Source organism: Aythya ferina, assembly GCF_964211825.1.
Source record: "Aythya ferina genome assembly, contig: HAP1_SCAFFOLD_156, whole genome shotgun sequence".
In the NCBI taxonomy this organism is placed as follows: domain Eukaryota; kingdom Metazoa; phylum Chordata; class Aves; order Anseriformes; family Anatidae; genus Aythya; species Aythya ferina.
Window position 1 is genome coordinate 70,233 of NW_028181371.1, and position 71,086 is coordinate 141,318.

The 71,086-nt window shown below is 46.1% G+C and overlaps 1 long non-coding RNA gene and 1 pseudogene across 4 annotated transcripts; both read left to right on the forward strand.

Moving 5' to 3' along the window:
- Positions 1-17,262: 17,262 nt before the first annotated feature.
- Positions 17,263-26,509, forward strand: LOC311428834. 3 transcript variants are annotated; one of them, XR_014687913.1, is made up of 9 exons: positions 17,263-17,275; positions 17,461-17,590; positions 17,777-17,815; positions 17,998-18,089; positions 22,883-22,943; positions 23,327-23,429; positions 24,668-24,733; positions 24,901-24,975; positions 26,400-26,509. It is a non-coding gene; the product is annotated as an uncharacterized lncRNA (long non-coding RNA). The 3 variants fall into 3 exon arrangements; XR_014687914.1 differs by lacking the exon at positions 24,901-24,975 and having other exon boundaries at positions 26,400-26,506; XR_014687915.1 differs by lacking the exon at positions 26,400-26,509 and having other exon boundaries at positions 24,901-25,487.
- Positions 26,510-27,240: 731 nt separating this feature from the next.
- Positions 27,241-46,444, forward strand: LOC311428836 (ATPase family AAA domain-containing protein 2-like; annotated as a pseudogene). The gene is made up of 12 exons: positions 27,241-27,300; positions 28,624-28,697; positions 39,610-39,720; positions 40,159-40,264; positions 41,069-41,191; positions 41,421-41,523; positions 41,744-41,859; positions 42,826-42,999; positions 43,373-43,461; positions 43,802-43,961; positions 44,825-44,915; positions 46,206-46,444. The product of its transcript is annotated as an ATPase family AAA domain-containing protein 2-like (transcript).
- Positions 46,445-71,086: the final 24,642 nt, after the last annotated feature.

Sequence of the window (71,086 nt, forward strand, 5' to 3'; positions counted from 1 at the left end):
CAAGGGGAATGGCTTTAAACTTAAAGAGGGTAGATTTAGAGTGGGTAGTCAGATGAAATTCTTGATTTGGAGGTGAGGCACCGGAACTGGTGCTGTGGGTCCAGAGGTCACCCAGAGGGAGTTTGGATCAGCCCACACCCTTGTGTTTGAAGGAACAGCTGGCAGGAGTGGAGAGGCGTCACGGAAATCATGGCAATACAGGAGTGAGAGCAAGGTGGGGAAGAGAAGTGCCTGTCTGCAGCCTTCAGAGAGGTGTGGGACGACATAGGAAAGTCTGCAGAGGAGAAGGCAGAGGCCTTTGACAAGAATGGAAGGCTGTAGCAGCACTGACACCTTTGTCCCCTTGGCCATGGCTTATGAGGAGACATGTTATACTTGCAATAAATGACTGAGTCCCAAATAGGATTGCAATTAAAGTTTACAATTTATTAAAGGAATAGAGGCAAGGAAACAGCACTGGGTGTGCCGGGAGTCTCTGATCCACCAAGACACACACCTATTACATCAGGTGGCTGGTTTTTATGCTCCTAGGCTAATACATATTCTACCCCACTTTTTGGAAAAGGCAGGGTTATTATAATTAGTTTCCCAGGATCCAAACCACCCCATGTGCGCATGCGTATCGGTCTCCAGTGGTTCCTCTGAGGGGTCGCTCGTACTGAAGGCTCATAGTCTTCCTTCCAGGCTTTGTCCTTCGATTGTTCTTCATCTTCCCCCCTTCTTCTTATTTGGTCATATCTTAGCTGGATATCAGAGACCCGTGCAGCGCCACATGCAATAGTTAGCAGTTATTTTGAAACCCCTTTGCTCTCTTATCCCAGATATCAGAGACTTGTCCCATGGAAAAGTCAGCAGTTTTTGGAAACTCCTTTGTTCTCTTATCCCCTAGACCCGAGTCTCACGATTTACCCTTCAAACCCTCTATTGACACAAACTTCTAGACTCTGTTTCACTTAGACGTGTGGTTATCCAAGGGTATGTAAGACAGAAAGTCACATTCATCATACCATGCAGCCCTAGCATTGTTCCATATTGACACGAGTCATATGAACATATTTCACATACTCATGGCATTCGGACAATGTATTCTCCTTTCAACCATGTGAAAACGCTGGATGGTGTCATAATACTGTCCTTCACATGATATTATCGGCATCGTCCCCTACCCCACAGACTCCAGGAAGAGCCCTGAGTGAGACATGGAGGTGCTGGGGGTGCAGGATCTCCCCTCCCAGTGGCTGGGGTCAGGCCTTGGCCTTCTGCTTCGGCAAAACAAACCGAGACTTTTCTCAGCACAGTGTCTTTGACTGTCTGTAATCAGGGCCTCTAGTTATCTGCTGTAACAGTTCCCATGCGAGGCTTTCATAGTAACAGACTAGAATGGCCAACAGAGTGTAGAGAATAGAGCAGTCTAATACTACGGAATAGAGTAGCCAGCAGAGGTGAGACAGGTACTTTGATATAATGAAAGCCATCAGAAAGCTGATCCCAGTTAGATGACTGATATGGGGAGGTCAGGAGTAACCTGGCCAGGACACATGTGAGATTTGGGGGAGGGAAGAGAAAAGAGGAGGAGCTCAGAAGCTTACCTTTGCAGAGGTAAGAGGGTTCATGTCATGTTGAGGCTGCTGTAACACTGACTTCAAACAGTCTTGTAGGGCCTATAAACTATTTTCAACAGTAACAATAATCCCTAAACCTAAACATTACACAAACACCCTGACAGGACTCCACTATTGTAATGCAGAAATCAAAGTATCACCTGAAGAAAAACTCAGCCCATAGCCCCTTTCCCTTACATTTACTCTCTTGCTCACCTGAATCACTGCCCCTAACACTAACATTAAATTGCTCTATTTCATCCTAGACTTCTTGACAGATGTAAACAAAACCCTTAAGCATAATGTGTGCCCATACCCTAACCAGAGACCTGACACCACAAGCAGAACGCCAAACGCTCCATCTAAAATTTTGCTTAATCTCTAACCCAGAAAGGTCAAATCTAGTCCCTAGGAGACTAGAGAGAGGTCAGCTCTACCTCAGGATCTCCTGCCCCAGCAGGAGGAATGTGACTGTGGCAGGGACTGTGAGGTCACTTCTGCCTCTGCACTTGATAGGGCAGCAGCAGGAACGTGTCACGGAAAGGGACTGTGAGGTCACTTCTGTCTGAAGCTGACAGGTCACCCTTACCTTCTCCCTGGGATCTGTACTTTTGTGCGGACATGTGCCAGTGGCCCTGCTAGGCCAGCAGAAGGCACCTGGTTGGCATGCTGACTGGGGGATCCCCTCTGCCTCCAGACCCAGGAGGATCCAGACAGAAAGAAGGCCCCAAGATGGGTTGTCCTGTCCCTTCTGCTTGAGTCCATGACTGCACAGCAGGAGGCACAAGGCTTGGCTGTGTGTAGCCACGAAGCTGCAAGGCCAGCAGTAGGCCCATGGCATGGAAGAGGCTGCTGAGGTGACTTGTGTCTGGTTGGCTGCCAGGCCGCAAGGAGCCTGATGGGTTGGGATGCCTCTTCAGGAGTGGTTTCCACCCTGATGGAGCTTCCTTTGATATTAGCAAAGAAGAGGAGAGAATAAGCTGCCACAGAATGCAATATGGAAGGTTGGCACTGGCCTCGATGAGGAAGAAATGCTGGGATGAGAGCAAGGTGGTAAACAGAGATGGGTTTCTGCAGACTTCAAGAAAATAGGGCAAAGTGTGGGACAGCATTGGAAAGCTTGCAGAGGAGAAGGCAGAGGGTGCTGGCAAGAATGGAAAGCCCCAACAGCCCTGAATTTTTTTTCCCCTTGTCTAGAGCTTATGAGGTGATGAGATGTAGTCATTACAGTGGGGCCTCCTTTCTTCCTTGCAATCCTTGCAGAGGCTGGAAGGTGTCATTCCAGTGTTCTTCTCATGGCATCACACTGCCCAGAACATCCCACAGATCGCCAGGAAGAGCTCTGAGCCAGACACGGGGTACAAGATCTCCCCTCCAGCAGCTGGTGGCAGGCCTTGAATCTTCTGCTTCACTAAAAGAAGCCAAGACATTTCTCAGCATAGCGCTTTGTCTGTCTGTAATCATGGTCTCCAATTATCTGTCCTAGCAAGGCCCTGGGGAGGCTTCGTTAGTAACAGCCCTCAGTGGGGCCCATTAATACTCCAAGTCACTTCAACTTTTGTGCCTCCTGACTTGACATGCTCAAGCGGTTACATCACTCTCCTCTCAGTACCTGAGCTTCATAGACTGAGCACCAAAATACACCATGGACCTCATTAAAATGGAGAAACTCCTAACATCTCTACCACAATTTTCTTAAAGACTTCAGGATTTGTTCAGCTAATTGCAGAGCTTGCATGATGTAGTTAAAGAAGAAGATTTCAAAAAGCACCTAATAAAAACTTCTTGTTTCAAAGTCTGAATTTTGCTGCATTTCAGTTTTGAGCATTGTTCTCCTATTGCTGTTCATCCAGGGTGACTTCTTTGGAGACCTCTATCAGGAGAAAAAGCAGAGTCTGGAGGTCTTACACCTCCACTGCCAGCAGTGGTCTTTGTCCCTGTAACTGCAGCTCAGCCCAGCACATGAAACCCTTTCTAAGACAAGTCAGTTGTACTTTGGGAACAAAATAAATAATAAAATAAAATAAAATAAAATAAAATAAAATAAAATAAAATAAAATAAAATAAAATAAAATAAAATAAAATAAAATAAAATAAAATAAAATTGAAATAAAATTGAAATAACCATTGGAATCTGAGAAATTCAGCTTGAATATTAGTAAACACCTGGACATCCATGGTCTCTCATGGGTCTTCTGTGGAAAACTCTGGAAGAAAAGTAAAGAAAATATTTCTTCAAGTGGCTGTAGTTGTACCCACAAGCTAGGCCTCTTTTGGGAAATTGTCCCCTTCCAGTAACAGAAACATAAACAGAGTAATGTGAAAAGACCTGCCCAGTCAATAGAGTAGGGCAAAGTCATGCTTCCTGTGCTATAGATGCAGAAGGCAAAAAGAATTGCATTTTGCCTTATACTGCTCAAGGATGTGTAAACCAGGTCATGCATCTTTACCTTAGTACTGACAAGTCCATCACTAAACCACACTACCAAGTTCTACAACTACACCTTGGCTCTCCAGTCAATGAACTAGCTCATGGATGGCAATCAGGGAGTCCCGGTTAGCATGATGCTACCTCAGGTGCGCCACCATGGTAGCCATTGGCACCTGCTGTTCTTCAATCCTCAGCAAACCCACAACAGAAGGATTCTGTGGAAGGCCAAGCAAGGTAGACAACTGTTTAAGATCCTCCATCTCAAAGGCAGGTATGCCAAAGCCCCAGCGGTAGTGCCCTCTTGGAACTTTGAAGTTCCCTCTCCTGAAACAGTCTATGCTGAGAATGCACAGGCCAGTCCCAATGGGGTGTTTTTGCCATTCCTTCCCAGTTAGACTCCCTTCAGCCTCCAGACAGTTAACTGCTGGGATCCCCTTGTCACTCCAGAAATATAGGTGGGTTCTACCTCTTTAAGTCTTGATGGCATTAGGGTACACTGTGTAGAGCCTGAGACATTTGTGGGTGTGATGTGCCAGAAAACACCAGGAGAAGCATCCCAAGGGGTGGTGCTGCTGGTGAGGACACGTTTGTGCCAGCAGCATGAGTGGGCAGCAGCTGTGCGCAGGCGAGGGGAGGCCAGGAAGTGCATGCCAAGAGCGCTCCTGCCAGCAGAGACAAGGCTGGGCCGAAGCCAAGGGGAGAGGCAGGTCCAGGCAGGGGGCTTCAAGGGTCATGCTGAGCTCCCTGCCCCAGCAGCAGCCGCACTGGCCCTCAGCAGATGTGCTGGCTGGCACACACGGGGAGGTGCTGGCGTGCATCAGAGAGCAGCAAGGAGGGCGCTGGAGAGGGCCGGGGCGAGGTGGGTGGCAGAGCCCCATGCAGGGGCTGGCTGGGGTTCCCCTCTGCTGCAGCCACCGCACGAAGTATGGCAGGAGGAGGGCAGACAGGGCTCATGGCCATGGGGCAGATCCTGGCCCTGGACGCTCTATGAGCGCCTTGCAGCTCCTGACAGGCTGCAGTGAGGTGCCCCTCAGCCTTCCTTCCTGTGCTCCCAGGGCACACGGCTGCCTCCTGCCCAGCTCACTGCCCTCCAAGAACATCCGACAGTGCTGCTTCCCAAGCTGGGCCTTGCCCAGCATTAGTCCCCTGCAGGGGCAGAAAATGGCCCTTGTCTTCATGGCTTTTCATGGTGTTCCTTTTGGTACATGCTCTTCTCATCCTTTATCTCTTTTACTGAATAAAGAGGCCTAGGAGAACTTTTTGGTACAGAGTACTACAGAAAAAAACATCGAGTCCCTCAGCCACATCTCTGCTTTTCCCCCACATTGCAGCTGGTTTCTTCATTCTACAACCTCTGCTGTACCTGAAGAGAAATTATGAGAAACAAGACTCACAGAAAATGACTACCTGCTGGTTATTTTATTTGGTTAATTACAAAGCTTACCAGCACCTGTAAATGAGGTCTTTGGGTTAAAAAACAAGAAAGACAACAACAACAAAAGGTTGAAGAAATGAGATGGAGAAAAATATTTTTATTGGACTAGTATTGCAAAGAATGAAAAGCAATTTTGAAATACATGAACAAAGGTGTTTCTGCCTTGTCCAGGTTTATGTGAGGAAGATGTGCAGGCACCTCATTGATGGGGAAATACTGTAGATTAGAATAACATCCTCAGTGCCTCCTTTAGCTCCTTGTTCCTCGTGCTGTAGGTGAGGGTTTCGCTGCTGGAGGCAACACCGAGTATAGAAGTGAAACCGCCAGGCCCAGGGATAGGGAGGTGGTGGAGGGAGGCTTCAGGTAGGCAGCCGTGGCAGTGATGCTATGCAGGGAGACCACGGCCAGGTGAGGGAGGCATGTGGAAAAGGCTTTGTGCTGGCCCTGCTCAGAAGGCATCCTCAGCACAGCCCTGACAACCTGCACATAGGACAGAGCACAATGAAAACAAAACATCCAAATGCTAAAAAGACACTGAACACAAGTACCCCAACTTCCCTGAGGTAGGGATCTGAGCTGGAGGGCTTGAGTTGAGCTTTGAGGAGAGCCTGAGGAGAGCTTTGACTCAAAACAGAGCACTTTGACATGAAACAGCATATCTTTACACTTGCTGAGCACTCTTCTCAGCACTCTTCTCATCCTAATCCAAAACATAGCACCCTTCCTGCACCTGGGGCGCAATAACCCCAAGCAGAGCTACAGGCTGGGAGAGGAATGGTTGGAGAGCTGCCAGGCAGAGAAGGACCTGGGAGTGATGGTGGATAGTCGGCTGAATATGAGCCAGCAGTGTGCTCAGGTGGCCAAGAAGGCCAACGGCATCCTGGCTTGTATCAGGAACAGTGTGACCAGCAGGGCTAGGGAGGTGATCGTCCCCCTGTACTCAGCTCTGGTGAGGCCGCACCTCAAGTACTGTGTTCAGTTTTGGGCCCCTCGCTACAAGAAGGACATCGAGGTGCTTGAGCGGGTGCAGAGAAGGGCGACGAAGCTGGTGAGGGGCCTGGAGAACAAGTCCTACGAGGAGCGGCTGAGGGAGCTGGGCTTGTTCAGCCTGGAGAAGAGGAGGCTCAGGGGCGACCTTATCGCTCTCTATAGGTACCTCAAGGGAGGCTGTAGCGAGGTGGGGGTTGGTCTGTTCTTCCACGCGCCTGGTGACAGGACGAGGGGGAATGGGCTTAAGTTGAGCCAGGGGAGTTTTAGGTTAGATGTTAGGAAGAACTTCTTTACCGAAAGGGTTGTGAGGCATTGGAACAGGCTGCCCAGGGAAGTGGTGGAGTCACCATCCCTGGAAGCCTTCAAAAGACGTTTAGATGTAGAGCTTAGGGATATGGTTTAGTGGGGACTGCTAGGGTTAGGTCAGAGGTTGGACTCGATGATCTTGAGGTCTCTTCCAACCTAGAAATTCTGTGATTCTGTGATTCCACCTACTAGGAGGAAAATGAACTCTGTCCTAACTGAAACCAGGACAAGGGTGCACTCTATTCCATCATCCAGGCCACTGACAAATAACTTGAACAGGACTGGACTCAGTGTAGGTCCCTGGGAGACACTGCTGGCTACAGGCCTTCAACTAGACTCTGTTCCACTAAGCACGACCCTCTGAACTCTGCCATCCAGCCAGCTCACATCCCACCTCACCGACCACTCCTCCATCTCACACTTCCTGAGCTAGCCTATGAGGATGTTATGGGAGACAGTGCTGAAAGCCTTGCTGAAGTCAAAGTAGACAACATCTGCTGCTCTCCCCTCACCCACTCAGCTAGTCATTCCATCATAGAAGCCTGTCAAGTTGGTGAAGCATGGTTTCCCTTGGTGAACCTATGCTGACTACTCCTGATCACCTTCTTCTCTTCCACATGCTGGAGATGACCTCCAGGATGAGCTGTTCCATTGCCTTTCCAGGGATGGAGGTGAGGCTGACCAGCCTGTAGTTGCCTGGGTCCTCCTTCTTGCCCTTGTTGAAGACCGGTATGACATGAGCTTTCTTCCAGTCTTCAGGCAGCTCTCCTGTTTTCCATGACCTTTCAAAAATGATTGGCCAGCAGTAACATCTGCCACCTCCCTCAGAACTCATGGATGTATCCCATCGGGGTCCATGGATCTGTGGCTGTCAGGTTTGCCTAAGAGATCTCTGACCTGATCCTCTTCAACCAAGGGAAAGTCCTCATTTCTCCAGATTTCCTCCCTTGTCCTGAAGGTCAGAGATTCTGGAGGGCTGCTCTTAGCAGTGAAGACTGAAGCAAAGAAGGCATTCGGTAATTCTGCCTTCTCTGTATCCTTTGTCACCAGGTCACCCACCTCGTTAAGCAGTTGGCCCACATTTTCCTTCCTCTTCCTTCTGCTATTGATATATTTGAAAAAGACCTTTTCTCAGACAATGGCCCTATATTCTTCCCAAGTGGCTTGTCCCTTTTTTCCACATTATGTATACATCCTTCTTCCATTTAAGTCACTCCAGGATCTCCTTGATCATTCAAGCAGGTCTCCTGCCCTCTTTGACATTTTGCTCACAGGAATACATAGTTTTTGAGCTTGGAGGACTTGGGGGTCAGTGCGCTATCGCTGCCGGTGCACCATTGTGGCAGCCATCAGCACCTGCTCTTCAGCTCTCAGCAACCCCACAACAGAAGGGTCCCGTGTGAGACCAGGCAAGGTAGACAACTATTTGATATTCTCTATATTCATGGCAGTTATGCCAACAGAACTATGGTACTCTTATGTTCAGTTGTTTGCCCTTGGAAAAAGCCAGAAACGCAGTCTGGAGGCATATCATTAGGGTTACCCAATGATGTTCACATCACTCAAGAGCTATCATGACCAGCCTGAAAGAAAGAAGGGGAAGGTGCCATGCCTTGTTCCCTCCACCAAGTGGATTCATGAGCGTCATACCAGTAACACCTCAAATAATATTTATTGGTGCAGATTTAGGGAAAGCATCACAAACCCATATTTGCTTTCCTAGTGGTAACTTAGTAGTTTCTTGCAATATGTAGTTGCTTTACAGGGAAGGGTTGTACTGGGTCTGGCTGGAATGTTAACTTTCCCTGCAGCAGCCCATACAGTGCTGTGCTCTGCACTTGTAGCTGGAACAGCAGTGTTATCACACCAGTGTTGTGTCTACTGCTGAGCAGTGCTGGCACAGCATCAGGCCTCTCTCTAACCCTCCTAGGGGATGGGCAAAAAGTGAGAAGAGAAACATCACTAGGGCAGCCGACCTCAACCAACCAAAAGGATATTCCATACCATGTGATGTCACACTCAGCAATAAAAGGTGGAAACAGGAAGAAGAGGGGAGGGGTGGGCTCTCATTCTGAAAATGTCAGTCCTCCTCCTGAACACCGGCTACATGCGTTGTGGCCCTGCTTCAAGGACGTGGTCAAGCACCGCTCATTTGTGGGAAGTAGAGTAATTTCTTTCCTCTGCACTTCCACATAGACTTCATCTGTTTTATTTGTTTGTCTTCCTCCCTTTTCCTTTCCCTTTTTATTTCCCTTTAGTTAAATTGTTTAGTTCATAATAATCCTTCTTTAATTATTATTTCCCTTTAATTAAATTATCCTTATCTCAACCCGTGTGTTGTTCTTTGCTTTACTTCTCCCCCTCCTCATCTAAAGAGGGAGAGTGAGAGAGCGGTTGTGATGTTTAGCAGCCCAGCACGGTAAAACCACCACAAGGGTTTGTAGCAATTTGTAATACAGACATTCATGAAAACAGAGCAACGAGGTGTCCGTGTCCTTGTGTACTATGGAATCCTACCAACCTACTGCTGTGATCCATGGGCGAGCTGACCCTCCTAGGTCCTGACCGTTGATACTGTGATGCCCTTGGAGAGGTCCTCAGAGCTGCAGGAGCAACCACGGACCTGGGGCTTGGTGACATCCCTTTGCTGCAGAGAACAGAATCAACCACAGGGGCTGGACGCTTCAGATGCTGGAGTGACAAGAAACTGTCTTTTTTTCTGCTCAGGTCTACTGCCTCCGCGCACACAGCCAGGCCTGTGGCTCATCTCCCTGTGGAGGACAAGGAGGCAAAGCTCTGCTGGTGCCCAAGTAAGAGAAAAATACTCCACCTGTGGAAGGGCAGGGCTGGCAGGGAGGTGGCACAGGACAGGCACTGGTCTCTTTCTTCTATTGCCACTCAGGGAGGCTTGAGACCGCAGGTCAGTGTCCATACTGCCCACAGGTGCCTGCAGTCCTGTATCCTGAGATCCATCTGCTCTCCTTCTGTACATAACATTTTTACTTTGTTTCTCACAGTTTGGGGGCTGCATTGGTGGACCTGGAACATGGCACTGAAAGGCTGTGTCTCCCACCGTGTTTTTTTTGGTGAGTTTTTCCTATTGCAGCAGCAGAGCAGCAGCTAATTGCTCCTGGAAGAAAACTGAAACAGCTTCTTCAGTGCATGTTTGAGCTCCTGGTTCCTCATGCTGTAGATGAGGGGGTTCACTGCTGGAGGTACCACTGAGTACAGAACTGCCACCACAAAGTCCAGGTATAGGGAGGAGGTGGCGGGGGGCTTCACACCGGCAAACACAATAATGCTGACAAACAGGGAGACTACCACAAGGTGAGGGAGGCATGTGGAAAAGGCTTTGTGCAGGCTCTGCTCAGCAGGGATCCTAAGCACGGCCCTGAAGATCTGCGCATAGGACAACACAATGAAAACAAAACAGCCAGCACCTAAACAAAAGCTAAATGCAGTAAACCCAACTTCCCTGAGGTAGGCATCTGAGCAGGAGAGCTTGAGGATGTGGGGGACTTCACAGAAGAACTGGTCCAAAGCATTGCCTTGGCAAAGGGGCAGGGAAAATGTACTGGCTGTGTGCAGGACACCATGGAGAAAGCCACTGCCCCAGACAGCTGCTGCCATCTGGGCACAAGCTCTGCTGCCCAAGAGGCTCCCATAGTGCAGGGGCTTGCTGATGGCAACATAGTGGTCATAGGCCATGGTGGTGAGAACATAAAATTCTGCTGTAATCAGGAAGACTAATAGAAAGACCTGGGCAGCACACCCTTGATAGGAGATGGCCCTGGTGTCCCACAGAGAATTGGCCATGGCTTTGGGCAGAGTGGTGGAGATGCAGCCCAGGTCGAGGAGGGCGAGGTTGAGGAGGAGGAAGTACATGGGGGTGTGCAGGCGGTGGTCGCAGGCTACGGTGGTGAGGATGAGTCCGTTGCCCAGGAGGGCAGCCTGGTAGATGCCCAGGAAGAGCGCAAAGTGCAGGAGCTGCAGCTCCCACGTGTCTGCGAATGCCAGCAGGAGGAACTCACTCACAGAGCTGATGTTGGGCATTTGCTGGTTCTGGACATGGACACTGCCAAATGAGAAAAATAAATAAATAAATAAATAAATAAATAAATAAATAAATAAGGAGTGTTAGGAGTAAAGTCTGTGAGAAAAATTCAGTTAATTCCCAGTTAAAACCTTACATTTCCTGTTTCTAAGAGGACCTTTGTGTCTCCCTATCTGGAGCCCTGCTGTGTGCTTCCTGAGTGTCCTGTACACTGCAGCCTCCTCTCTCCATCAGCTCCCAGTGAGCCTGCTCTGCTGCATTCGAGGTTCCAAGAAGGAAGGTTCCTGGGAAGTGGCTCCCTCTGTTGAGTGAGGGGCGTTTGGCTGTGTGACTCTGTGTGCGTCTTCCCTGTTCAATACTCAGGAGACAAAATCAGCAGGTGGATCGTGCATGTCTGGCAGGGAGCATCTCCTCCTGCTTCACCCCGCCGTTCACAGCACTCCTTGTCAGAATCAGACACCACCAGCTGCCATGCTGGGGAAGGGGGAGCAGCAGGCATGGGCAGGTAGGGCAGACCCAACCCAGTGCAGAAGCTGCGGTGTTGGTAAGGTAGAGGCTGTCCTCACAGACCTGTGCCATCTGGCTGGCACAGCCAGGAGAGGGACAAGAGCTCTGGCGTGGAAGAAGCATTTGGAATATGCTCCTTGTCATATGGTAGGAATTTGGGGGTAGGACCTCTGGGGAGCCAGGAGCTAGACTCGATGATCCTTGTGGGTCCCTTCCAACTCGGGATATTCTATGATTCTGTGATTCTGTGCCTTCTTCCATGGAGGAAGGTGGAAGGGGCCTGCAGCAAATGTGTCTACTTACACAGAGATTTAGGGTTCAGACACCCCATATTTTCAGCCCATAGGTTATATATGCCATGACAGAAACTGTGAAGGAGTTTCTGGGGAAGAGATGAGACCAGGGGCTGCTGCAAGGAAGGTGCCTGCACTGCAGGGAATGGCAGGGAGGGAGCAGCTCCCTCTCACTGCCTGCCAATGTCCCTGCTGCCTGCAGCTGTCCTGTCAACATCTCTTTGTCTGTCCCCATGTCTCCTCCTGTCCATGCTCACAGACCCCATCCCATCCTCTGCATGCCCAGCTCTGTCCTGCAGACACCTCCCGGGGATGGGGACAGCTCTGGGGACATCCCCCTCTCAGTAGGTCCTAAAGAACGGTTCTAAAAACGCCCTGGAGCAGTCTGTAAGGAGAGAGAAGGGAAGGGACACTCTCAGGTTTGTCACTAACCTGTTTATGTCTCATTCCAATGCAATAGGAAGCTCCATTACCTGTGCAAACCCAACCATTCTCTTAACACAGCCTACCCCACAATCAGACTATGAAAGCGCAGGCAGAGAGTGCAGAAAGAGCCTTCTCTTTGCAGGCAGCACCTGCCCTGCCCTTCCTCTGCTCAAGCCCCTGGGCAGCTCGTCAGGCAGGCTGAATGCTGTGTCTGGCAGGCAGCAGAGGCCATGCCCTGGCACACAGCCCTTGGGGCACAGCAGGGACCCTGCTCTGCACCACAGCCCTGGGCACCCCTGCAGCTGCCCTGAAGCACCTTCTCCTCCACACCGCACAAGCCACATGAGACATCCTGGCAGCTCCTGGCCAGGCATAGACATCCCGCATCCAGAAGCCTTTTCCAGGAACCTCCCCTGCACTGTCCTGCAGCCAGATACTTACTGTGGGCAGAGCTGTGAAGGTTTCTCCTGCACTGAGCTCTCCCTCCAGGCTGCCTGGAATCCCTTTCTGCCTGGGTGCCTGTGGTCAGAGCCCCCAGTCCTGCTGCGCTGTGCAGAGGAGCTGCTCCTGGGCAGAGCTGTCTCTCTGCACCAGGGCCCTCTTGCCACGAGCTCTCTCTGTCCCAGGAGCCCGGCCCAGCTCAGCAGCACAGGCCCAGCCCAAGGCATTGGAATCACCCCTCTGGTAGCTTTGGTGATGAGCCCACAAACCTCAGGCACTCAGAGACAATTGAAGACATCTCTCCAGAAGTCCAAGTCAGAGGCAAGTTTCCTGCAGTGTCCCCCTGAGGGCCAGCACTGACACAGCCTCTCTTGGAGCTTGTTAGAGCAGAACACTGGAGGCAGTGAGGACAAGGAGACAAAGGCAATGTGAAGGTGACACTGAGGTGTAGACAAAGTGGATGTGTTTCACCAAGCACCAGGGCCAGGCCTTGACCTCCAGCCTCTGTGAAGGGAGATCTCTTCCCTTCACACACTGCTCAGGGCTCTTCCTGGGGCACTAGGAGATGAGGATGTGCATTGTCAAGTGCAGGAGAATGGTACGACCCCTTCCAGGTTCATGGGTGGGGACAAGGAGACAATGAGGCCCTGGTGCTTTAGCAATAAGCCGTCTCCTCATAGGCCTCAGTGACAGAGGCAACAGCCATAGCCATGTACACAAAGACTTTGGTTCTGTTCAGACTTTCAGCCTTCCATAGCCCTTGCTTCTCTCCAAACCAGGATATCACAGAATCACAGAATCACAGAATCACAGAATTTCTAGGTTGGAAGAGAACTCAAGATCATCGAGTCCAACCTCTGATCTAACACTAACAGTCCCCACTAAACCATATCCCTAAGCTCTACATCTAAACATCTTTTGAAGACTTCCAGGGATGGTGACTCCACCACTTCCTTGGGCAGCCTGTTCCAATGCCTCACAACCCTTTCGGTAAAGAAGTTCTTCCTAACATCTAACCTAAAACTCCCCTGGCTCAACTTAAGCCCATTCCCCCTCGTCCTGTCACCAGGCACGTGGGAGAACAGACCAACCCCCACCTCGCTACAGCCTCCCTTGAGGTACCTATAGAGAGCGATAAGGTCGCCCCTGAGCCTCCTCTTCTCCAGGCTGAACAAGCCCAGCTCCCTCAGCCACTCCTCGTAGGACTTGTTCTCCAGGCCCCTCACCAGCTTCGTCGCCCTTCTCTGCACCCGCTCAAGCACCTCGATGTCCTTCTTGTAGTGAGGGGCCCAAAACTGAACACAGTACTCGAGGTGCGGCCTCACCAGAGCCGAGTACAGGGGGATGATCACCTCCCTAGCCCTGCTGGTCACACTGTTTCTGATACAAGCCAGGATGCCATTGGCCTTCTTGGCCACCTGAGCACACTGCTGGCTCATATTCAGCCGACTATCCACCATCACTCCCAGGTCCTTCTCTGCCTGGCAGCTCTCCAACCATTCCTCTCCCAGCCTGTAGCTCTGCTTGGGGTTATTGCGCCCCAGGTGCAGGACCCGGCACTTGGCCTTGTTGAACTTCATGCAGTTGACCTCAGCCCATCGGTGCAGCCTATCCAGATCCTCCTGCAGAGCTTTCCTACCCTCGAGCAGATCGACACACGCACCTAACTTGGTGTCATCTGCAAACTTACTGAGGGTGCACTCATTGCCCTCGTCCAGATCATCGATGAGGATATTAAAGAGGACCGGCCCCAGCACCGAGCCCTGGGGGACGCCACTAGTGACTGGCCTCCAACTGGACTTGGCTCCATTCACCACGACTCTTTGTGCCCGGCTATCCAGCCAGTTTCTAACCCAACGAAGCGTGCGCCAGTCCAAGCCAAGAGCAGCCAGTTTCTTGAGGAGAATGCTGTGGGAGACGGTGTCAAAAGCCTTGCTGAAGTCAAGGTAGACCACATCCACAGCCTTTCCCTCATCCACCCAGCGCGTCACTTTGTCATAGAAGGAGATCAGGTTCGTCAAGCAGGACCTGCCTTTCATAAACCCATGCTGACTAGGCCTGATCGCCTGCTTGCCCTACAAGTGCTGCATGATGACTCTCAGGAGGATCTGTTCCATGAGCTTCCCTGGCACTGAGGTCAAACTGACAGGCCTGTAGTTTCCTGGGTCTGCCCTCCGGCCCTTCTTGTAGATGGGCGTCACATTTGCTAGCCGCCAGTCCACTGGGACCTCCCCCGATCGCCAGGACTGCTGATAAATGATGGATAGTGGCTTACCCAGCTCCTCTGCCAGTTCTCTCAGTACCCTTGGCTGGATCCCATCCGGCCCCATCGACTTGTGCACATCCAAGTGCCGTAGCAGGTCACCAACCAGTTCTTCATGGATAGTGAGGGCCACATCCTGCTCCCCACCCCCTTCCACCAGCTCAGGGTACTGAGTATCCAGAGAACAACCGGTATTGCCGCTAAAGACTGAGGCGAAGAAGGCATTGAGCACCTCCGCCTTTTCCTCATCTCTTGTAACTAGGTTTCCCCCCGCATCCAGTAAAGGATGGAGATTCTCCTTAGTCCTCCTTTTTGTGTTGATGTATTTATAGAAACGTTTTTTGTTATCTTTAACAGCAGTAGCCAGATTGAGCTCCAGATGAGCTTTGGCCTTCCTAATTTTGTCCCTGCACAGCCTCGCTACATCCTTAAAGTCCTCCCTAGTGGCCTGCCCACTTTTCCAAAGATTATAAACCCTCTTTTTTCTCCTAAGCTCAAGCCACAATTCTCTGTTCAGCCAGGCTGGTCTTCTTCCCCGCCAGCTCGTCTTTGGGCACGTGGGGACAGACCGTTTTGCGCCATTAAGATTTCCCTCTTGAAGAGCGCCCAGCCTTCCTGGACTCCTCTGCCCTTCAGAACCGCCTCCCAAGGGACTCCACCAACTAGTGTCCTGAGCAGCTCAAAGTCAGCCCTCCGAAAGTCCAATACAGCGGTTTTACTGGTCCCCTTCCTGGCCTCGCCTAGAATAGTGAACTCCACCATTTCGTGGTCACTCTGCCCAAGACAGCTCCCGACAATCACATCCTCCACCAGTCCTTCTCTGTTTGTGAAGAGAAGGTCTAGCGGGGCACCACCCCTGGTAGGTTCACTAACCAGCTGCGTCAGGAAGCTATCTTCCATGCTCTCCAGAAACCTCCTAGACTGCTTTCTCAGGGCTGTGTTGTGCTTCCAGGACATGTCAGGGAAGTTGAAGTCCCCCACGAGTACAAGAGCTGACGATTTCGCAACTTCTGTCAGTTGCCTGTAGAACTCCTCATCCGTCTCCTCATCCTGGTTCGGCGGTCTATAGCAGATCCCGACCAGGACACTAGCCTTGTTGTCCCTGCCGATCCTAACCCAAAGGGACTCGACCTTGTCATTCCCAGCCTCGAGTTCTACAACCTCAAAAGACTCTAATATAGAGAGCCACACCACCACCCCTTCTGTGCTGCCTGTCCCTTCCAAAGAGCTTATAGCCAGGAATTGCAGTACTCCAGTCATGAGACTGGTCCCACCACGTCTCCGTGATGGCAACCAAGTCGTAGCCTGCCTGCTGCACGATGGCTTCCAGCTCCTCCTGTTTGTTACCCATGCTGCGTGCATTGATGTAGATGCACTTCAGCTGGGCCATTGCCTTATCCTCCGGCCTTGCCATTGTTCCCCCTGGCACAGCCCCAACAATCTTAGCTTCAGCCCCATCCCCCTTCCTACCTAGTTTAAAGCCCTCTCAATGAGCCCTGCCAGCTCCTGGCCCAGGATCCTTTTTCCCCTAAAAGATAGGGACCCGTCTGCGGCCATCAGGCCAGGTGCTGAGTAAAGTGCCCCATGATCAAAAAACCCAAGATTTCTGCGTTGGCACCAGCCCCGGAGCCACGTGTTTAACAGGTGGGCTTTCCGTGTCCTCTCTGTACCCCTCCCTGCCACCGCAGGGATGGATGAAAACACCACCTGCACTCCCACTCCATCCACTAACCGACCCAGTCCCCTAAAGTCTCTTTTGATAGCCTTGAGGCTTCTCTCTTCGATGTTGTCACTGCCCGCCTGGACTATCAAAAGAGGGTAATAGTCAGAGGGGCGTACCAGGTTGGGAAGCTTCCTGGCAACGTCCCTGACCCTGACCCCAGGGAGGCAGCAGACTTCCCTACGAGTAGGGTCAGGCCAACAAATCAGCCCTCTGTTCCCCTAAGAATCGAGTCTCCAACAACAATAACCCTTCTGTCTTTCTTGGTGGAGGCAGTCCTGAGGCGTGGAGTTGACCTCCTCACCCTAGGCATCCTCCTGGGAGCACTTGCTACCTCTTCCTCAGCAACTGGTCTGTCGAGCTCCAGGGCCTCAAACCTGTTGTATAAGGGCACCTGGGAATGCGGGGCTGGAAGGGGAGGGCGTCACCTGCGATGTCGAGCAGGGACCTGTTTCCATTCCTCCTCAGCTCCCAGATCCCCTCCCTCTGCCCAACGGCTACAGGGCAGGGGGTCCACCCCCATTTGAGGAGTCTCACCTCGGTACCTCCCCTTGAGGCCCTGCAGGGAGTTACTCCAGAAGTCTATCTCTCGCTCACACTCCCTGATGGCAGATTTAAAAAAAGAAACAAAAAACAAACAAACAAAAAAACATCACAGCTGCTGCTGTGCCTGCTCTCTTCCTACTTTCTTGTGCTTTGCCCCTCCCCTTTACCACTTGATTGGGTTTGGGTGCTGGGCGGGGCCAAAAGGTATATGAGCCCCAGGCATGGCAGTAGAGAGCTCATTCTGCCTGGGCTGCTCCTTGGAGTAAGTGCTTTGTTTTTCCTTCAGTCAGTTGCAGGGTTGTTTAGGCAGGCTGGAGTCTATGGATTTCTGGATTTTAAGTGTTTGGAATTCACTTAATAGAGGAATATTAAGTAGAGGCTGCTGGCTCACTGTTTTTTGGGGTGGGGGGATACTCTTCTGTTTTTGATCTATATGTTAATCTCTAGATGTATACACCCACATGTGTAACTCTCCAGAGGACTAAAACCAGCTTGATTGCATGGTACAAGAGGCTCAACCACGTAGGTGCAGTATTACCAAGAGACTGAGCAGGATCACCTTTTTCATCTGCAAAGGGTAATTCTGTGGCTACCTCTGTTGGAGCTGCTGTGCATTCATGGCCTTTTGGCATTTGTTGACTTTAGGGTGTTTGTTTATTTATTTTTTCTTCTACCTCTGGTCTCTGTGTTTGAGTTTTCTGTAAGGAGCTATACTGTTTGCATGTACATCGTGGATATGACCTTCTCTCTTTGTTTCTTGTAGCTCAGGGCATAGGCACGGAAACGTGAATGAGGCATGATGGTGAGTGGATGTCAGTGGGGACTCTGAGTTTTTTGGTGGACTGTGTTAGTCTGCTTCTAGAAACACCCCAGTTCTCTTGTCTGCACTCTGCATTCTGTTGTGCTAAGTCATATAAATAAGTAAAGAAACCACAGCTACTACTCCCCCTCTTTCTGTTTTTTTTTTTTTTTGTATTTTCCCAGGTGATTGGCTTCAGGTTCCAGGTGGGACCTAATGGTAACTGAGTTGCAGGTATGCCATCAGAGAGCTCCTTCTGCCTGGGCTGCTCTTTGGGGTAAGTGCTTTGTTTTTCCTTCAGTCAGTTGCAGGGTTCTTTAGGTGGGTCAGAGTCTATGGACTGATGCATTTTCAAGTAGAAACGGGTACGCATGTCTTTTTTGGGTGGCAACTGGCAGGATCTGTCACAGTAAAGCAACCTAGTAGTAGGTGCTTCTATTGCATGCAGCTCTTCCTCAGGTGAGTAATTGTTATAGCAGTGTTACAGATAGTATGGTGATGTTACTTTGTGTGTTTGCTCTGTGGTTCTGGGTCCCTTATGATTTTGGCAGAATTACGGGGCTTTCTGTGAGTCTTTGCCTATATGTCAAATCTTACCAAAGCCACAACGTTGGTGGAAAAGTGATGGAGCATGGTTTAGGAGAAATGTGTCATGGAGGCTCCCTGTGTGAGCATGTATATGAAAAAGGCAGCAGTGGGCATGTAAAGGGTAGTCTGTTTCAGGTTTAGGGACAGTTTGTTATATTTTTGGATCTTTTGCTTGTGGGTTTACTTGTGGGTTGAGTCTTTAGATCTTGTAGCCTTCTAGGCTTTAGTGCTTGGAATTCACATATTCGATGCTCTTTTATGAGGGGTTGTCAGGTACGTTGTTTTTCGGAAACCGTGGGGTACAGTTTCTTGACCGCGTAAGTGCAGTAGTGCCTAGAGAGTGAGCGGGCACGTTGCGGCGCGGCGCCGCCCGGGCACGTTGCGGCGCGGCGCCGCCCGGGCACGTTGCGGCGCGGCGCCGCCCGGGCACGTTGCGGCGCGGCGCCGCCCGGGCACGTTGCGGCGCGGCGCCGCCCGGGCACGTTGCGGCGCGGCGCCGCCCGGGCACGTTGCGGCGCGGCGCCGCCCGGGCACGTTGCGGCGCGGCGCCGCCCGGGCACGTTGCGGCGCGGCGCCGCCCGGGCACGTTGCGGCGCGGCGCCGCCCGGGCACGTTGCGGCGCGGCGCCGCCCGGGCACGTTGCGGCGCGGCGCCGCCCGGGCACGTTGCGGCGCGGCGCCGCCCGGGCACGTTGCGGCGCGGCGCCGCCCGGGCACGTTGCGGCGCGGCGCCGCCCGGGCACGTTGCGGCGCGGCGCCGCCCGGGCACGTTGCGGCGCGGCGCCGCCCGGGCACGTTGCGGCGCGGCGCCGCCCGGGCACGTTGCGGCGCGGCGCCGCCCGGGCACGTTGCGGCGCGGCGCCGCCCGGGCACGTTGCGGCGCGGCGCCGCCCGGGCACGTTGCGGCGCGGCGCCGCCCGGGCACGTTGCGGCGCGGCGCCGCCCGGGCACGTTGCGGCGCGGCGCCGCCCGGGCACGTTGCGGCGCGGCGCCGCCCGGGCACGTTGCGGCGCGGCGCCGCCCGGGCACGTTGCGGCGCGGCGCCGCCCGGGCACGTTGCGGCGCGGCGCCGCCCGGGCACGTTGCGGCGCGGCGCCGCCCGGGCACGTTGCGGCGCGGCGCCGCCCGGGCACGTTGCGGCGCGGCGCCGCCCGGGCACGTTGCGGCGCGGCGCCGCCCGGGCACGTTGCGGCGCGGCGCCGCCCGGGCACGTTGCGGCGCGGCGCCGCCCGGGCACGTTGCGGCGCGGCGCCGCCCGGGCACGTTGCGGCGCGGCGCCGCCCGGGCACGTTGCGGCGCGGCGCCGCCCGGGCACGTTGCGGCGCGGCGCCGCCCGGGCACGTTGCGGCGCGGCGCCGCCCGGGCACGTTGCGGCGCGGCGCCGCCCGGGCACGTTGCGGCGCGGCGCCGCCCGGGCACGTTGCGGCGCGGCGCCGCCCGGGCACGTTGCGGCGCGGCGCCGCCCGGGCACGTTGCGGCGCGGCGCCGCCCGGGCACGTTGCGGCGCGGCGCCGCCCGGGCACGTTGCGGCGCGGCGCCGCCCGGGCACGTTGCGGCGCGGCGCCGCCCGGGCACGTTGCGGCGCGGCGCCGCCCGGGCACGTTGCGGCGCGGCGCCGCCCGGGCACGTTGCGGCGCGGCGCCGCCCGGGCACGTTGCGGCGCGGCGCCGCCCGGGCACGTTGCGGCGCGGCGCCGCCCGGGCACGTTGCGGCGCGGCGCCGCCCGGGCACGTTGCGGCGCGGCGCCGCCCGGGCACGTTGCGGCGCGGCGCCGCCCGGGCACGTTGCGGCGCGGCGCCGCCCGGGCACGTTGCGGCGCGGCGCCGCCCGGGCACGTTGCGGCGCGGCGCCGCCCGGGCACGTTGCGGCGCGGCGCCGCCCGGGCACGTTGCGGCGCGGCGCCGCCCGGGCACGTTGCGGCGCGGCGCCGCCCGGGCACGTTGCGGCGCGGCGCCGCCCGGGCACGTTGCGGCGCGGCGCCGCCCGGGCACGTTGCGGCGCGGCGCCGCCCGGGCACGTTGCGGCGCGGCGCCGCCCGGGCACGTTGCGGCGCGGCGCCGCCCGGGCACGTTGCGGCGCGGCGCCGCCCGGGCACGTTGCGGCGCGGCGCCGCCCGGGCACGTTGCGGCGCGGCGCCGCCCGGGCACGTTGCGGCGCGGCGCCGCCCGGGCACGTTGCGGCGCGGCGCCGCCCGGGCACGTTGCGGCGCGGCGCCGCCCGGGCACGTTGCGGCGCGGCGCCGCCCGGGCACGTTGCGGCGCGGCGCCGCCCGGGCACGTTGCGGCGCGGCGCCGCCCGGGCACGTTGCGGCGCGGCGCCGCCCGGGCACGTTGCGGCGCGGCGCCGCCCGGGCACGTTGCGGCGCGGCGCCGCCCGGGCACGTTGCGGCGCGGCGCCGCCCGGGCACGTTGCGGCGCGGCGCCGCCCGGGCACGTTGCGGCGCGGCGCCGCCCGGGCACGTTGCGGCGCGGCGCCGCCCGGGCACGTTGCGGCGCGGCGCCGCCCGGGCACGTTGCGGCGCGGCGCCGCCCGGGCACGTTGCGGCGCGGCGCCGCCCGGGCACGTTGCGGCGCGGCGCCGCCCGGGCACGTTGCGGCGCGGCGCCGCCCGGGCACGTTGCGGCGCGGCGCCGCCCGGGCACGTTGCGGCGCGGCGCCGCCCGGGCACGTTGCGGCGCGGCGCCGCCCGGGCACGTTGCGGCGCGGCGCCGCCCGGGCACGTTGCGGCGCGGCGCCGCCCGGGCACGTTGCGGCGCGGCGCCGCCCGGGCACGTTGCGGCGCGGCGCCGCCCGGGCACGTTGCGGCGCGGCGCCGCCCGGGCACGTTGCGGCGCGGCGCCGCCCGGGCACGTTGCGGCGCGGCGCCGCCCGGGCACGTTGCGGCGCGGCGCCGCCCGGGCACGTTGCGGCGCGGCGCCGCCCGGGCACGTTGCGGCGCGGCGCCGCCCGGGCACGTTGCGGCGCGGCGCCGCCCGGGCACGTTGCGGCGCGGCGCCGCCCGGGCACGTTGCGGCGCGGCGCCGCCCGGGCACGTTGCGGCGCGGCGCCGCCCGGGCACGTTGCGGCGCGGCGCCGCCCGGGCACGTTGCGGCGCGGCGCCGCCCGGGCACGTTGCGGCGCGGCGCCGCCCGGGCACGTTGCGGCGCGGCGCCGCCCGGGCACGTTGCGGCGCGGCGCCGCCCGGGCACGTTGCGGCGCGGCGCCGCCCGGGCACGTTGCGGCGCGGCGCCGCCCGGGCACGTTGCGGCGCGGCGCCGCCCGGGCACGTTGCGGCGCGGCGCCGCCCGGGCACGTTGCGGCGCGGCGCCGCCCGGGCACGTTGCGGCGCGGCGCCGCCCGGGCACGTTGCGGCGCGGCGCCGCCCGGGCACGTTGCGGCGCGGCGCCGCCCGGGCACGTTGCTCAGGTGGAGCTGCTGAGCAGGTGAGGTAAAGGAGCTGGGAACGGAGAGGTATTGCACAACTGTATGTTCCATCAGTAGTAGTCACCGTTGTGGAGTAGGTGGGTATTAGGGCTGGCATGCTAGTGAATGCTGGTTCTCTGCGTTTACAGATGGGGATGAGCCTGTTTGAACTAATTCCAGTTGAGAAAGTTTCAGTTACTAGCTTGGTGATATTGTAAATCCCTTATTAAAACCTGCAGAAAAAGCAAAAGGGGATTCGTGCTTCTAGAATCACCAGAGATATCTTGTCTGCTCTCTGCATGCTTTTGAGGTAAAGTTTATTTTAAAAAAGAAATTAAAAAAAACAACAGTTGCTTTTCTTGCTCTCTTCCTACTTTGTTGTGCTTTGCCCCTCCCCTTTCCCAGATGGTTTGGTTTGGGTGCTGGGCGGGGCCAAAAGGTATATGAGCCCCAGGCATGGCATCAGAGAGCTCCCTCTGCCTGGGCTGCTCTTTGGGGTCAGTGCTTTGTTTTTCCTGCAGTCAGTTGCAGGGTTCTTTAGGCAGGTTGGAGTCTATGAATTCCTGGATTTCTAAGTGGTTGGAATTCTAGATTTCTAAGTGCTTGAAATAGAGAGATATTTAGTAGAGGCTGCTGGCTCACTTTTTTTTTGGGATGGTGGCATATGCTCCTGTTTTTGAGCTATATTTTAATCTCTAGAGGTATAAAACCACTTGTTTTAGTCCTCTGGAGAGTTACACCCGCTTGATTGCATACTACATATGGCTTGACAGTGTAGATGCAGCATTACCAAGAGATTGAGCACAGTTGTATCAGAGTCACCTTTTTCATCCGCAAAGGGTAAGTCTGTGATTACCCCTGCCAGGGCTGCTGTGTGTGCATGTCTTTTTGGCATGTGTGTGTGCATGTCTTTTTGGTGTGTTGTGTGGCCCAGGCAGAGTTTGCAGTGGCGCTGTGAGCGAAGAATCTCAGTTAGAGCTGGTGAGCAGCTGAAGTAACAGAGCTGGGAAGAGAGAGGTATTGCAGCAGGTACGCCGTGGCTATGAGGTGCCTCAGAGTGTGCTTTTCTCTTGTCTTTGCAGGTGCTTTGTGCAGTCGTGGACAGGGAAGGGAAATCTTCATGTTACGAAGCTCTGAGGGAAGGTGAGTGTTGTCAGCCTGGTCATCCCTTATCCGAAGCGAAGGAAAGATTGTTTGGTGTTTGATTGCTTTGGCGTATAATCTGTTCTGCAGCTAGATGTTTCTTTCTACGTAAAAAAATGTTTGAGCTATTTCCAGTTAAGCAAGTTCCATTTACTTGCTGGGGGCGGTATTGTCCTTTTAATATTCAAAGCTGCACCAAAAGCATGGGGATTATTCCTTCTAGAAACACCCCAGTTCTCTTGTCTGCAGTCTGCATGCTGTTGAGCTAAAGCAGATTTCAAAAAAAAAAAAAAAAGAAAAACACACACACAAACAACAACAAAAAACACCATTGGGTGACTTCTTGTGAACGCAGTGATCATTTAATCCCTTTGTTTTCCCAGTTGGTGTGGATGATACTGGCTGCACTGTTGGAGTTTGGATTTGGAGAGGAACACATGAGCACAATCGTATGTAACATCAGAAGTAGTCAGCATTGTGGAGAAGGTGGGCATCATGGCCGGAGTGCTAGTGAATGCTGGTAGTCTGTTTTTGCAGCTGATGATGAGCCTGGCACTTGACTAAGATGACAATCGGTGCCTGTGCGCTTCTTGAGGCGGAGGAACTTTACCATCCAGCAACCTGAGAGCTAAGTTGGGGGGCACCTGGTATTTGCATATCTGGGGTGGCTAATGGGAGCTGGGAGTCAGAGCAGCGTGGAGCCAGCTGGCTGAATAGACTTGGTGCCACTGTGAGGGTAGTTCAGGCTGGGTCACGTTCAGGCTGCTTGTGGCTGGGTCACCAGGCTAATAGAAGCAGCGGGATTATTTTGTAGGTTGAGTGCGTGTGCCAGGCATGACAGTTTCCTTCTGTTCGTCTGTCCTGTAGTGTTGCTTCTGCGATGTCTGTTCTGTGCTTCTTGGGTCTTGATATCCTCCTAGCTTTTTACACTGGACTGACCAGACAGGGGACTTGGTAGCGGTGCTGAAGGGCCTCAATGCTTGTTTTGTCATCATGACTCTGATCTGAGCACTTCTTGTCTTGCAGTTGCTGCTTGAAGTGCAGATCTGTTTCAGGTCTTGTGCATCGTATTCAGTTTGAGATCACATCTGTTTCCATCCTCACTCTTGCAGAAATCATCTGGGCTGCATCAGGAGCTCTTGCTTTGGAATTGATTTCCTAAGCGTCTTCTTAAGGGGTTTTCACTCCCCATCCTTCTGGTCTCTTGTCTTGAAGGCAGGCTTTTTAGGCCTCCATCATCCCAGTTCTGGCAGTTGCTTCCAGTCGCATGTTGTGACATTTGAGTCTCTGCTAGGGTCTGCTGCAGAGCACCTGTTCTGACTTGCTGTTGCCACAGGGCTTCCCTCGGGGGGGTTGCTTCTTCTTGTGCCTTGTGTTGTGTGTTTTGTTTGTAGTGTTTGTGGCGTGCCTGTGTGTATGTGTTTGGTCTGGAACTGTCCTGCCTGGCAGTTAGTGATGATAGCTAATGTCCATGGGTGTACTAATACATTGTCCGGACTGTTTTGGCAAAGACATCCGGTCTGCCTCTGGGCATGTACTGAAGGGCAGCTGGCACAGTCATCTCTGTGGTGTTTGGCAGATTTGGGGGGGAGGAGAGTAGAGCTGCTTGCGAGCAGCTGCTCGCATAGCGCTTGAATGGTGTGCTTGAGGAGGTCTGTCGAATCTTGAAAGCTTACAGATATGGGGTTTTGAAATTCTTATTCTTATTTCTTTCCTGTCCCCAGTAGAGTGTAAAGCTTTGGAGGAACCTGTCACAGGAAAGAGCTCCTTCTGGAACTGTCCAGCACTTGGTAGGCAACTCAGTGACTGGCTTGATCCCCTTTCCAGGTGCTGAGGCAAGGGGGCTGCTGTTTTGAAACGATAATATTGTAAATGGGGTTCCTTTGTGTTGTTGAGGGATGGGTGCTAATGCTGGCAGCTGAATGATTATCTTGTGACTGTGTTTTCCTTTGTTCAGGCTGAAACTCAGTATGTAGTCCAGGACGTCATGACCCGAGGTGCCTCTGGAGTGAGTGGTGCGTGATGAGCAGAGGTAGCTGTTATTTTTGGGGTGCGGTTGTCACTGCAGTTATTTTCTTACATCCAATCGAGTAAAATTCCAGTTTCTCTTTTAGAGGTGCTATAAGTGGGTAAAGAGAACAGATGGAAGCATGTGCCATGTGGGGCAGGCAAGCGGCAGAGGTACAGGAGGGGATGAGAGTAACTGTCCTGAGGGTGCTGTGGCTTTTGCTGCTGCGATTGCTTTCTCTCCTGTTTATGAGGTGCCACAGACAAGGTGGGCTGAGATAGCCTTTAGAGTAGGAGGAAAGCAGGTCACTGGAATGCTGCGTGGTTCCTGAGAAAGGTGTTGTGTAGGGAAAAAGGTTGTCTGGTGTGGCAGTTCCTGATGTCGGTCGTCTTTGGTAGGCAAAGAGGTGCCCGAAGCCCTGTCCTGTGTAGCCTGAGCACGCCTCGCTGAGGATGAAGCCTGCTTTCCAGCAGTTTGCAAAACTGTTGAGGCTGAAATGCTGCATCTGTGTTTGGGTTGGGGTTGCACCTTGGTGAGTGTAGCGATGGGTTTTAAGATGGTGCAGTGGAGGGCCTGGCCCCAGTGTCCTGTAGCGTGTTTTGACCCATCAGCATAGCCTTTGGTTTTCAGATAGCCTACTGAAGTAAGTGATTTTTCCTGTGAATGGAATGGAATTGATTTTGTTGGTGTATAATCTGTTCTGCTCCTAGAGTTTTCTTTAAATGTAAATAAAAGTTTGAGCTAATTCCAGCTGAAAAAGCTTCAGTTACTTGCTTGGTGGTATTGTCCTTTTAATATTAAAAGCTGTAGTAAAAGCATGGGGATTGTTGCTTCTAGAAACACCCCAGTTGTCTTGTCTGCAGTCTGCATGCTGTTGAGCTAAGCCTTATAAATAAGTAAATAAACCACAGCTGCTGCTCCTCCTCTTTCTACTTTCTTGTGCTTTGCCCCTCCCCTTTCCCAGGTGATTCCTTCAGTCAGTTGCAGGGTTCTTTAGGCAGGCTGGAGTCTATGGATTTCTGGATTTCTAAGTGCTTGGAATTCACTTAATAGAGGGATATTTAGTAGAGGCTGCTGGCTCACTGTTTTTTGGGATGGTGGCATACGCTCCTGTGTTTGAGCTATTTTTTAATCTCTAGATGAACCAACCCACTTGTGTAACTCTCCAAAGGACTAAAACCAGCTTGATTACATGCTACAAGGGGCTTGACCACATTGGTACAGTATTACCAAGAGACTGAGCAGGGTCACCTTCTTCATCTGCAAAGTGTAAGTTTGTGATTACCCCTGTTGGAGCTGCTATGCATTCATGGCCATTTGGCATTTGTGGACTGCAGGGTGGATTTTTTATTTGTCTAGCTCTGGTCTCTGTGTTTGAGTTCTTATCAAGGAGCTGTACTGTTTGTGTGTCCATCGTAGATGTGACCTTCTCTCTCTATTTTTTGTAGCCCAGGGCATAGGCACGGAAACTTGAACGAAGCATGAGAGTGAGTGGACAGCAGTGGGGTCCCCGAGTTGTTCGGTGGACTGTGTTAGTCTGCTTCACCTGTCAGGCCGGCTTTGCAAGCGCCTTGCGACAGCAGCATACGTCTCCTGCCACATTTCTGAGACCTGCCAGACATCAGCAGTTCCAGTTCCTGAAATGCTGGAGCTGCTCGGGGCACAAGAGGAGCAGGGAGCATGATGCATCTCCTTGAGATGTTAGGTGAGCGAAGCGGTCGTACTGGGTTGGGGTACGTGGCTTTTGGGCTTCTTGGCTGTTGCAGTAGGGGAGGAAGGAAGAGGAGTGGGTATAGACTGTTTTGTGGATTGTCACGTTTGTCTGTTCTTTCTCCTTGGTCTAAGCCCTATGACTTTGGCTCGGCACACTGAATGGAAGTGCTAAGTCTGGATCGGGAAGGTGAGTGGAGAAAAGGTGGAAAACAGGTATTGTTTTTGGTGTTGTAGTCTATTGGTGCGCCTCTGGGTGACTCCTCTTTTGCAGGGACGAAGAAGGTACTGGGAACATCCTAGCTGGCCTTTGTGGTCCATGTTGACGGTGGATTCTGAGCCCTGAGAATTAAGTCCAGGGGCAAATATTGTATGTTGGGGAGTGGTTGGCAGAGGGAGGCGGGGAGTTTTCTAGAGGGTATCTATCTGGTTTCAGAAGCGGAGCAGGTCAGTTGACTACGACTGTTTCTGAGGAGGTTGTTTTACTGGAAGAAATTTGGCTGGTGTGCTGGTGCCTGATAGCACTTTATTTCTGCAGGTGAAGAAGAGCCTGGTGCCTGAGGCAGTGTCCTGGCTAGCGTTTGTGTTCCTTGGTGAAGATGGAACCTGCCTCCCAGCATTCCCAAGCTAAGTTGGGGGGCAAGTGCTATGTTTGAGTTGGGGTTGTGAATGCACCCATAGGGCGAGGGTCTGTGCTTCTAAGTCATTGCTTTGGATGGGGCCTTTCAGGATCGATCAGGTCAGGCAGAGAGATTATGTGTGGGGAGTTCTGTCACGTACAGCGTGAACACATGCCAGGCAGGGCAGTCCCAGTTTGTCATCTGTGTTCTGTGTTGTCTGTGCTGTACTGTGCTGTTGCTCTTGGTGCTTGGCAGGCCCTGGGGAAGCCATCCTGAGGGTACTGAACACTTATCAGCATTATTCTGATGATGTCGTTCAATTGGGAGCTGAGCACCTCTCATCTTGCAGTGGGAGCTTAAAGGAATCACTTCTGTGTGTGTAATACTTTTTTGTATCAAACGTTTCTTGATATGATCAACATATGTTACATGCTCCTCAGGTCTTGATATCCGCATTTCCTTCTTCCACTGGACAGATTAGACGGGCAACTTGGTAGCCACACCAAAGTTCCTAAATGCTTGTTTCATCATCGTAGGGCTGATGCGAGCACTTGTCTTGCAGTCGCTGCTTGAAGTGCAGATATGTTTCAGGTCTTGTGCATTGTATTCTGTTTGAGATCACATCTATTTCCATCCTCACTCTTGAAGAAGTCATCTGGGCCGCATCAGGAGCTCTTGCTTTGGAATTGATTTCCTAAGTGTCTTCTTCAGGGGTTTTCACTCCCCATCCTTCTGGTCTCTTGTCTTGAAGGCAGGCTTTTTAGGCCTCCATCATCCCAGTTCTGGTAGTTGCTTCCAGTCTCCTGTCATGATATTTGAGTCTCTCCTTGGGTCTGCTACAGAGCACCTGTTCTGACTTGCTGTTGCCATAGGGCTTCCCTCGGGGGGGTCACTTTTTCTTGTGCATTGTGTTGTGTGTTTTGTTTGTAGTGTTTTTGGCATGCCTGTGTGTATGTGTTTGGTCTGGAGCTGTCCTGTCCTGGCAGTTAGTGATTAACGTGGTAGTGCATCGGTGTACTAATACATTGTCCGGACTGTTTTGGCAAAGACATCCGGTCTGACACTGGGCTACTGAAGGGCAGCTGGCACAATATATCTGTTTGTGAGTAACTGCCCGCGTACCTCTCTTTGTTTAGTAAATTGTAAACTGTAATTGCAATCGAATTTGGGACCCAGTTGTGTATGACAACTGGGGGATCGTCCGGGAGGGCTTTGGTTCCTGAATTCTTACTTGATCTAGGAGAGGTGCCCCACCATGTGGTGGCTGCTGTTCGAGTCGGGTCGGGACTAATGGCATCTTGAACCTGAATAAAGGTAAGCAAAGGTTGTGATTTTTCTTCAGCTCCCTTGCTGGTTGCAGCACTCTATTTTGCCTGTAATTCTGCGTGTGAAGATCCAAATGAAGACAACGTAGTCGTAAGCGTTTAAAGCATATACTGTTCTGTTGGGTGGGATTTGGTTGCCTGTGTAAGAGTGTGACTGAGATGGAATTTAGTTCCAAAGCGATTGTGGAGGTCTTCTAACCGCGGTTCCAATCTCCCGCGAGGGACTTGGCTGGTGAAGGACCGAAGCGATTCCTATAGGATTTGTGGGTGCTTGATAGATCTTAAACCCTCTGTAAGACACTCTTACTAATGTAACCAAGGGCTGTGGGAATTGCCACAGTAAAATTCCTAGATGGGTCAGACAAAATCAAAGACCAGGGACCAGAAGAAAGGGAGCAAATTACCAGACATACCACCAGAAAGTCCATTAGGAATAACGGTTAGAAATTGGAACGATAGAGGCCCCAGAAAAGGAAAAAGTAAATAAAAAACAGTCCAGTATTGTGTGATAGAATGGCCAAAGGAGCCTTTAAGATCACGTCTTTCGGTCTGTTTTTCGATCCTTTGAAGACTGGATTTGTCACGCCTGAAATACACATGTTAATTCGAAGGAACCTTTTTGCCAGGAAGAAAGCGATTATGCAGGATTATGGATCAGGAGGACTTCATGTCCTTTTCCAGCCTCAATATTTACACTAAAAGCAGATAAGAAATTTGAAGAAGAAGAACAGGAAAAAGAAAAAGATAATAAACGGGAGCCGTTGGATAACCTACCATCTCCATATCCTAACAATCCACCTCTGGTGGCTGTGGTATCTCTAGCAGTACCACCGTTGCCCCTGCTTCCACCACCATCAGCACCAGAATGAGACCGACCTCCGGCTGCATGCATGAGAAGTAGGACTGCCATATCTGAGAGAGCTCCTCTATATCCCTTAAGGGAGGTAACTGGTGTATAACTGGGTTGGAGTTTTAACAGTTAGGGTTTTAAGGGTTTCAGGGTTATCGTGTTAGGGTTTTAGAGTTTTTTGGGTTGTAGTGTTGATAGGCTTTTTAGTGTTAGGGTCCTAGGGTTTTATTTTTGGTCAGTTATTCAGGGTTTTAAGATTTTTTTTTTTTTTTTCAGGTTAGGTTCTCCAGGGTTAGGGTTTTGAGTGTCCTAATTTTTTGGGTTAGGGTTTTGAGCATCCTACTGATTTGGGTTGGCTTTGGGTTTTGAGTGTCTTAATTTTGGGGTTAGGGCTTCAAGCGTTCTAATTTTGTTGTTTAGGGCTTTGAGAATCCTAATGTTTTGGGTTTAGGTTTTGAGCGTCTTAAGTGTTTGGGTTTGGGCTTTTAGGCATAGGACTTCAGGGGTTTAGTGTGGTAAATAGTTTGGGTTATGCCTGTAGGGGTTTCGAGGATTTTTAGTGTTAGGGCTTGTGGCTTTTTTGAAAGGCCGGTAAGTGCTTGGGTTACAGTGAGTGCTGGTAAAAGGTATTTCTCGAACACTCGGCCTGTGATTGGTCAGGCCAGCTGCCTGGGGAATGCTGGTAGGCGTAGTTTTCCGGCACTGGGTATCCGGGAGGCCATGTTTGGTGCCCATAGCATGCCGGGAGATGTAGTTCTAGGAAACTGGGGTTAGGGGTTGGGGTTGGGGTTAGGGTTAGATCCGGGTTAGGGTTGGGGTCAGGGGTGCAGGGCTCTGTGCAGCAGTTATTTTTCATTCTAAATCAGGGGAGTCGGTCAGGATGGCCTCATCCTTCAGCATCCTACTATCAGTTAACCGTTTTTCAGCCTTCTGCTGGAGTACTCCCCTAACATTATGTGGAGTATATATCTTCAGAGGTGCCCTACAAGTGACTTTTCTAGCTTCCTCAATCAGTAAGGCAGTAGCCACATTTGCCTGGAAGCACACTGGCCACCCCCTCCTCACAGGGTCTAATAGTTTGGAACAATATCCCACAGGTTTCTTGATTCCTGCCCATTCTTGACTTAGCTGTAATTGCAACTAACATATGCAGTTTGGTTAGAAACATTTACAAATAAATAAAAGGGTCTTTGTAAATCTGGGAGGCTCAGCACTGGAGCTTCTATTAACGTTTTCTTCATCAACCTCAACTTTTCCTCATCTTCCTCGTTCCACTTTTTTCTCCAGTCAATTTTTCATATAAAAACTTTGCCTTTTCACTAAACCCTTCAATCCAGGGTCTACAATATCCCAAGAGCCCGAGCAGTTGCCTCACTTCGTTCTTCATTTTGGGTGATGATAGGGCTAAAATCCCAGATACCCTGTCAGCATCCGATTTTTTCTTTCCTTGGCTAAGCCCATGTCCTAAGTACCTTACTTCTTTTTCCACGAATTGTAATTTAGATTTTGAGCCCTTAAACCCTTTTTCCCTAAGAAATTAAGTAATTCGATAGTGGTTCTCCGTGTCTCTTTTTCAGTCTCCCCAGCTATTAATAGGTCATCCACATATTGCAACAATTTAACTTCCCCCTTTACCTCAAAAAGTTGTAATAATTTTTCTGAGGTTTGGCCAAATAACTTTGGGTATTCAGTAAATCCCTGAGGAAGTACAGTCCATCTAAGCTGTTGTCGCCTTCCTGTTTCGGGGTCTTCCCATTCAAAGGCGAAGTAATTCCAAGACCCTTCACTTAATGGGCAGGCCCAGAAAGCATCCTTCAAATCTATTACACTATACCATTTATGCAGAGGTGTTAGGTGGTTTAATAAAGTGTATGGGTTAGCTGCCACTGGAAATTTGGTTATCGTTTGCTGATTCACAGCCCTAAGATCCTGAACCAACCTGTATGATCCATCAGCCTTTTTTACTGGCAAAATGGGGGTATTATGTGGGGACATACATGGTTCCAGCATCCCCTTTTGGAGCAACCTGTCTATAACTGGTGTTATAAATGGCTAAATCCCAAAATAGGATAATAATCAACATTTACAATTTATTAAAGTAATAGAGGTAAGCAAACAGCACTGGGTGTGCCGGGAGTCTCCGCTCCACCTAGACGCACACCTGTTACATCAAGATGATGATTTTATTTTGCTCCTAGACTAATACATATTCATTACTACTTCTAAAAAAAAAAGCAGGGTTATTATAATTAGTTCCAGAATCTGAACCCCCCTACTGGAGCATGTGTATCAGTCTCTGGTGGTCCTTCTGGGGGTCTCCCATGCTGAAGGCTCATAGTCTTCCTCTCAGGCTTTTTTTCTTGTCCTTCTTCTTTGTACTTCTTGGGTGCATGTCAAAAGCTTGCACAGCGTTCCCTGCAAGCTTTGTCTTTTAGCCGTCCTTCAGCTTTTCCCTTCTCCTTCATCTCCTGGCCAGATATCAGGGGCTTGCATAGTGTCCCATGCAAAAGTCATAATAGTTAGTAGTTGTTCTGAAACCCCCGGATATCAGAGACTTCAAGGAAAAAACTTACGAATACATTTTCCTTCAAGCTCTCTATTGACAAGAATTGTTAAAACATTCCTCACAATCCCTTATCTTCTTTTTAATATCCTCAATTTGTATCTCTTTTTCAACCTTTTCCATTAATAACTGGATTTCATCAGTCCGTTCTCGGAGGGTCCAGTTCTTAAGCATCATAACTGTCATATCCCCTTCCTTTTTTAATGAAGTCATTACAAACGTACTATTTATTATCCGGCGTATCAATAATGTAAAGCAGGGTATCATACAAGGTATGAATAATAACATCATTACACCACATAAAAATAAAAATAACATCCTTTTAACCCATGGTCCACCAGGCAGCCATGAAAATAAATCCCTATCCATACCCTTCCAAGTTTGTGCTGGGACGTGGGCTCATTTCTAATTTCTTTTGTTATCTGTTTAACCACTTTCCCATTATCGTCAATTTGTAAGCAACAATTAGAATCATTTAGTTTCCCCCACACCCCCCCCTCTTCTGCTAGTAAATAGTCTAAAACCATTCTATGTGGAAAGATAGCATTCCTCATCTGGGTGGACTGATCAGCTAAAAGATCCAAAGCCGTCGCTGTTTGATTGGTTATTATTTCGAGGACAGCTTGCAACCTAATTATTCTATTCAAATTATAAATAGGTTCTCGGGCTCCAGATATTATCTCATTTGGGTTCCAGGTAGCTGGTCCATAATACTGTATGATTCTTTCAGGGGGCCATTCATTTTCTCTCCGTTGTTGAGCACTACCTCCGACTAAGGAAGCATCAATAGATCGTTTTTCTCTATTCAGATCATCATATAATTTTATTCCTAAATGATTTCCTTGTATTTGTGACAATAAAAAGAACAAGGGTCTTATGTAGCCCACGTAGCATATTCCTGACCAGTCCTTTGGTAGCCTTTTGTAGGCCTGTTTGCCCCACACCCAATAATGTCCCTTTAGAGCCCACGTCCCATTTGGAAAAGGACGGTCCCATTCTCTTTTATTCCTTGGGGTGTGAAAATACAAAGGGTTTTCGTTACCAAGTGGTCCTGTTACAATGTTTGCCCCATTAGTACTTGTATATATACACCTCCAAGCTCCCGCACTAGATTCCCACTCACAATTACAACTAAGTTCTCCTTCACGACTTGTCATACCACGAGCTGACCAGAAATGTTTAAAGAACACTTGTGTCCCGTTCTCATCTTGCCACCTCCAGCAGTAGACTCTTACCACATGCTGCTCCCTAGTGGTGTTATCACGCTGACAACTCGGGATTTGAACGTCAAATTGTCCCTTTGATTGTGCTCTTGCCATGGCTTCACATCCAGGTCCAAAAAATTTCTTATATGAGCATTTCAGCCAAGTCCCATTTTTCAGCTGGACATGTGTAGCGTTCCATTTTCCTTTACTTGATGTACAGTTTATAGGTCCACATTCAGGATCGGTACAATCATATCCGGGAGATAGAGTCCATTTACAAAAGCTTTTTCCCACCTTTACTGTTCCTGTTCTGGTTAAACAGTATATACCCTGCTCTGACAAGTGCAATTGCCATGGGCCTTCTTCCTCTTTCCAGAATTGTGTACCATTATGAACTTCACTCAAATTACTAACCCACCACTTAGGTTCAACCGGGCCAGCTACCCAGGGCCAACTTTCAGTTCCCTGTGGTCCCCCACAAACCCAGCAATTGCTAAGGTTAAAAGCCTTGGCCACTTCTTCCCCCAGAATGAACAAGTTATTCCCGTGGCTTAATTGCCCCTGTAAAAATAGTACCAGGAAGTATAACATCCTTCTGCGTCATCCAGGGGTTATCGTGGGGGTGTGAGAAATGCCTCCAATCAAGGGGTTGGGCCCACTTCCAGGATCTATTTGAGCTTGGGTTACTGTTCAGCTTTTGAGGGTGATCCAGCTCCTGGAAAACTAATTACAATAGGTTAAAAAATAATAATAATAATCGTATTTATTATATAAATATATTTTTGTTTGCTTGTTTGTTTCTTTTTCCTGGGACAACTTGGCTTTAGTGTGGGCGAAGTCCGGTTGAGGCCCTCCCACTCGGCAGTCAATACCCGTAGGGGTTGCCTCCCTTGGTAGACTATACACACTGCAGTGGAGGGTCCTGCCCCGGTCTTGCCTTCTCCCTTTCTTCCCTTCAGGCTTGTCCCCTTCTTCTGGCATTCTTAATTTATGCAGAGCCTTATTGCCAGCACATTAGTTCTTTTTTAGCTTTAATTTCAGTTCCCCAGGAGCAGACTCAACCCTCCAAGTTCGGGTATTTATTGGTCCTTTTACTCTAGATGCATGGGTCCAACCCCTTTCTGCTGTTCTCACAGCTGTTTCAGTGGTAAGTAAAACAAGGTATGGTCCCTTCCACCGGGCGTGTAATGATTCTTCCCTCCAAGTTTTTATTAAGACCTTGTCCCCTGGTTGTATTTGATGAATAGCAAACCCTAAAGGTGGTGTCTGAGCCATTCTTCCAATTTCTCTTAGCTCTTGCAATCTTTTCCCAATAGTAATTGCATATTTCTGGATACTACAATCCTCAACTACATTGTTTCCCAGAGGCATTCCCTGTGAATAAGGCATACCATATAACATTTCATATGGTGATAATCCAGTCTCACTGTGTGGTTTAGTTCTTATGTTTAGAAGTGCCAATGGTAAGCATTTTGTCCAGGGCATTTGTGTCTCAATCATTAATTTAGCCAATTGTTGTTTCATTGTTTGATTCATTCTCTCTACTTTCCCTGAGCTTTGTGGGTGCCATGGAGTATGATATTCCCATGGATTACCTAATGATTGACACAATAATCTTATTATTTTAGAAGTAAAGTGTGTGCCCTGATCAGAATCAATGTACTGGATTATCCCATATCTAGGTATCAGGTGTTCTAATAAATTTTTTGCCACCATTTGTGCCGTAGCTGGTGCTACGGGATAAGCTTCTACCCATTGTATTAAATGATCTACTATTACCAATAAATACGTTATCCTCCCTACCTTGGGCAATTCAGTGAAATCAACTTGTACTTTCTCAAAAGGCCTATAAGCTGTTTTTCTTCCTCCCGCGGCTGCTTGTCAAAACACTTTCTTATTTATCTTCTGACAAGTTAAACAACCTTGTGTGATTTGCTTTGCTATTTCAAAAACCCCTATGCAACCAAATTGTTGAAGTAAGTGATTACTTAATGCTTTTGTACCCCAATGTGTTTGTGTATGCAAACGTTCCAATCTTTGCCTTGCATAAGCTTGTGGTAATATCTCTCGCCCGTCTGGCAATGTCCATTTTCCTTGTTCTAATCTAGCACCTGTTTTCTCCAGTTTTGTCTGTTCTTCAGGAGTAAACTTTTTTTCTTCTCCCTCTCGTCTTTTTTCCTCCTGTACTGTATTAATTTTAGCAGCCTGAGTTCTCAAGGCTGCTTCCTGAGCTTCTGTATCTGCTAGATTGTTCCCTCTGGTGTGGTAATCTAATCCTCTTTGGTGTCCTTTTACATGTACCACTGCTATTTCTTTTGGTTCTCTTAATGCCCTTAAATTTTTTATTATTGATTCTTGATGTATAAGATTCCTCCCTTGAGTATTAACGAAACCTCTTTCTTCACAAATTTTTCCGAAGGTATGAACCACCCCATATGCATATTTAGAATCTGTATATATAGTTCCACTTTTCCCCTTTAATAGTTCCACGGCCCTATATAGGACATACAGCTCACGAGCCTGAGCTGACCATGATAGACTCAAGGGTCCTGATTCCACAGGTTCCAGGTGCTTATTAATTATTGCATATCCTGATTTTCTTTTTCCCTCCACTACTCAGGAGGAGCCATCTATGAACAGTGCTTCTCCCTTCTCTAATTCAGTATCTCTTAAATCGGGTCTTCCTTTAGTCTGGGTCTCAATTACCTCTAAACAGTTATGTTGTAATTCCTCTGATGGTTTTCCGAACAAAAATTGTGCTGGACTCTGAGCAGAGCTTACCCTTAGTTCTAAGTCAGGGGAGTCAATTAGTATAGCTTCATACTTTAGGATCTGGCTGTCTGTTAACCATTTCTCTGCTTTCTGTTGTAAGACACTTCTGACGTTGTGTGGAGTATACACTTTTAAGGGAGCATTACAAGTGATCTTTCTAACTTCCTCTATTAATAATGCCGTAGCGACCAAAGCTTGGAGACAAGCAGGCCACCCTCTACTTACTGGACCAAGTAACTTAGAACAATACCCCACGGGTTTCTTAATTCCTGCCCAGTCTTGAGTATGAACTCCATATGCCGCCTGGTTTGATGTGTTCACAAAGGGATAAAAAGGTTTTTCCAGATCCAGAAGGCTCAACACAGGTGCTTGTATTAATGCCTCTTTTATTTCTTCAAATTGTTGATTATCTTCTGCAGACCACTTAAGTTGGTTCTTAATTAATTTCTCATATAAGAATTTAACTTTTTCGCTGTAGCTTTCAAGCCATGGTCTACAGTATCCTAATAATCCCAATATTTGCTGGATTTCCTTTTTAGTTTGTGGGGGTCTTAAGGATAGGATCCCAGATACCCTGTCAGGATCTAACTTCTTTTTTCCCTTACTTAACCAATGTCCTAAGTATTTTACTTCCTGTTCCACAAATTGAACAGGAAGTAAAATACTTAGTAATTTTGTAAATACTTAGTATTTACTTTATTTTTATTTATATATAGTAAGTATTTTAAAATACTTAGTAATTTTGATCGAGACACCTTGAATCCCTTTTCTCCCAGGAAACTGAACAATTTCATAGGAGCTTCTCGGGTTCCCTCTTCAGTTTCTCCTGCTACTAATAGATCATCCACATACTGCAATAATTTTACCTCCCTGGGTAATGCAAAATCTTGTAAAACTTTTTCTAAAGTTGGTCCAAATAGATTTGGTGACTGTAAACCCCTGTGGTAGCACGGTCCACCTTAATTGTTGTTTCCGTCCCGTTTCAGGGTCCTCCCACTCAAAAGCAAAATAATCTCTGGATTTTTCATCCAGAGGGCAGGCCCAAAAGGCATCTTTCAGATCTATTACGCTATACCAAGTATGTTTGGGAGAGATATGACTTAGTAAAGTATAAGGTTTTGCCACCACAAGGAATTTAGTGACTGTTCGCTGATTTACAGCTCTCAGGTCCTGTATGACCCATCCGATTTCTTTACAGGGAGGATGGGTGTATTATGAGGTGACATACACGGTTCTAGAGTTCCTTTTTCCAGAAGTCTATGGGTTTTAATCCTTTTCGACCCTCCATTGGTATAGGGTATTGTTTAATTCTAATTGGACGATGTGGATCCATGTGAACATTGAACGATGTGAACATTTATGGGGTCCATTTCTATTTTTCCAATTTCCCCTTCCTTATAGCACACTGAAGGGTTAATGAATTCTTCGTCTTTTTGTGTCAAAGTGTATAATTTAATCTGCAATTTATCCCCTTGGCTTTGAATGCTTAAGTTTAATTTTAAAATCAAATCCCTTCCTAGTAAATTGTACTCTGTTTCAGCGAGCAAAAGTAAATCATTAAGACAGATTTTTTTATCTGTTTCTGTCTCTACATCTTTCAAAACAGGTACCTTAAAGGGCTCTCCTTTTGCCCCTATTACAGACATGCAACTCTTCCCTTCTTCTATTCCTTTTGGAAGTTTTTGAATAGTGGATTTTTCAGCCCCTGTGTCTACTGAAAATAAGACTTCCTCTTTATGGGGACCAATTAATAGTTTTATCAACGGCTCTGTTGATGTTGAAGTCCCCAGAAGATATAGCCCCTGACACCCCTATTCTTCTTTGAATATTTTCTCATCTTGTTCCCGCTTATGATATTTCCTCTGAACGTGTCTCTTCTTGTTGCAATAGTAACAGACGGGAATTGTCGATTTCCCTCGACAAGGCTGACCCCTAGGGTTTTTTTCTATTACTTTTTTTCTCCTCTCCCCGGACAAGGTCTTGTGGAATGAGGTTAAGCCACGAAAGACTGTATGAACTTGGAAGTGATGGGAAAACTTACAGTTTTTAAGAAGAATGTTAGTTGTGTTTAAGGCAGTAAATTAGATCATCCTCGTAGGAGCTTTCTAAACAGATCAGAAGAGGGCAAGAGTGTACTTAAGGACCGAAAAGGGTGTTGCAGTAGATAGCTGATGAGTTAGATTATGTGATAGAGCTCAGCTGCACACCTGCAAAGGAGCTCAGAGAGACAGTGAGAGGAGGCTGAGCCCCAGAAAATACTTTGCTCCTCCCTTCAGAGGCCCAGAGGAGCAGAGAGATGCACAGTGGCAGGTGGGAACCCGAGGGAAGTTCTTCAGAGGAAGAATGGCTGGGCCATGGACTAGTAAGGGAGAAGCAGAGTTGACTCCTTTGGAGGTTTAGTTAGGAAAACATTAGCTCAAAGTCTTAATAAGAGTAGCTTGAATACAAGGCGGGCGCCAGTCTAGAGGGAGAAGCTTGGTTAAAGTGTGTGGGTTTCAGGGAGCTGCGCAGTAGAGACTTGTAGAGAGGAATTTTAAATAGCACGTTGAATGGGAAATGAGCCCGGGGCAATTAATTGATGATCAAAATGCAAACTACAATTTTAAATCAGGAAAGAGCTAGACTATACTTTTATAATGAAAAATACGCCAGAAAAGAGTGAGGAAAGTGTCGGTGTTGTTATAAAGGAAGTTACTGGAACAAAGGAAAGGGTTAGAGGAGCAATAAAGCAGAGAAATTCATGCTTTTGTGATAGAAGTGTTGGAACACCAAGGACTGGAGATGGTAGTGATCACAAACTCATTTCCTGATCGCTCAGTTTTCCGTGTGCTGTCTGTATACCCCATGGCACCTACCTCGCATTCAGAAAGCAATGCAACCTTTGGGGTTAAAAAATAAAAACCAGAGAGGGCAGTGCTTTCCAAGAAAAAAAGATAAGTCCTTGTGGCAAACAGGTAGGTGAACGGAGTATGTACGTTCCTTCCTCGGTGTCCTGCTGTTAACGTGAGAGGATATTCACCAGAACCCAGTAGATGATTGCACTCTGGTTCTTGTGTTTTTTACCATCTTTCATGAAACAACTTCAGGTTACTTGACAGAAGCTAATGGCCTAAGCTTATGTGCATTTGGCATTGTTTTCTCATTGGTGAGCTTCAAGCCTGTGTCTGGCCCATTATTGCTCACAGAATTTGTGGCAGAGCTAGACTTGGACTTAGATTACTACGCTTAGTCTTAGCACTGCAGATTATTAAAACCCTTTCCATTAAATACTTTCTCAAACTAAGAAGTGACTTTCTGAAATAGCTGTTTTCAGAAGATCTGCATCTTAGCTAAGCAATATGACAGAATTTTGCCTGTTGTTAAACACTGAGGCTGACGACAAGTCCATCAGCAGTTTCAGAGAGCACAGAACAATGTCCAGATGCATGCTCATCTGCTAGGATTTGTGATTTCTGAAACGTGACTTGCATAAATTCATCTTAAGGTTTTGCAGGATCCACTGTGTCATTAAAATAATGCTAATACTAAAACTGACAGGCATCTGTGTAATGCATTTTGGATTTCATATAATTTGCAAAAGTACTTAATGATTCGGTGTCATTTTGTGGTACAGTACAAACATCAAGAGGAAGTGAGAACAAAGAAAATGGTGGTGAAGATGTTCCAAGGCGTTACAACCTTCGACAGAGTAAACCTGTTGACCGCTACCAAGCTCCTATGGAAAGTAGGTTGAACGCACAGTTTCTCTTAAAACCTTATTTCTTGCACATAAGTGAGATAGAATTTTTGAATGCAAAGACGTGTTTGCGCACACAGTTCTATTTCAGTTCTGTACCTTCATTCTGCACATGAACTTCCCTGTTTTTATCAGACACGTGTGTCCTGTGCACATTGTATTTCTTTGCTGTTTGGCGTACTTAGTGCTATGTATCCTTGCTATAACAGTAATTAATCACACTTAATGGTCTTGCTCTTGTGATTTTCAGTTCACCTTTAAACAGGGCGTAGTTTTCCACTTGTACCATGCACTGATGAAAAGCAAAAACAGTTAAAAATTCTTCTGGAATTAGGGATGAGTGAAACACGTGGCATTTTCTTTTTCTTTTGATATCCTCCTCTCTTAAATGTATCTGTATCATTATTCTAAATTCTTTCCTTTCAGTAAGACAAAGAGATCGAGAGAGGACTAACTCGGGCCAGCCGTGTTCTGTCAGACAGAAAGAGTCACTTGAAAATGCTGGGTCACAAAAATATAGAAGACGTGCCAGGTTGGTGTATGGCTAGTGATAGCTCTTACTTATCCGTAGAGCTGTCAGTCTCTTTACTGCATAATGCTTCAACGGGTTTTCAGTTTAGTGGTAATTACAGAGTAAGTTTATGATCAGTACTTTGGTAGTCTGAGGATAGAGAGGAAAGAACTATTTGGAGGGGAGGAGGTGGATACTTTTAAGTTGGTTTCTTTTTTAAATCCAATATTTGTGGGTCGCTGATAAGATGATTATGGAGGTAGTGTCTGAGTTTCTGTAACTGAAATTCTTTGGTTCTGGAACTGAAGCCGGAATCCCCCCTTAAAAATCTTAGTCAGACTATTTAATCTTGAAGGATACAAAGGATTTTCTTAAAACCGAAAATAATTTTATTCGATTTAGAGGGAGAGGCTTTATGGAAGTTTTGTTAGATTTAAAAAAAAAAAAAGTTATCACTCAAATACTGACTCTAGTTTCTGTTTGGAATCAACTAATGTTTCTATATGCAGTTAACCTTAAACAATAAAAGATCTAAATGAAATGATAAATTGCCTTAGTAATGATAAAGGCTTTTTGGATTCTGTAAGCAGTTAGTGCGTAGAGAATGCTGTTGATTGCCAATATTTTGTTGAGCATTCTTGAAAGCAGACAGTTGTCACGAGGAAAATCATGTCATGGCCTTTGAAATCAGATTCCTAAGGAGTACAGTGGACTGGAAAATAGATCTCAGAGGCAATTTTGAGATAGAATTCCCTTAATTTTTGGTGTTACTTAGTATCTGCTCTATTTTCTTTTTAACTTTCTGGTTTATATGCTTGCTTGCAGACGGAGACGTGCAGATGACATCAGTGATTCTACACCCTCTTGCTCATCTCCCTTGCTTAGCACGTGTGATACGGAGGAGGGTGGTGAGAGCAGTGAGGACGGCGAGAGCACATCTCCAAGAAGGTTGCTGTCGGTAGAGAATAGGGGAGGGATGAATCTCCTTCAAATGAATATTTAGCCATGTTTAAGTTTATCTAAATGTAACTGTGTAAGTTTATGTCAATTAATTAGGTCTTCTAATATATTAATTAATGTCTTCTACATTTGCTTGGCATTATTATGAAAAACAAAAATCTTCGAGCTGCATCTTAAAGAAAAAGAAGCCCTATAACTTCTCCTTAATTCAAATCAGGACTTTTCGAGTGAAACGTCAGAAACGGGACCTAAAGAGAGTTCAGAGGGATCAAAAGAAAGCTGGAGGAAGTCAGGGAGATGCAATGCAAATAGATAATGCGGTAAGTGGTAAACTAATCATCGTGTCAGCGAGTGTTTCCAGTGATTCTGAAAGATCTCAGTGTGCCATCTACAACTACCTTTGTTGATGGTTTTCTCTAAAGCAACTTCAAAAATTGCCCAGAATGTTTGCGTTGTGCTGAGATAATTTCTGATGAAACCTTGATCTAGGTTGCTGCTTTCTTTAACATACAAACTCTGTGGTGTTGAATTTCTCTTTAGATTGGATTTGAGAACGTGGGTGGTCTTTCGGAACACATTGCAGCTTTGAAAGAGATGGTGATTTTTCCCGTCCTGTATCCAGAAGTTTTTCAGCAGTTCAATATTCAGCCCCCAAGGTAACTCATGACAGTGATAAATCGTAAGTCAGCTGTTTTCAGGAGAAAGTTCAATTAAGGTATCAATATGCTTCCGTGCTTCAACATTTTTGGCAGCGGTGAACATTTGTTTTAGTAGTAGCAAAAAGTGGTTTCTTAAAAATGGATAAAATCCAGAATATTTGTAGGTTAAAAATATAAGCAATGTCTGAAAATTGTAAGTTTTACCATCTGGTGTTTTTAAAAAGTTGGGTTAGTTGGGTTGGAGTGGTTTTGTTCTCAGTTTTATGTACAAGTCAGCTTGATTAGTCTGTAAGCAAGAAGGGATTATCTAGTGTGGAAGTCAATTGTAATATGTTGCCTGGAAGCCCAGTTGTTTTTCCTGCCTACTTTTGCTTTCTTTTTTTCTTTTTTTTTTTTTTTTTTTCCTCTGAGTGCTAAGGCATCGCTTTTCCTTCCGGCTTTAGGCTTCCTCACTTGCCATCAGCAATAGATGGTCTGAGAGACCAAACCCAGTAACTTAATGCTTTTGAAAGGAGCATTAAATGCTTTACTATCAGATTCTGCATATTGTGAAAGCAAGAATATGCAGTTTATTGCTGCAGAATGAACTGGTGATTCACCATTCAGCCCATTCTCAGATTCTGTGCTGAAGTTTGCCCGTTTGGCTCCGGTTTGCTGTAATCACCCTGTTTGTCAGCAGTTTTGGAAGTGTCCTTCTGGGACAGTATGCTCTCTTTTGAAGTTTTTATACGTTTGAGTTACCTCCTTATTCATTTCTTTGGGTGAAAAAAATGAATTTTCTTGTGAAATGTTGTAAAAACGCGGAACTTCTATCTGTTCTGCCTCTACCCACACTTCAGCTATTACTGCTGTCTTGTACATGACGTGTTTTGGTTAGGAAAGACGAGTTTGTTCTAGAGATGATGGTTGTAGGAGGTACTCATCATGATGTTTTTTTTCCTATCTGGATCTTTTTTATTGCAGAGGTTGTCTATTTTATGGCCCCCAGGAACAGGGAAAACACTAGTTGATCGTGCACTTGCCAGTGAATATAGTCGAAGTGACAGGAAAATATCATTTTTTCTGAGAAATGCTTCGGACTGCGTGAGAAAATAAGTGGGGGAATCAGAACGCCAACTTCGTGTGTTATTTGAACAGGTAAGGTTGAAATGCACAGTGTATTCTGTCAGAGTTGAAACCATTATTTTCTGTGGTCAACGTTTTTAAGTAGCACTTGCTCTTTTTTTGTATTTTGTTATTTTTTTTTTCCCCCTGAAATGGAAATGCCAGTGTTTCTGCTGTGAATGTCAGCTGTAAGAACTACTGGAACAATTTGCTTCCTGTCACCCGGATACAGTGGGTTGACACAGACTGCTGTCTTCTGTTAGTCATGCCAGATACTCCAGTAGCTCTATCAGTAGAGGTCCCAGAGGCTAAAGTGAAAAATCTAGTTTAGATGACATTCCAACCATGATGTTTTTGTGCATTTTTCCTTTAAATAATGCTGTTTTACTCAGTGTTTTCCTGCTAGGCCTGTCAGATGCGACCTTCAATTATTTTCTTTGATGAGATAGATGGTCTCGCTCCTGTGCGCTTCAGTAAACAAGACCACATTCATAGGTATTACAGTTTTGCACCTACATAAAATCTGCTTGATCTTTGGGAAAAAAAAAAAAAAAAAAAAAAAGGACGATGACCTGTTTAATTTACTGTGAACATGTTAATTTATCCTGAAAACTTGTAACTCAATGCCAAAACAGGTGATTCTAAACGATAGTAGAAACCAATTTACTAAGCCTGATATCAGCATGTGGTCTGTGTTAACTTACCTATTTTTTATGTCTTAAAATGAGTCTTGTCCTTAAAAAGCTTGTCCTTTATGACTACTCATGGAAGAAAGTCATGTGGAATGTAACAAAATTTACTGAACCAGTAAGTAAAACTTATATTTTTCTATTTGTTCCATTGTTTCAACTCTTCTGACCCTTCTGGACGGCATAGATAACAGAAGAGAGATCGTGGTAATTGGAGCTGCCAACAGACTGGATTCTATAGGTCCTACTTTACGAAGACCAGGACGCTTTGACAGAGAGTTCCTCTTCAACTTGCCAGATAAAGAGGTGAGAACTTAAATTCAACGTTAGTGCTACCATGGCAAAGTCCAACTTTATAGGAAAAAAAATTGACAACTTGAACGAAAGAGTGATATGTGGAGACACTGCGCTGTTCCATGGAGGGCAAATCTGGTACTGGATATATATGGTCAGGATGATACCACCAAGTAGTTAGTTCTATAATCAAACCTTTAATTCCCAAAGTTGTACCTGTTTGCTTAATTATTTAGTCCACTTGGGCGCTTTCATCATGAAGTTGTGTTTTTGGTCTCAATCCTTCACTTATGAGTGAATAGGGGACGTGTTTGCATTTGATTGTGCCCCGGATCAGTGGTAGTAGTTTGAGTCATAATTCTTTTCTTCTTTATAGCAATTGTAGCAATTGGAAGCATTGTGCCAGAAGTGCTTTCTGTGAATTTACTGACTGGAAAGCAAATGTGATGAAGTAATGAGACTGTCCCAATGAAAGCTTGCTAAGTTTTAGAGAAGTTTTTTGGACAGCAAAGAAATGTTTCTGGATAAATTTTTCATTACGGTATTTTCCTCTGGGTCCTTAGGTCTCGTAGTTTGGAAACTTGTTATTGAAGCTATAAATGCCTTTTCTTTCACTGTAGGTTCCTAGAAAAAGTTCAGTATAACAAATAAGAAATATTCAATTTCCTGGTTGACAATGCAGAGTGTATATTAAATAACTGTAAAATACTTGAAAGTTGAGCAAGTAAGAAAAGTGTATTAGTAGATGAGGGGTTTTGAGGGAGGACTGTTTTGTTTTTTGTTGTTTGTTTGTTTGCTTTTTGGTTTGTTTGTTTCTTGTTGGTATTTTTAAGGAAAACTTGGGACAAGCGAAAATGCAATGATTTTGCTTCCAGGCTAGAAAAGAAATTGTCAAGATTCATACTAGTGACTGGACCCCTCAGCCACCGGACATGTTGCTTGATGAACTAGCTGAGAAATGCATTGGTAAGACTGAAATCAAAATGGATTCTTGCTTGTGACCAAGTTGTAAAGAACCTAGCTTGTACCAGGCAGTACCCATGCTCTTGTGCCTTGCTGCACAACTAGTCAACGAGGCAGCTGGCACGCCTTCATAGCAATCAGAGTGAGATGCTTTCATCTATTTACTCTTTGTTGTCGTTCCTCTTGTTGTCTGAGAACATTAAATGGTTCTGGGGCATCTTCCTCAAGAGTATAGTTTTTGATGAGGAGTCTGCTTCAGCTGCATAAGCGCAGGATATCAGGCAGTGAGCAACATGAAACTTCCCTGCAGAGAGTGGTATAAATGGCTCAGGATTCAAATTAGGATTAAATAAAAAAATAGGATTTATTAGAAGAATATAAAAGAATAGAGGTAAGCAAAAAGTGCTGGGTGCACTGAGAGTCTCCGCTCTACCAGGGCACACACCAGTTACATCAAGCAGCTGATTTTTTGCTCCTAGACTAATACATATTCATTACTACTTCCAAAAAAATTAGATTATTATAATTAGCCTCCGGGGTCCAGTCCCTCCTACTGGAGCATGCGCATCAGTCTTCTCTGGGGGTCTCTAGGGGTCTTTCATGCTGAAGGCTCGTAGTCTTCTTCTCCAAGTCCTTCCTGTTTGTACTCCTTTGGCACTGTACCAAGTTTATAGAACATTTTCTGCAGGTCTTGTCTCCCAGCCGTCCTTCAGCTTCTTTTTTCTTCCTCTTAATCTCTTGGCCCCCTGGCCAGATACCAAAGGTCTGCATAGTATCCCATAACAGTCACTAGTTGTTATCAGTTGTTATGAAACTCCCAGACATCAAACACAAATAGCTTTCTTATTGACACTTCACGAGTAATTAAAACATTCTTCCCCAGCCATTCACAGGGACAGTCACATCTATAGCAGTGTTAAGTTAATCTCGAAGAAGACAGGAAAAAAAAGGCTGTAACTGTTAGAAATAGAAGTCCGGAATAACAAAAGCTAACAGGTTCATAAATTTGAGGAGTATTTTCTGAAGACTTGATAAATTGACTAGAATGAGGGGGAGACTGGGACACACTGCATCTGTGGTTCAAGAATTAAATTGCCAGTGCAGGGCCCAGAGGCAGACAGGATTCAAACAGAATTGTTCTTTATGGACACGAAATGTTAAAACATTCCTCACAAGCGGTAGCACTTTGAATTCCCTGTTAAGCTGTTTGGTTTTGGCATTACAAATTCTTTAAATGTTGCATGTTGTAAACCTGGGCCTTGACTGATGTAACGTTTGATTTTTGTTTGTTAGGATACTGTGGTGCAGATATCAAATCCCTCTGTACTGAAGCTGTGCTGTGCTCTCTACGCCGATGCTATCCTCAGATTTATGCAAGTAGGGAGAAATTGCAGCTAGATGTTAATTCTATTAAAATAAAAGCGAAGGACTTTTTCATGGCTATGAAGAAGGTTGTTCCAGCTTCAAACCGGATCGAGACTTCGCCCGTACAAGCACTATCACCCATTTTCAAGCCACTTTTTCAAAGATCAGTAGAGAATATTTTACAAGTTGTGCAGAAGATCTTCCCGCATGCACAGCTTGCACTGAAGGAGGACCGACAGCAAGGTATAACCACAGCATCCACTTCTTTATAATTCTGCTAAAGCAAAAACTTGTGGTTTGTGCAATCAACTTATAGCTTTCAGACATAATGGTGGTAGAATTTTATTATTTGCATGTGCGTGTCTTGTTTTTGGGCAAGTCTGGAATATAACGCATAGGTTTTATTGTGGATTCGAAACTGAAATGCCAAATGGAAGCTCTGAATGATCAATACACAGTAAAGGATGATGCGTTCTCTACTGAAGCATGCTGCTTCTGACGGCAGCTAAGATAATTAGCATTTGTAGAGGTTGACTTGAGGTTTGAAGTATAAGGCACCTATTTTTCTTTAAAAAATCAAAACTCAGATCTTTGGAGGGGAAGCATTTCTAGGTCAATGTTTCTAATTCCTTTCTGAAGAATGTCAGGACCAGGATACAAGTATACCTGCTCTAAGCTAAATATTGTTTTAGCTATCATCCTTTTTAACCAGTCTCCTAATTTAAATGTTTGTGGATCGTACTATACACGTGAGATCAATTAGCATTGATACTTACTAGATGAATGGAATTCTGTGGCCATCACATCCTTTATCCCCATGCTTTCATTGTGGGAACCTCCTCCAGAAAGAAATGGTCTTGTTTGTTTTTTTTTTAGCTATTTAGCAACTGCAGAAAGTGTTTGTAATCTCCTTTATTCTAAGGGGGAGAAAAAAATCACCAAGAGTAGCATACCTTATATGTACACATCAGTGGGACTTAGTAGAGCTTTGTAGGGCCTTGTGCCATCTCCTTAGATCTGTGGTGGGCTGAACTCTAGGAAATAGCTTTCAGTGTGTGCTCTCAAATGAAGAAAGGGTTTTGGCACTGATTTAGAAGCTGTATTAATGGAAGAGAAAGAGACAAAGGCTATTCAGGAAAGTTAACAAACCTCTTTTGCCTTTCAGAGCATTTCAATCCTATTTTACAAGATGATATGTTTGACAGTGATGACGACGCATCCTTGGTTTCTGGAGATGAATTAAAAGATGGAATGCCTGACGGACCAGAGAAAAAACGCCTCTGTTTCAGCAGGTAAAGAAAGATAGATCCCTGTTACGTTTAAATTCTCAGGTCTGCTGAGTCTTTGTAAACAGTTCCAGCTGTTAAAAGTGCGAGGGTTGGTAGACGAAGGGGCAACATCAAGTTTGTGTGTTGAAGGGGTGCTTGGTATTCACAAGAAGAAAGGGTGGAGGGACTAAAGTTGTAATGAAGTTGCTCTGAATGACCAAATTGAAAAGCCCAGGCTTCTCTTCGTAAGCCAAAGTGATCCGTAGACTACCAGAACACGTTGACTTAATCCATGGCATTCTTTGAAAGACTCAAGACCACATAAATGTGCAGTCTGTCCTTTTAGCTAAAAATACCCCAACTTTATGGGTTTGTGTTGCCACCTTTTGCCCTTCTGTTTTCCAGGATTGTTAAACCAGTAGTGAATTATGTAGCAGAAAGAAAACTGAGAAAGGGCTTGTTAAAACACCTTGAGAAAAAATTGAATGGTGTCTTTATTTGTTAAGCCACCAAGTTGTGTTAATCTTGTGCTATTTTAGTATGGAAGTCATGCAAGCCCACAGTTGGAAAGTTAGATCATGTTGTCACAGCTGGATCAGTTATTTTTCTCCGTTTCTATTGCTGTGCTGTCCAGAAGATTTTCTGTGCTTGAGAGCAAGGCTAAGTCTCTAGCATCTTTGATTTAAGCCAGCAGAGGTACAGCCTGATTGTAGTGGGGAAACAAATGCTCCTCACCAATTTATTTCCTAGTAGTAAAGCAAGATTGCAGGGATATTAATTTGCAGTCTTGGTTTAGTAAAGAATAGGAAACACAAGGGAAGAAGATGAAACAATTGGAATGAGTGAATAACTTAACTGGAAATCTTACATGTATTTAATATACCGCTGCCATTTGGATTATTTGGGGAGGGAAAAGAAAGTCTATAGGAAAATTACTTGGAACATCTGTGTGTCTATTCAGCACCTCATCTATAAACTTGTTTTCTTAACTCTTGTTCTAGGAGTGCTTTCTGGGAACCAACATCATGCCAGCCCTGTCTGCTAATAGTAGGAAAAGAAGGGTATGGCCAGGTTTCTTACGTGGCACCCGTGGTGTTGCACGCTTTGGAGAAGTTTCCCGTTCACACCCTGGACCTTTCTGTTCTGCTTACAAACGTTGCACCGCCAGAAGAAATCTGCGGACAGGTACCTTTTTTTCTTTTTCTTCTCATCAGATTCACTGACTGTATGTAAAAGATCAATCGAGTTGCAAGTAAGGTGAGCAAAATTCATTGGTAATGGAGGTGGCCTTGTTTTAATGTGCTGGGATGTTTGCTTCTGTCTGAAAATCCCCTTTTCTTTTAGACAGCACCACAAACAATCTGGATGTTGTACATGTCGACATTTTCCATACCCAGTTTTACAGTGAGGCTGTTGCTAGCAGCTCAGGAAGCTGGGCGGTGTTGCTAATAAACATCTCTTTGTGGAAAGAAATGCTGTTCATGTCACTGGGATCCAGAAAGTAGTTCTCATTGCCTCCTAAGACTGTGTGCTCCCAGTAGATGGCTCTGTATCAGACTGCATGTCGGCTACTTTTTGTAGCCTTCTTCTAAATTATATTAGTAAGGCAACCAAGGTTTGGGGCTTCTGTTTATTTTGTTTTCGCACGGACATGCACAACTTGTGCTGTTGCAGTATGTGCAATAAAAGCATTAACATTCAGAAAACACTTCATTTGCACGGTGATGTGGTTTTAACTAGAAAAAATGACCAGATTTGGTGTTTTTACTTTTAGGCAGGAAATCCATTTTCTTGTTTGGCATCACTACCTTAAAATATTTTTACCTTTAGTGGAAACGTTTGAGAGCCATACAAGTAAGGACAGACATGTTACACGACTGAATACTGATGTGTCCCTTAAGAGGGACATTTCCTTTCTTTGTTATGCGATGATTGTGGCTGTGGCCATATAGCTACGGTGTCTAGCCACTGCCTGAATATATCCTTCCCATCTTCTGACTAGAGTTCTCCGAATACTGATAATCTGAAAGGGTGCACAGAGAAATTCCTTATGTGAAAGGATGCTTGCCACTCTGTTCACGTAGTTTCATTTCATGGGGCAGTCAGATGGCTATGTAGCTATGTATTAAGAGGTTCTTGTACGTGTTTTAGTTTTCTTACCCAAGCTTTCCTTTTCACTAGCTGATCCGAAATGCTCAGAAGACAGCACCAAGCACAATTTATGTCCCAGATATCCATTTATGGTGGGACAACGCTGGACCTGCCTTGAAACTTACTTTTCTAACTCTACTACGTAACATTCCAGCATTTTCGCCAGTTTTGCTGCTTGCTCCGTCTGATGTACGTCACTCAGATCTCCCAGAAGAGGTATTTGTCAATACTTTTCTTACTATTTCTTCAGTGTCTTGTAATTTATGAATGCTTTCAACATCAAAATGCTGTGCTTTCTTAAATGCATGCTGTTATTACTCAGTCACCCTAACAAATCACTTAAAATTTGCTTAGAGAAAAAGAATACTGTGAAAGCATCTGCTTAAGGTTTTTTCTGAGTCAAGCAAGTGACTTTCACCCCTTTCTCACGCATGCAAATAATAAATTAATACAATAATTCTGATTGCTACAAAGTGGTTCAGTCAAGAATATGAAGTGCTTGAAATGACAAGAGGATGTTTTTACTGAAGAGATTTCTTCTGACAGTCTGCCATTCCATGCTATGTTGGGTAAACTGCTAATAATGCAATTTAGTAGAGAATTTAAACACTTTGATTAAAAATAAATAAATAAATCAGTTTCTTTCTTCATATAGGCCAAAGCTTTCAAAGCTGGAATGCTGAGTTCCAATTTCTGCTAAAGTAACTTTGGAATCGAATTCTAGTTGTATTCCTAAATAAACTGTAGTAAAAGTAGGTGCAGAACTTCATTGACTTCTGAGAGTTTACATTAAGGGAAGGTGCCCAAAACAGGACCACGCTGTTGTCATTCTGATGATTTGGTCTCAGTCATCGGGGGAAGAGAACGGGTCTTACCTAGACGTGTTTATTATCAACTGCTTTGAAAGTGCTTGAGTTCCCACAGAAGTTTTTGTACAGGCTGTAAATTCCTTCTAAAATAAGTAGTGAAATTCCTCACCTACCTTTTATTACTAGAACTTGAAAATGGAGGAAGACGTAGAGGTACTAACTACTTCAGACACCTTTTGGTAGAGAAATAAAAACTCAGCAAAAAGCCCTCACTTGTCTGCTGAAGCCTTTCTTTTCCCTCTATAGCCATAAAGGTTCTAAGTAAAGGATGCAGCAAGGCAAGTAAATACAAAGGAGGCGCTGTTGGATGTGGTGAAAGCCATTACTTTACCAGTGTAGCGTACAATCCCTTCAGCGAGCTTTAATTCTACAGGTGATTCTTAAAGGTGATATTTGAATTTGCCGTGCCAACCTGTGAAAATGTAGCGTTTTAAGGCCAGGAAGATAACTTTTTTCAGTTTGTGTTCTTCAGGTTATTCTTAATTTGAAAAGGTACTCGTCTTTTTGGAATCGAAGATGAGTTTTTTGTGGCCTTAAATCTGAAATGTCTCTCCTCCTTCTGCTTTAGATGCAAAAATGATTTAATACGGAATTTGGAGAAGTGTGCAATATTGAGTTGCCTGGTAGGGCAGAGAGAGCAGCCTTTTTTTGAGGACCTAATTCTAAATGAAGTGGCTAAGCCTCCTGTAAAGAAAAGAGGTGAGGAGGATATGAGAAGTACATCTAAAACTTTCCTATCGAAGTTACTAGCTCGTTGGTCTTTGCTTTGGTGGTCATTTTCTGTCAGTAATTTGTCATATGCTTGTATTTGAGTACTGTAAATTGGCTAATTTTTCCTGATGAATTGAAGTTGATTGGACATTGGAAGTTGTGCCTGTAGCACCACCAGCTGAGCCTCAGAAGCCACAAGAGGAAGAAGTAAAGATGCTGGAGGAGGAAGAGAAGGATACCTTGCGTGACCTTAGAATTTTCTTGAGGGACGTTACTCACAGACTTGCCACTGACAGACGTTTCAGGGAATTTGCAAAGCCCGTTGACCCACAGAAGGTAAAGTAGTGCTGATCCGTGTGTGTCTGTAACTTCTCAGTGTTCATACTTCTCAGCGTTTTGGGGAAGGTTCAACTTTGTTTTTAGGGCTGCACTGTTAGGATTTTGCAAGAAGCAGAGGCAGTGCTTTTACTTCTGCTGACTCTCAAATGTGTCTTATGGGATTATTCGCTGAAAGCCCTGGTTTCATTCTAAAAAGCCAGTCCAAATGCCAACACAGTTTGCTCGTGAAAAAGCTTTGATACATAGGCGTGTCACAGCACTGCAAAGCACAGAGATCTTTCCTTATAATGACAAACAGTATTTACAGGAGTACTTGAGTGAAGTCTGAAGCCCCTTCTTGGACTGTCAGTTCCTGTGGGAACAGGAATAGGAGCAGCAGTTTGTAAAACTAAGTTTTGAGATCCTGTTCTCTGTTTCATCTGGAACTCCTCAATAGGAATCAACCATAAGTGCAGTGTGTTTTCTTTTTCCTCCAATTGGCTGCTTAGATGCCTTTTTCTCCTTAATTTATGAGATAAGCCTAAACTAGGGGCGTATATTTCAAAGACAGATGTAACTTGAATGTACCTGGGGATCAGCAAAGTCGTCTTCATGTGGGCCTCCACTGGCTTTTCTTCCCCTTTTCTCCTAGGTTCTTGAGCTGTGAAAAATCTAGACAGATACATATGTCCTCATCTGAACTGGTCATTAGTCTCCTCTTCTGGTCTGAGGGAAGAAATGAGCACCTCAGGGCCCAGTTATCTCATTCTAAAGTAGATGCCTGCAATAGGTACTTCACAGGTGCAATTCATGCACCTTTTCCTCAATGTCGACAACAAAGAGAATGCCGGATGGCTTGCTCAGCTTTCACTGTTGTGATTTTCTGAAGCAAAGTGAAATGAATCTCCCACCCTCAGTGTTTCTTCTCTACCATGCACGTGCTTCTGACCTCCCTACTTCTTGTTGTCCTCTCGTGGCCGCTCTAATGAAAAATGAAAAAGCCCTTCCATTTTTGAGAAGCAAACTGGTTAATTTCAGCATCTTCTGATGCATCGCAAATGTTCAGAGTTTTTAGGAAGTCGTTTATTTAAAGTCTTCAGAATAATTTTGGTAGACAGTGTGCAAGGTTAAGAAAACCTCTGAATGCTTGTATTTGATCTGCAGGTACCTGACTATGCCACAAGGATTAAAGAGCCGATGGATCTTTCAACAGTTCTGACTCAAATTGACTCGCGCCAGTACCTCACTGCCGGAGACTAGCTGAAGGACATCGATCTAATCTGTAACAATGCCTTAGAGTACTACCCGGATCAAAGATCTACAGGTGAGGATGTGCTTTTTAGCCCTAGTTTAAAAAATCTGTCAAACATATAGATGGATAAATGCTGTGTGCAGACAATAGACTTCGGATGGATTAGATGATTTTGGACGTCCAGACTGTAAATATTTTATCATTTTGCTACTTGGGCATGGAATTGTGATATAAGTGTTCCCAAGGAACTAGTGCTTTTGTTTTAATTAACTTCGATGTTGTTATGCTGAAAATATTCACTGAGAGAACCTTTTGGAACCAACCTATGAAGAAAGCAATTTTCTTCTGTGATCAAAACAGTTTCATTGGTTGGTAGACAACATTCAGTTAAAGTGTGTAAAATTTCAGATCGTCACAGCGCCTATGTTTTGGAAGGCACTGCATATTCAATGGTGAGGAACGAAACGGATACAGAGTTTAGACGACTTTGTGAACCAATTAAAGAATCTCGTGAGAAAAGAGGTACGTGCTTTAACGCTAAGGATTTGAAGACTTGTCTCTGCATTTGTAACTGAAAATGCACGACGAAGATCTTTGGTATCTATTCTTTCTTGCAAGGTTGCACCTCTGCAGCGTGTGCTCCATGCGACAACTCCAAGTCACCACAGCAGAACCCTGCTACTGAAGACGAGAAACCAGATGAAGAGAGTAATGAAAATGAGGAGATGCCAGTGGCACCTGTAGATGCCAGTACACCCATTTCTAATGGCAAGTTGCATTTTATTCAGCTGCTCTTGTCGTTCATACCTTCTCTGTTCTTGAGGTGCAACAGGTGTCTCTGATGCCTGGCTCTTTATGGCAGAGGTATTTTGTTTTCAAATTGACTTCCAAATGGGAGAGAGAAATCCAGAGGTCATTCATTCAATATAGCGATGAATTAAAGTTCAAAGAAAGTTGGTTCATTTGATGTACTCTTACTGGAACTTCATTTTGTAAACAGAACGACCCCTCACTCAAGGATATCACAGCTTCCCTCCCGTACTAAAAATGATAGTACTCACCCTTGTAGGAGCAGCAATGTGAAGAAGGTCAAGGGCAGTAAGAAGGGTTCGAAGCTTTGATATAACAAGCCTTTCACTTTTTTTGACAGAGCTCCTAATAAGCATCTTTAGCAAGGTCTGGAGATGGGAGAAAAACTCAAACTAGATTTTAATTCTAGGATGTAGAATGTCAAGCTTGACTGTTCCTCTGAACAGTCAATTGAATTTAAATTTTTTTAATTTAAATTAATTAGTTTATTTTTTTTAATTTAAATTCAACTGAATTAAAAGTTTTGAATTTAAATTCCAATTGAATTTATTGAAAAAAATTCCAATTGAATTTAATGTTTTGTTGTTGTAGTTTTTCACGAAACACTAAGTTTATGTGAAAGGTTTTGCTGCAATATCTTTTTGCCAAGGATATTAAGCTTAAGTTATCCACAAGAAAACGGTGGGGAAAGGGAAGCTTTAGTTTTGAAAACTTTTTTTTTTTTTTTTTTTTTTTTCTCTCCAGGTTTTTCTTGAGCACAGCAGCGTTTCAGTGTCTGCCTGCCATTAGTTGCCCCACTACCAAGTCAGGAGGGTCAATTAAACTTGCGTGAGGCAGAATTTCTTTATCTGAATCTACGTGGTTCACATAAATATATTCTTGTTTCCTTCTTTCCCTAGGATTATTCTTCTCCCAGTATTGAATGTTTCAACGGACACCGTTTAAGATCAATGAGCAAAAGCATCCTGCGGTGTTCAGTCTCCAGCTTTGAAGAAAGTATGGCGATACTGAGGGGAAATGTCAAGAGAAGACGCTTTTCAAGGTACTGTATTTCTATATGTTCAATCTCTGTTCGATTTGTAGATTGAAAAGCAAGAGAGAAAGCATGTGCAGTGAGTTGTGGCCTGATAAACCTCCGGCTAAAATCAGCAGAGGCCTATGAGCATGCTGATGGCGTACCAGTACCTTAAAACTAGAATCCCTCTTCTCAGTGAAAGTTTTCCGCTTTTCTAAAACAAACCTGTTTTTTTCCCCAACCCCTTTGAGGTGTTGTTGTGGTTTAACCCGGCCGGCAGCTAAACACCACACAGCCCTTCTGCAACCCTCCCACCTCCCTCTCTGGGATGGGGGAGAGAAACGGGACAGTGAAGCCCGCGAGTTGAGATAAAGGCAGTTTATTAAGACAGGAAAATAATAATAATGATGATGATGATGATGATAGTACTGCTACTAGTAATGTGTACAAAACAAGTGATGTACAATGCATTTGCTCACTACCCGCTGACCAGTGCCCAGTGTAACCCCTAGCAGCCCGGCTGCCCCGCCCTATCCATGGTGCAGCGTGTTGCCATAAGGCATAGAATTCTTTGGCCAGTTGGGGTCGGCCATCCTGAGTCTGTCCCCTCGCAGCTGTTGCTGTGCGCCGATTCTGATCGCCAATAGGACAGTGAGACACCGAAAGGTCCTTGGCTTGTTGTAAGTACTGCTCTGCAGCAATTGAAACATCGGGGTGGTATCAGCACTCTTCTAAACATCCTTTCACACATCCTCAGCCAAAACATAGCAACCTACCCGCTACTAGGAGGAGAACTAACTCTGTCCTAACAGAAACCAGGACATGTATCTTTTCCACTTGGGTGCTATTGCTCACAATTTTGAGAATTCAACATGAGCAAGCTAGGAAATGTGGGTACATACAGAACCGCGTGTATATGGCACACAACAGACTTGGGATGTGGATCCTGCGTGAGGCCTACAGGCTTCTCTTTGTATACCATGGAGCACTGGCTTGTAAACATGGTGAAATTTCCCATCCTTGATGGGTCTAATACAACAAGTCTTTTCTCCCTTTTCTGCCCTGTCCTCTTTCTTAATGTAGGCAGTTGAGAAAGCCAAAATTGGAACGAAAAAAAGAATATAACACAGGTAAGTGGCTGTAAGTCCCCGGGATACCTATTTACGCTGGTTACTGAAGAGGATGGCACTTGGTCACTCCATGGCTTTCATTTGGCCCCAAAGCCTTCTGTAGTCAGCTGAATTCACTCCTCAGTGACTTTTCTGTGAAGAGAGGTAGGTGCAAATAGGAGATTTTATGAATTCCTTGGGGAGGGAGCAGTGTGAATTGCAGCTTGGTAGGCACAAAGCAAACTGTTCTAATTGTGCAAAGTAAATCGATACTTGATAAGTTCAAACTTAGTTTTATAGTTGGCAAGCACAAAAGTAAACCTTAGCTGTGATCCTAGCAGCACAGTGGTGTAGCTCTTCCCTTCCCCTTGTCCTCTTAGCTCTTTTAATGACAGTGCAAGCAACCAACCTGTGCCAAAGGGTGCTGTATGGCAAACAATGGGCAGGCTTTTTTCTAAAAAGCACGAGTTTATGTGGTGTTTGGGTGTTTCTCTTGAAACGATTCTTCCCTCCTTGAGCTGTTAGATCCTAATGCAGGAAATGGAAGTGCTGCATGCATAAACAGAGTAATCAAACATACACCTCTTAGGAAGAGGCTTGCAATGTCCTAGTGTTTGTTTTGAGCACTGTTAGATACAGTTTGACATGAATGGAGTGAAAACACCTTAGAGAAAGGTGTTGATTGTTCTCACTTTTCCAAGACAGAAATAAGTGGAGTAGATTTCCCTCCTGCATGGAACAAAAGTTGCACGTTTGTTTTTGTCTGGCTAGCTTTCAGTCTCTTTAAAAATTTCCCTACAGGTCCCAGTTTTAAGTAGACAGTTTAAACGTGCAGAGCGATAAAGAAGTGGAATGCAGTGGTTGTGACACCAACTTCTGATCTGAAATGTAAAGAAAACTCAATCCACTTCAGGGTGCCTTTTTTGTTTGTCTGTTTCCATTTTACAAGAGCAACGGTGAAATAAGGAGAATCCCATCTTCACTGTTTCAAAATCCTTTGTTTCTGCGTTTCAGTCACCAGAACACTGAGGAGTAGAGCTGGTGCAAAAACTGTGAGACGAGTCCACGGAGAAAACAGGGACTTGGAGCTGCGCCGCAGCTGTAGAGTCGGACACAGGCGGTACTCGACTACTAACTCGTCCATTCTATTTGACAAACTTATGACAAAGTAAGTCATCTTTTCTTGCAGACCTCTTAGAATGATCTTTCTTAGCAAGCCTTTGCACTATGGCATGATGTTGGCCTCGACTTGCTCTTTAGTTTGACAGCAAAGAGGTATGGCTGCTCCTGGCATTTCCTTCCTGTTTACAGGGAGACACCGTTACCTGGCTAGATAAACAGATTTTCTTGAAGGTGCTATTTCAGCATATAAGAATTGATTTAAAAAACAACAACAACAACAACAAAAGTGCTTCATGGCTTGCTAGTTTTGTAATCTCACATTTCTGCAGGAATACTTGATTTGCTGCATTTCACCATTACACTCGTCAGCGCCGCTGATTCTGGTTTATCACTATTTGCATTGCAAATCTCCTTGTCCAAAGCTTAAACTGATGTATGCACTGCTTGAAAACAAAACCTGAAGTTGCAGAGCAGTAGACTCAAGTCATTATGTTAGCAGCTGTGTAACCATACTGCTTTCCAAACATAAGATGTCCAGCTTATTTTGTTTCTATGAAGAGTTTAAACGGCTCCCGTTAAGCAAAGATGTCCCCACACTGATACTTACTATTAAGCAAGGATTCCACCTCCTTTGGCTGAGGTCTGCTCCCTTACTCACATTGGAACATTCATCCAAGTAGCCTGCAATTCCACACTCTCGGGGGAAAGTCCATAGAATAGCAAAGGTTCCTCCAGTCTCTTCCTCAGCCTTTTTTTGAAGCATGCAATAAAGCAAAACATTCACAGGCTGCCCTTCCATGCAAAACAAGGCAAATTAGTAAGACAGGAGCCACAAAACTGATTATCCTTTAAAGTTAAAATGAGATTTGAAATAGATCGAGTTAGCAAGTGTTGTAAGTCTGTAGCTAAGTCTGGTTTTGCCAATGCAGCACAATTCCCTATCACGTAGCCAGAGCTGCTTCTGTAGCTCCAAGAAGCAAAACTGCTTTGACAAAATACTGTGTCATCAAAGCATTCGTTGGCTCAGTAGGCACGGCTCAGGTTCAAGAAGTTTGTGAAAAAATGAGTACTAACAGAAGCAGCAGGGTCCAAAGAAACACTTTATGTCCCCACTGCAAAATGAGGGGCTTTACCTTGAGTGTTATGCACACTGTCAATAGAAAAGCACTGTAACAGAATCTGCCACGGCAGTTTGCATGTTACTGAAAGACCATCAGAGTGGGACTGCAGCAAGATCATTGCGAAGTTACAAAAAAACCATGTGGGGGTGGGAGTTTAGTTGCGTTAGATAACACAATCTTAGATAAAGATTTTGGTCTTAACGTAAAAGTAAGGATGTCTACTGATTTCTTCAACTCCAACAACTGAAGCCCAAGTCTGAAAAATCGCCTTTAAGAATGCAAAGAAAATATTTAACTCTTCTGTATGTTCATACTTTGCTATCAAGCAAAGGAATGAATGCTGATGCCTTAACTATGTAGGGCTGTAGCTTACAGAGAGACTACACCTTCCTGTTTTTTTCCCTTTAAAAACGTTAAATGTACGTGAAATTATTTGGGGGTGTTTTCACATGCAAAGCCTAATGCAGTGCATGCAAGCCCTGTCATCTTCTTCGTCTAGTAGTGTCGCGTTAAGGGGTGTAGCCGATTGACCGTCATGGGTCCTGTCGGATTCAGGGTGCTGAACTATCACGGTCACGGATTCACCAACAACGCAGTACGGCCTCGCTCTAGTCGCATTCAAGGAGAACTCTCACAGCTAGGAAGAATGCAATTAAGTGCAATTTCTTACGGCGACAGGTACACAGGTTCTTTGGATTGTCAGTGATAAATTCACTGTCTGCAAAAGCAAGCTAGCATGCATGAAATGCACAGGTACACAGCCTAGGTATTAAGACATGAAAAAGCATCAAAACTCTAGAGATTTCTAAGATTCCACAGAGACGCCTGGTATAAGCAAGCGTTCAGATCTTACCCCACGGCGTCCCAATGGAGTGGGGGTGGGGGAGTGAGAGGCTCAGCCTGTCGAGTGATGTCAGAAGGAATCCTTCCTGATAGTATCTTCCCTAACATCCCCTTTCTCTTAAAGCAATTGATATTATTTTCTATCTTTAAGGTGGAGCTTGAGTGACTCTAGTCATGCATATCTTGGTTGTGCTTGGTAGAAATGATCTCACTTGCGTTTAAAGGTACAGGCTCTGAGAAATTCCGAGGGCGTGCTCAGTGAGGGGTGGTTGCACCTTGGAGGCGGGTAGCTTTTGGGATGGAGGTGTGCTTATGATGCCTAGTCGCTTAAGGCGATTACTCCACAAGTAGTAACTTAGTGTTGATTTAACTACAGCATATCTAAAACATAAGAAGGATGTTAGTATGGAAGAAGCCGATGAAACCAGTCCTTAAATCTTACTACTTATTGTGCGTGAGCAGACTGGCGTGAGTTTTAGCTATACTGGCAAATATCAAACCACACCTGTGTCGTCCCAGAGCTGGGAAAAAAAAAAACAAAAAAAAAAAAAACAAGGAAATGTTGAAGCAAATAGGGAGGCCTGTAGCTTGTGCAGTCTTTTAGCTGAGAAAATAAAGAAGGAGAGAGACAGGTAGCCTTGAGCTAGCAGAAGCAAGGAAGAGAAGGGCTAAAAGGGAAAAAACAGGAAGGAGAACACGAGCTCCAGACTGACCTATAGTAACCTTTTTCTCATTAAGGGTCATTAGCACATTAAAAATCACACCTGTCAAAATGCTAATCTATGCTAATGTGGGATTCGGTGTGTGTCCCCCCTCTCCTGTTCCCCCTCCCCCCCGGTATTCCTCTGTAATGCACAAGCTCAGTGGAGATAAGTTAGGTGAGCTGTAATAACCAATCCAAAGGAGCCAAAGAGAGAGTTTTCACAAGTTTCCTGTGTATAAATGACGGCGATTCGAGTCAGAGGTGTGCTTGCTTTGCGAAAGATGGCCAAGTACCTGACTCTGCAGAGTTCTATAAGTAATTCTATAATTAAAAGACCTTCGTGTGCATTCCGACTCTGGGTGCTTATTGGCGCGGTGCACTCTGCACGAACCTGCAGACAACATCTGTACTCAGTGTCATGCCTACAGACAACCCTTTACTGTTGGGACCTGCATATTTTTCTGTGCATTCAACACAACCCCTTTGGCACAACTAGTTAACCACGTAGCTGCCAGTCCACCACTCAGTTGCACTTGTGAAGAGGAAAAGCTATTTCCGTCTACTGGAGGAGCACATCCTCTAAATGCAAGCTTCACTCAGCTGGTCATTTACTGCAGGACAAGATTTGAAAAGTGTTGTTGAGTTCTGGGTTTCCTGCTTACAGGAAAAATTAAGTGCTAGATCGCCCTCTACTCCGCTTTGTCTGCTGCATTTAATGGAGATTAAACTGATTTCGTTTGCTCCTCCGTTTATGGACAATGAGCTGAAGGAACAGGTACAGCACATTAGCCTGGAATGCCTTCCCTCCCAACCAAAGTAAACTGGAGCTGTAACTAACACAAGCAGAAGCAAGGCTTCTGTGTTTTCAGCTGAATAAAGTTCCAACAAAATCATCCTCTGGGATTTGAAGCTTACTTCACATGACATGCCAACGACTCTTTTCCCTCCATTGTAAAGCGGATCCCTGCTGTTAGTTGCTCTAGAAGCAAAGGAATCATCGGTTTGGTTACCAAATAGCCGCTTCTGCAAACGAGAAGTGTTGTGCTCTCTCTTCCCTTTGAATGACTCCACACTTCTCATCAGCTACTGGATTGCTGACCTAGAATCAGAGAACATCCCAAGGTGGAAAGGACTCCCAATAATCACCAAGTGCAACTCGTGGCTCCACACAGGACCACCCCAAAGTGAGACCCGATGTCTGAGAGCATTGTTCAACACTTGTTGACCTCCGTCAGGCTCGGTGCCATGAGCAGTGCCCTGGGCAGCTGTCTCAGTAGCCAGCCACCCCCTCAGCGCAGCACCTGAGGCGCACGGGGCTCAGCGGGGCGGCCCGGGAGGGGAGGACGGCGGGGCGAAGTGGCAGCTCCCTCAGAGCCGTCTCCCCGCCGCCTCGGCCGCATGTCGTGGCTTTTTCGTGTCGGGGCTTTTTCATGTCGTGCCCTCGGTCTCTCGCCGTGGGTGAGATGCTGCTCCCCAGCGCGGACCCCTTGCGCGCGGCGGCGGCGGGAGGGAAACCCCAACCCCAAAGCCCTCCCGGCAGGGAGAGCTCGGGGTGAGGGCCGATCCGGCACCGACAGTAAACACACGCCGGAGGAAACGCTCTGGTTTTAGCCATGAGCAGCGCGGCCAGGTTCACAAGGCGTCACGCTGGAGCTCCGAGTTCGGCGGCGTTCCGAGGCCGTTGTGGCGGTTGTGGAGACGGCCCCGGCTGAGGTGGCTGCTGCTGTCGCTGCTGTCCCCTCTGTCCCTGCTGTTGCCGCTGTTGCCGCTGTTCCCGGACCTTGGAGACCCCCGGCGGCTCCCTGTGCCAGGCCCTGTGGCCCCGGGGAGCTGCCCGCCGCCTCGTCGGCCAGCCCGGCAGCAATCCTGCCAGCACAGAATAGCCCACTGCGTTTCAGGGTAAAGTGACGATTAATTTCTATTTCCTGGCCTGGGTGCTGCTTTCTTCTTTAAGGAAGCTTCAAGGTTAAAGGTTCAACTCAGTTATGTCAGGGTTCAACTCCGTTTCGTGAAGGGGCTCTTGTACGAAAGCTTAAGCTGGGATTGAGTCTCTGCTAAGCGGAGGCCAAACGTGGACCTACTGAGAAGCAGGTCCTAAGTGATAACATTTTCTAAAGAGACTGCTAAACACATCTGAAGAGTGCTGCTGCAGAACTCTGAATGGGGGGATAGCAACTGTCTTAACTGATCTGGAATCTTGAATTTACTTTTCAATGGACAAGAGGTGTGTCTCTCAAGGCAAACAAAGAGAGGAGTAACACCCTCTCTTGTCACTCATGTCAACATAAATTTATGCTCAGAGCGTAGGTGTAGGAACAGCATCGGTATGTATATGGAACATCGGGAGAGGAAGCTCTATTGGTATTTACAGTTTTTCTACTATCTTGCCAGAGAGACGTCATCTCCAAATGAGAAATGGATGTATTTTGAAACAGTGGTGGTGGATCGGATTTCTTCTTTCTAGTGTTAATATTTGCTCTTGAATCGTACTTAATACCTGGTAACACCTCAATCAGTTGTCAAAAATAAACTTAAAAATGTGTAAGGCTTATCTCATTGGTCAGTATAAAGATCAAGGTCTTCCCTTCCCTTCCCTTCCCTTCCCTTCCCTTTTTTTCTTTTTTTTCTTTTTTTCTTTTCTTCTTTTTTTCTTTTTTTTTTTTTTCTTTTTTCTTTTTTCTTTTTTTCTTTTTTCTTTTTTTTTCTTTTTTTCTTTTTTTCTTTTTTTCTTTTTTTTCTTTTTTTCTTTTTTTCTCCTTCCCTTCCCTTCCCTTCCCTTCCCTTCCCTTCCCTTCCCTTCCCTTCCCTTCCCTTCCCTTCCCTTCCCTTCCCTTCCCTTCCCTTCCCTTCCCTTCCCTTCCCTTCCCTTCCCTTCCCTTCCCTTCCCTTCCCTTCCCTTCCCTTCCCTTCCCTTCCCTTTTCATTTTCCCCAGTATTGTTTTTCTGTTCTCCTTCTCACTGCAGTCTTGATTTTGTTTCTTGTCCCTTAAGTATGTTTCCAAAGTGTTGCTGAAACATTTTCCCTTTCAATCCTACAAAAGGAGCTGTCACTGGTGAAGATCGGAGCTTATCCCTGAGCCCAGGAGCTGTCACCTTAGTCTTCCAATCGGACAAGGACGACTTCATTTCTCATGTAAATGCATTTGTCAGGTTTGCGTATTGTTTTTTCAGGAATGGAAAGTGTGTATAGAATGGATTTAAAATCAATTTTAAATGTAAAACGTCAGGGCAAAAAAGTTCTAATTACAACCTCTGCACACAATTTGCCAGCTGTGGGACTAGGAGTTTTCTTATTTACTGTGTTTTGTTTAATGTGTCTGAAGTTTAATGGACAGCAATCAAGGCGTGCTAGAAATCTGAAAGCACTTTATGCTTTGTTCTCTCCGTCATTTTGGTATAACAAACTAGCTTATGTTTTAAACCCTCCATGAGGTTAGTGGTTTCCCTAAAGGTAACAAGTCCCTGTGTGCTACAGTAAGACAGTAACAAAACATGAAGTATAGAAGTTCATCCTGTCATTATTCAGCTTCTGCCTATGGACACACAACTACGCTTATTTAAAGCGGTATCACCTTGAAACCTAATCAGCATTTTAAAAAGGACTTTGTAGCAGTTATTGGCTTTTGTCCTGGAGGGCTGAGGTTTGTTTTGTTTTGTTTTACATTCAGCATTTCCGTTTCTAGCTTACATTCCCCTGTTATTTTGCATGAGGAAAGCATGCAACTTTACAAAGTAGAACGGAAAGAGCTGCTTTTTAGTCTAACTTTTCAGTTTTTCATAGGAGTTTTAAATGTGGTAGGAGTAAAACACCAGAAGTACTGCTGCCAAAGTTATATTCAAACTCGTCTTTCTTGGAGAAGCAGAAGAAGCCCAGGGAGAAATGAATTTGCAAACATGCTCTTCATGCTCTCCTTTCCCAAGATTTCTCTGAGATATAGCCCATCCTCTGTGGGTTTTGAGGTATATGGTTCCCAGGAGTGAAAAGGAGGGCCAAACATCTCTCCTCTTGGATCTCAGCATGCCAGGGCTTTAGTGTACTGCCACTTACAGCTCTGCTTTTTCACCTGGAAAAAGCGACCGCATGATGTAGACTGAGGAGCCCTCACAAATTAACTTGCCGTCACCAAGTGACGCCCATGAAAGGTGTATTTAAAAGCTAGGCTCATTATAGAATCACAACAAACCCCTCATGACTGGTGCAGTAGACAGTGAGGTAGAGGGCGAGCCCTGGAAAGACAGAAGAAAAGTAGCAGTGAGTTCTGGGTACCTTTGTGCAGACGAAACAGAAAAACACAGGCAGTGAAGTAATAGTGTTCCGTTACTAATGCCAGCAATAGATAATTGCAACAATTATCTGTTAGATCATAGGTACTAATTAACAGATAATTGCGCAACTCCGGAAATCAATAAATAACTGATTCCCCTCAGAGAATGTCTTCTACATTTTTATATTAAAAAGACTCCAGAGTTGTAATGGATTAAAATCCTACGGAAGGGAAAGAAATGGCATCAGCCACTAGTTCTGCAGAAGCGAAAAGTAATACTGATAGAGTTTAGATGGAAATTTTCACTTTGTGTGTTTAGTTTGGGGATTCTTTTTAAATCATTCATACCAGCGATTTAGTTCTTAAGGCTGTTTCTTTGAGATTAAGTGACAGGACTTCTGTTACTCTTTTCTTCTTGGAATGCTTCTTGATATTCTTACGTCAGCCAGAACTTCTGTCTCTGTTGCAGATGTGAACAATGACCGTAGCTAAGAAGCCCAAATCTTCAAAGCCTAAAAAGCCCTCTTCAAGGCGGTCTGGCAAATCCAAGAAACCAAGTCCTAAAATAGTGATGTCACGCACCGCCAACTGGGGCCGGATAGTGCCTGCAGAAGATTCAAGCCAAGTCTCTGTGGCCCAAGGACGTGGAGGTGCTATTTACTGTAGATCATCTGAAAATTCTAAGGCTTTTGCCCCAAGAGATCTAAGTAAGTGTGTGTTTTATCCTGCCTCCATTTTCTTCAAAGCAAAAGTAGAAAATGCAGTTCTTACTTGTTGCACTGATAGAGAAGGGGACTACTGTGAACAAAGACTTCAAAAGCGAATCCCCTAAGGCAACTGAAGTGACTGATGTTACAGAAATTAATTTTGATATATTTACAGTCAACAGAGAAATACGGGGAGCTTTTTGTAATGCACAGATTCCTCCATGTCTTTTCTGTTTTGCAGAGAAAAGTGTTTGATTGTTGCTATTCACAGCTTCCATTTTTCACAGGTTTTTTGAAGGATAACATTGCTCAGGAAAAAATCTGGTATCTGTAGGGGTACCGTCATTCCTAGTTCCTAGTTTTTACATTTTTACCGTATAATTTCAAGTCTAAGTTTGTGGTTTAAGTTATAATAAGGAAAAAAACAGTAGTTGAGTTAATCAGGTTAAAGATTATAGATGGAGAGGAACTTGGCATTAGGTGCTACAAACAGAATGGCAGTTAGCCTTGCCTTAGAAGAATTAAAATGGTTGACTAAAGTTGTTTGTTTTTTGTTTTTTGTTTTTTTTTTTTCCCCAAAACATTGTGTTGACCAGCCAATTTGAATTTGGTGGTATTAAAGCTGTCTGCAATAAGTTTTTCTGGTTTGGATTGTAGCTAGCTCCTCTAGGTGCTCCTGCAGAATAGTATTTTTTTAAATACCTTTCTTCGAAACAAACAAACAAGATCTCTTTTTAAATTTAACTTTCTTGCAGTCGTTAATGATGGAATTGCTCCGCCACAGAGCATTCTTTTTCCACCTGAGAAGATTTGTATGGATTGGCGAGAAACACAAAGTGTTGGAGTTGGCCTGTACAATCTTGGCAACACATGTTTTCTTAATGCTACTCTACAGTGTTTGACCTACACACCCCCACTTGCCAATTACATGCTTTCTCTTGAGCACAGCCAGTCATGTGAGTACTTTCTAACAGTATTTTGAATCTGTTGGATAGCTCTGAAGGTGAAAGAACAGCAGTGATTCTGTGAGATAAGCTTATTTGCCTGATTTTACCTGTAGCAGCTGGCTTTGAGCACTGTATTAGCAGTGGGCTCCGAATAGCATATGGAGTGCAATTAATGCACCATGGTTTATTTATTTAGTTATTTGTTTGTTTGTTTGTTTGTTTATTTATTAAAGGATCATTTATTGCTTCATGGGAATAATGAAGTGCATTGGACAGTAATGCATTTAGTAATAATTTTAGAGAGTAATACATTTTGCAGCCTGTGGAGTTCACATTCCTGTCAGCCTTTACAACTGCGACTTTGCAGTAGTCTTTTAGATTTCTCATCACAAAATGCATTTGAATACAGGCTTAGTGGATATTTTTCTTCTGTCAAGTTGTGTGAAATGAAATGTTACAAGACTGTTGGGACATTGGCATCTTGGGAGAATAGAATGTAGCAAGGAGAGTGGATATGGTATCTATAGCTTAAATTGTACTCAGATGTTTGTAGGTATGGATATTTCACTGGACTGGGATGCTTTGTTCTTTCACTCTTCAGGTCGTGAACAAGATTTTTGCATGATGTGCACGATGGAGACTCACATTAACCAGGCCCTGCGTTGCACTGTTGATGCCATCGAGCCTACGCATGTTATCAGTAATCTCAGTCGTAAGTGGCTTCAGATGTGTTTCTTTTCGATAGCTTGTAATCTTCAAATAATTATTTGATGTGTCTAAGTGGTTTTAACACTCCAATGAAGAGAGATTTTAGAAATACAAGAATGATTTCATTTTTAAATGAGGTCAATACTATCATCTTCTTATTTAGGAATAGGACAACATTTCCGTTTTGGCAGTCAAGAAGACGCACACGAGTTCTTGCGCTATACTGTTGATGCTATGCAGGAAGCGTGCTTGAACGGAAGCACCGAGTAAGCATAAACAAGTTCACTTTCATACATTCTCTAGCACCTTCTAGTCCTTTATTTACTCTCAGAAATGATCTCTAGCACCTTTTAGTGCCTTATTTACTATCAGCAACGCAAGTCTACATCATCCTTGGTTTTCATCAAACTCTTTGAAGAGTTAATTCTGTGCCTTAAATCTTCTGAGGTCTGATTATAATTTATTTCCAGATTGGACAGATCTTCTCAAGCTACCACCATCATTCATCAAATATTTGGAGGATTTCTAAGATCAAGAGGTACTTGAAAAAATATTCCTGTCCTTAGAACTGATCTGTGTCTTTTGTCAGTAGTAAAGCAGTCTGTAGTTTGTCTAAAGTAGTATCTGTCAACAACTTGAATTTGGACAGTTAGTCTCCTTCACATAATGTTAAGCATTTATATTTTGTTTCCAGTGAAGTGCTTGAATTGCAAAGCAGTTTCGGATACGTATGAGGCATTTCTTGATATCACTTTGGATATAAAGGTAAGATGTTTTCTAAATATAATTCATGATGTTTAAGTACATGCATAACTTTCTAAATTAAACTTGTTTAACTTAAAAAACCAAACCACATATAATGTTAAAACGTAAGAGCTTGGTGGTGCTAAGGAAGTGGATTGGACTTTGTCCTTCCGTGGAACCCATGTAAATAGTCTCCACATTTGCATTGGGTTTAAGGGGAAAGAATTCTCTTTCTGCAAAAATTATAATGATGTCCTACTTCTTTGTTGTTCTACCTCAATATACATCTAATTGTTAGACTGATGAATTTGTACCCAGTATTGATGACAAAGCACACTGTAGATGCTGTCTAGGCTACTGGAAAAGTATTTGTTCCAAAGTCAAATGCCTTCCAGGTGAGGTCAATGCTGAGCATGCTCTTTCTGCCTCCTTCTTCACAGTGCTCCTAGTAGATCGCTTGAGTATGTTAGTAAGATTCTCTTATAAACTACTAGTATGTCTCTGGAATTTTGAATTACGGTGACTTTGCGCTCTTCTTTCTCGCTGCTCTAGGCGGTTTCGTCTGTTAGCAGAGCTCTGGAACTCTTTGTGAAACCTGAAGAGCTGGATGGAGAGAATTGCTATAAATGTAGCGAGTAAGATTTTGACGAATTAGGTCTTAATCCTAGATGTCAGTTTTCTATGTTGCATGACTCTGTTGGACTACCTCTAAACTTTGGATCTACTTACAAGTTTTGTGGAAGTTTATAAAAGACTTGGATTTTTGTTTCCTTGGAGGGGGGAAGTCTTGTTCATAGGCATTCCCTATGGGTTTGCAATTCTCTGGCTTGTATTTTGCCATCAGAATTCAAAAAGAGCTACTTTTGTTCTTTCTATTTATTAGCTCTCGACAGTACTTTTCTTGATGTAAACTGCCCAGTTTCCGTTGTTCTCTGGGCTAGTGGCTAATTTTCACTGCTTACACCGTAGGTCCTACCTTGGAGCGGGCAATGTGTCAAACTGAACTATTTTGTTTCAAAGGATGGCAGATGGGTTCAGTGTCTTTCCAGACAAGCTCAGTACATGAAGACTTCCTACTGTTAAATGTCTCCCTCCTGTAGAATGACCATGTGCTTCTGTTGTATTTTTGATGTTGATAGTCGACCTATGTTGGAGATTATTTGCAATTTCTAGCCCTGGGGACCAAGGCTCTCTCGTTCCGCTTTCAGTATTTGTATTTCCCTTGAAAGCTGAAAGAATGTATCCAGGATTGGAGTTCAAATAGCCACTTTTGTAGACCAAGAAATGGTACCTTGCCATCCAACCTGGTCATACCCTTTTGTGAGAGATTCCTGTTCCCGCTATGCTCTGAGTTGTTGGGAAAATTGACCTTCTTCTCTGTATTAACAAACCTGACACGCAGTGCATGGGTTTATGAAAAGAAAAAAGACCAACCTATTATGCAAGTAAATATCATTCAAATAGCATAGGCATGCGTGAGACATTAAAAGGAGTTTGTTTTGGGGGCGAAAAAAGAAGATGCCTTCAAACACTTATCTCTGCTTGGTTTTAAGGTGTAAAAAGATGGTTCCTGCGTCCAAGAGATTTACCATACACCGTTCTTCCCAGGTTCTCACAATATCACTGAAAAGATTTGCAGATTTCACAGGTGGAAAGATCAACAAGGTATATTTACCACTGTAATGCAACTATATCATTGTGTAATGGGACATCCCCCAAAGCTGAAAGTTGTTAATATTTTCAGACAATAATTGTAGACTAACGACTATGGCTTATTCTTTCTCTTAATATCAATAAAGTTCCCGCTTGACAAGAAGCATATGCTTTCCTCTGAGAAGGCTGATTCATCAGGAAACAGTTCTCTGCAACTTCTAGTCTTAACCGTTGTTTATGGGAAGACTTATTTGTAGTGAATCAAGAAATATATTCGAGAAATATATTCTAGAAATCAATTCTAGTCTGTGTTTTTTGGAAGTGTTTTTCTCTGGCTAGTCCACGAAGTACTCTGGGATAATTTTTCTATCTTCTTGATGTCTCTTTAGGAGGTGAAATATCCGGAGTATTTGGACCTGAGAGCCTACATGTCGCAGTCAATGGGAGAACCACTGCTCTATGCCTTATACGCGGTGCTGGTACATCACGGTGTCAGCTGTCACTCAGGACACTATATATGCTATGTAAAGGTAGAAGTCAACAGCATTTCTAACAGGGTAAAGGTTGTGCTGGCAAACCAATTAAAGCATGACTAGCAGCTACTGTTTCTAGGGAAAAAGATTTCATTATATTTTTATTTGACATGTGTGTATTTTGTTCCTATCCGTGATTTCAATTGGAAAACGTGCAATTCACCTAAAGAAATCGTTGTCTTTATTTGCAGGCTGGTAATGGACTTTGGTATCAGATGAATGATGCTAAAGTAGTGCATACTGACATTAAAAGAGTTCTTGGTCAGCAAGCTTACATACTTTTTTATATCAGGTAATAACAAATCTTAAAATGTGTTCAGAAGAGATTTACTTTCCTGTTATTGATATTTTTCTGTTTTGCAAGTGTTTTTCTTGCTATCCCGGGAGAAGATTATTATTTGTCTAATTCAGTTCTGTCTAACCTGAAATTCTCTGTGTCGTTTATTATCTTTTGTTGCTCGGCCTTAAACTGCAGCACTCATGTAAATTGCTATCTATGTGTTATCTGTAGCTGGCTAATTTAGAGAAGGAGAGAAATGAAGGCCATCTGTGGTGTAAGAATGAATTATTGCTGTGCAAGTGATAGTCTTAGTAGGAAGACTGTTCTCTACTTTTCAGTCTGTAGTCATGGCGAAGCCTTCTGTAGAGAAGGCTTCCATATCGTATGAGCTGTTCCTCTAAAATGATAGGATGGGATTTAATCCAAGAGTAGGCTGAAAGAAAAACTAAACTACGATCACTGCTCTTTTCTGAAGGCGCTATGATTTGACACTTGGAGAACGTGCGTTTTACTTGCCAGCACCATCTTATCCCTGTTCATTCCCTCCTGGTCAGCAGGGGGCTAATAGTAAGCAGGCTGGATTTCTGGGACCACGACTTCTTCCTCATATGATTAAGGTAATTCAGGGAAGCGGGAGGGCAGATAACGGCACCAAACTGCTAGTGGGTTTGGGGTTTGGTGTGGGGTTTTTTGTTTGGTTTTCGGCATCTTAGTTTTGTTTTCCTTCCCACGCTGCAGCTTTCTTCACAGCCCTCATGCTACAGCCAGAGTCATTCAAACAGTGGTTACTGCTAAATTGTGCAGCCATGCGACTCCATTACTTTATACCTCCAAGACAGCTTTCTAAAGCACAGAGAGCTACGCTCTTTGACTATTTAAGCAGAGTGTACTAATCCTCAAATCATTTAAAAGAGGACTTGTTTTTCCTATCCTCGTCACTTTAGCTAAGACAGGGAAAACTAAATGTCTTATTCCTGAGCACCAGAACGATTACTTCAGGCTTTTCAGGGTATGTTTAAAGGGGAAAATAAATATATTTGGGAATAGCAGCAGGTAATGTTAAGTTGCTTGGCTGTTTTTCAAAGATGATGTTAATTTGATACCAATCTGCAGTAAACCAAAAGCAGGAATTGAATACGCTTATTGGACTTGCATTTATCCTTAACGGGCAGTGTGTTTTTCTTTTTAGGTGTTAAGACCATTTGTAGAAACACTCAGTAGGAGAGTTTTGTGTTTCAAAATGTTACATGCAGTGTTTGCGTTAATCCATCTTGCAATTTCTTCTTTTTAAATACAGAATTCAAGCCGTTTAAATGGAAATGGATCCATAAAAGAGGACGCAAAGACCACTGGTGTCACCCTAAAAAGGCCATCTTCAGCACCACCAATGGCCTGTGTTCAAAACCAGGCAATTACCAGGCCTTCAATTACTGATACGTCAAGAAAACAGAAGATCACCATCAGTATTCACAATAAATTGCCTGCTCGTCAGACTGTGTCACAGCCTGACTTTCTTAGCAGTGCTGTGGAGGATGAAGATCTCTACCAGGCTGTTCCTTCATCCACAATTACAAATTTGGTAATGCAAATGAAGCAAATGCAAACAAACAAAAAAGTTTCTGATGAAATTTTTGTGGAGCCAACAGTGAATGAAAATCCTAAACTCAGCTCTGATAACAC